Source organism: Somniosus microcephalus, chromosome 13 (genome assembly GCF_052327205.1).
Source record: "Somniosus microcephalus isolate GS21.2 chromosome 13, FLI_Smic_1.0, whole genome shotgun sequence".
Taxonomy (NCBI): domain Eukaryota; kingdom Metazoa; phylum Chordata; class Chondrichthyes; order Squaliformes; family Somniosidae; genus Somniosus; species Somniosus microcephalus.
The window spans coordinates 104,790,126-104,851,073 of record NC_140999.1 but is presented as its reverse complement, the minus strand read 5'-3'; the positions used below and the strand labels follow the sequence as shown (position 1 = coordinate 104,851,073).

The window sequence follows — 60,948 nt, the reverse complement described above, 5'->3', positions numbered from 1 at the left end:
AAGCTCCCTTGGCCATGCTTTCGGTCCTTTATCCTCCGCTACCACTCCCCCCGCATCCATTTCTTCACTGTGAAGCAGCTTGGGACAATTCCTACATTAAAGGCACTACATAAATACAAGCTATTGTTGTTGTTGAATGTTGGATTCCTGGAAGGCCTTTTTCTAAAGCATATTACACTTAAAAAAAATCAATTTGACATTTTGCTTAGTTTTCACAACGATTGGCGCTCATTTAGGAAATGAATCAATCTGAACTCACAATCCCCAAGGACAATTATCCATTTGGCTTGCCTCAATTTGCGTATCACGCAATAATTTTCACAGGCAGCTTGCTAGTGCTAGCTGTAGACATCAAATTTGACATTCTTAATGAAAGGAACTCTCAGACTGAAAAAGAGGCAGTACCAGGAAGAGATTTTTATTTAATGGATGAACTCATCATAGAGGAGAGTTTTTAGGGGTGTAATTCATTAACTGCCCCTTAGTGACATTCACCTCAATTTTGAGTGGCTTTAATCCCATTACTCACCATAGAAAAGACATTGAATGATAGAAATGTATGGATATTATAATAGCTTCAGTGAGAGACTGTCTTCTCACCATTATTACCACCTTCGATGGGGAATTGCAATCCATGTCATAACTCAGTGAGTACTATTTCAAAGATAAAACTTCAGTTAGTTCCACAACTTACTCTTCTGTTGATTGAAGACAGGAACCCAAGATTAGAAGTGAGGAGATTGAGTTCCTCACAACAAGAGGAGAAACACTCATGGATTATAAACAGAGATGAGCACATCACAATAAATGGTAAGTATCCTGAGATTAAAAATTAGGTGATTGAGCACCTCACTACAAGAGGAGAGCAGCCCTAGGAAATAAAATGAAGAATGAGCTCCTCATAATCAGAAGAGGAGCCTGGGGCTGGACATGGAGTCTGAAGTACTTAAAGCCAGAGAGGTGAAGATTGGAATGAGGGTCTCGAGCCCCTCACAAGCTGCAGGAAGTGATCTGAAACAAGGCTTTGTGCCCTTTCCCAGCTAGGGATAAGGATTGGGGATTGAAGAAAAAATGTGTAGTTCAGAAGCTGAAGGCTGGGTTATGGACTGGAATGGGAGCCCCTCATGTTCAAGATTGGGATCGGGGACTGAAATGGAGGAGCACAAATGAGCCCTGCATATGCTACTTTAAAAACGTGAAATATCAGCTACAAAATTATGACATCTAAACCTGTGCACAATCTTTTCAGGAGCTTGCGACCAGTGAAAGGATCCGATCCAATCTTTAAACTTTATTGGTATCACTTGGCCATTCCTTATTCTCATTTTTTTGCTTAAAAAGGGCTGGTCAGAGGTAACTTTGCAACTGTTGCTTTGAGTCGAGTGTCTGTTGCAAGCTGCTCTGTCATGACACAGGGAGGCCAGAGCACTGCACTCGCAGTGTGACTGACGAAGGTGTCTGCTGTCAGGTTGCCCGGCTGTCAATTCAAACTACAGAGGGGCTGCTGGTATGAACTGGGGCTACCAGCAGGGAGTATTGGCTGTGCACACCAGGAAATGGGGCATTAAGTCACGGACAGTGCGCCCCTGAATGATGGGCGAAGCCTCCCCTCCCCCCATTGGTAGTGCCCATTTGTAAAACTGACCCCCAAGATGAACAAGTGGTATTAAGAAGGCTGGCATGTAGAGGTTTAAACGGAGATAAGAGTTTGCATCATATGACACAGGATGAATATAACGCCTCGTGATGCAAGCACACCACATATCATTTTTGCAGAAGCCTTTTACCCTTTCACTGTCCACAGGCACACAAGCAATTCTATCCTCGTCACCCACGTGCCACCAACCCTCAACTGGCATTATCCACACTTCACAATAAGCAGGGTCACAGTGTCTGACCTGGTTAATACAGTAGGTTGCACAGCATGCCAAAGATTTCCAGACACTAATCTGCAAGTTCAAGCATTAATTTAACTTGGGCTGCGGGGAGCATTGGCTTCTAGTTCGTCCCAACTGAAAAGCACTGTGAAACCACTGCGCCATTAAAGTGCAGCTCACCCAACCCAGGAGCAGCCGCTGGTTTTGATATGTGCTTTGCTCGGCCCCTGTTTTTGCAAATGTGACGATTTCAAATGGGTGGGACCCCACGCAGTCTACGGATTACGTTAGCAATCCTCTTTGCCAACCCGCCACTGGGCTCGACGATCTGGAAGGTCCTTGTGAGGAGATTGTAGAAGGAGCCGTAGCCAACTGCTACCACGGTGCAGGTCAGGCAGATGACATTGTAGGGCATGCTGAAATCAGGCGTCGGCAAATTCACCAGCAAGGCCTCGGTGTAGAGTCTGACGAAGTAAATGGAGGAGTCGATGGATGGAAACCTGCAACAAAATACATATTTCACTGACCAAAACAATGACTCTTCCAAAAGTAACAGTCTAAAAATACCGCTCTACATTATTATCGGCTGAAGTTGCTGTGCCATTTACGTACAAATAACAGCGAGTGCCGTTATTCTGACAGCAAAATCTGGGCCATTGAAGGAGGAGGGGAAGACTGAGGGGAAGTCTAGTGCATGACCACTCACTTCAGATGTTGTACCTTGTTACAAATGCAAAACCACCTTGAAAAGAAAGAGGAACAGAGCCAGGCATTTTCAATCTATAGAGAAATCAGCTTCTAACTGACAGCATGAGTCAGTTACAAAACAGCATTTACGAAGCTAGTCTGGCCTGAGGATCTGCTAAAACCACTCAGCCTCTAACTGGTGCCGTCTTTCGGATGAGACTTTAAACCGAGGCCCCGTCTGCCCTCTCAGGTGGAAGTAAAAGATCCCATGGCACTATTTCAAAGAAGAGCAGGGGAGTTATCCTCGATGTCCTGGCCAATATTTATCCCTCAATCAACATCACTAAAACAGATTATCTGGACATTATCACGTTGCTGTTTGTGGGCCCTTACTGTGAGCAAATTGGCTGTTGCATTTCCTACATTACAACAGTGACTACAACACTTCAAAAAGTACATCATTGGCTGTAAAGCACTTTGGGGCGTCCGGTGGTCATGAATGGCACTATATAAATGCAAGTCTTTCTTTTTTTTTAAGGGGGTATGAGAGGTTATGCACCGCTACAATCTAGCAGCTAGAGAATACATTTTATGTTATATGGGATAATGTGCTTGTAATATAGTGTATCCTCTAATCGACCATGAGCAGCATCACAGAAGTTCCATTAGTGTTTCTACAAAGGTCAATTCAGCACCGTAGCATGCCGTCAAGCGCACTAAACATCCCGCCAGCCATTTCCCCCAGTACTACTTCAATGCTCACTGTTTGGAACCAGCTATTCTGCTATTTCTTTCAACTCTTAATTTTTTAAAAATGTCCTTACCACCATACCTCCTTTTATTTGACTGGGAAGAGACAATTGAGTCATAGAGTTATACAGCACAGAAGGAGGCCCTTCGGCCCATCGCGTCCGCGCCGGCCATCAAGCCCTGTCTAATCTAATCCCATTTTCCAGCATTTGGTCCGTAGCCTTGTATGCTATGGCATTTCAAGTGCTCATCCAAATGCTTCTTGAATATTGTGAGGGTTCCTGCCTCTACCACCCTTTCAGGCAGTGAGTTCCAGATTCCAACCACCCTCTGGGTGAAAAAGTTTTTCCTCAAATCCCCTCTAAACCTCCTGCCCCTTACCTTGAATCTATGCCCCCTTGTTATTGACCCCTCTACTAAGGGGAAAAGTTCCTTTCTATCCACCCTATCTATGCCCCTCATAATTTTATACATCTCAATCAGGTCCCCCCTCAGCCTTCTCTGCTCCAAGGAAAACAACCCCAGCCTGTCCAGTCTTTCTTCATAGCTGAAGCGCTCCAGCCCAGGTAACATCCTGGTGAATCTCCTCTGCACCCTCTCCAAAGCAATCACATCCTTCCTATAGTGTGGCGATCAGAACTGCACACAGTATTCCAGCTGTGGCCTAACCAGCGTTTTGTACAGCTCCATCATAACCTCCTTGCTCTTATATTCTATGCCTCGGCTAATGAAGGCAAGTATCCCATATGCCTTTTTAACCACCTTATACACCTGTTCTGCTGCCTTCAGGGATCTATGTACATGCACACCAAGGTCCCTCTGATCCTCTGTCTTTCCTAGGGTCTTACCATTCATTGTGTATTCCCTTGCCTGGTTAGTCCCTCCAAAATGCATCACCTCACACTTTTCAGGGTTAAATTCCATTTGCCACTGTTCCGCCCATCTGACCAACCCATCTATATCGTCCTGCAGACTGAGGCTACCCTTCTCGCTATTTACCACCCCACCAATTTTCGTGTCATCTGCGAACTTACTGATCATACCTTTTACATTCACATCCAAATCATTAATGTAGACCACAAACAGCAAGGGACCCAGCACCAATCCCTGCGGTACCCCACTGGACACAGGCTTCCAGTCACAAAAACAACCTTCGACCATCACCCTCTGCCACTAAGCCAGTTTTGGATCCAATGTGCCAAGGCACCCTGGATTCCATGGGCTCTTACATTCTTGACCAGTCTCCTATGCGGGACTTTATCGAAAGCCTTACTGAAATCCATGTATACCACATCCACTGCACTACCCTCATCCGCACACCTAGTCACCCCCTCGAAAAATTCAATCAAATTGGTCAGACATGATCTTCCCTTGACAACGCCATGCTGACTATCCCTGATTAATCCTTGCCTCTCCAAGTGGAGACTAATTCTGTCCCTCAGAATTTTTTCCAATAATTTCCCTACCACTGATGTTAGGCTCACTGGCCTGTAATTCCCTGGTTTATCCCTACTACCCTTCTTGAATAATGGTACTACGTTAGCTGTTCTCCAGTCCTCTGGCGCATCCCCTGTGGCCAGACAGGTTCTGAAAATTTGTGTCAGAGCCCCTGCAATCTCCTCCTTTGCCTCACACAGCAGCCTGGGATACATCTCGTCCGGGCCTGGGGATTTATCCACTTTTAAACCTGCTAAAACCGCTAGTACCTCCTCCCTCTCGATGCTAATATGTTCAAGTATATCACAGTCCCCCTGCTCGATTTCTATGTCTACATCATCCTTCTCCATAGTGAACACAGATGCAAAAAATTCATTTAAAACCCCACCTACATCTTCTGGCTCCACACACAGATTGCCACTTTGGTCCCTAATGGGCCCTGCTCTTTCCCTAGTTATCCTCTTGCCCTTAATATACTTATAAAACACTTTAGGATTTTCCTTTATTTTGCTCGCCAGTGTTATTTCATGGCCCCTCCTCGCTCTCCTAATTTCTTTTTTAAGTATCCCCCTGCACTTTTTATACTCCTCTGGGGCTTCCTCTGTCTTTAGTCCTTTGTATCTGCCAAAAGCCCCCCTTTTTTTCCTAATCCATTCTCGTATATCCCTTGACATCCAAGGTTCCCTGGGCTTGTTGGTCCCACCCTTGACCTTTACGGGAACATGTTGCCATTGTACTTTCTCAATTTCCTTTCTGAAAGACTCCCATTGCTCCGATGTGGATTTTCCTACAAGTAGCTGATCCCAGTCCACTTTGGCCAGATCCTGCCTTATCATATTAAAATCGGCCTTCCCCCAATTTAGAACCTTTATTTCCGGTCCATCTCTGTCCTTTTCCATGACTACCTTAAATCTCACCGAATTATGGTCACTGTCACCAAAGTGCTCACCTACTAACACTTCTACCACTTGCCCGGCCACATTCCCTAGAATTAGGTTCAGTACCGCCCCCTCTCTTGTAGGACTTTCTACATGCTGGCTCAAAAAGCTCTCCTGGATGCACTTTAAGAATTCTGCACCTTCTAGCCTTTCACACTCTGACTATCCCAGTTAATAGTGGGGAAGTTGAAATCCCCCACTATTATTACCCTATTATTTGCACATTTCTCGGAGAGTTGCCTACATATCTGTTCCTCTATCTCCCCCTGACTGTTTGGGGGCCTATAGTACACTCCCAGCAAAGTGCTTGCCCCCTTTTGTTTTTAAGTTCTACCCATATGGCCTCATTAGAGGAACCTGTTAATATATCATCCCTCCTTACAGCAGTAATTGACTCCTTAATTAATATTGCGACACCCCCTTCTCTTTTACCCCCCCCCCCCCCCCGCTGTCTCGCCTGAAGATTCTATACCCCGGAATATTGAGCTGCCAGTCTTGCCCCTCCCTCAACCATGTCTCCGTGATAGCAACAATATCATACTCCCATGTGTTCATCAACACCTTCAGTTCATCCACCTTATTCGCAAGACTCCTTGCATTAAAATAAATGCCATCCAGCCTTGCCCTACTCCCTTGTGCCGTTACATATTTGCTCTGCCTTCCAAGCTGACTTGTTTTTTCCTCTATATTTGGCTGTACATCACCCCCTATTATAGCTCCACTCTGTATCCCATCCCCCTGCCAAGTTAGTTTAAACGCCCCCCAACGGTGCTAGCAAACCTCCCCGCAAGGATATTTGTCCCGTTCTGATCAGGTGCAACCCGTCCGACTTGTACAAGTCCCACCTTCCCCAGAAGCAGACCCAGTGATCCAGGAAACTAAAGCCCTCCCTCCTGCACCAACTCTTTAGCCACGCATTCATCTCCTCTATCCTCCTATTCCTATACTCACTAGCACGTGGCACCGGGAGTAACCCAGAGATTACAACCTTTGAGGTCCTGCTCTTTAATCTGCTACCTAGCTCCCTAAATTCTTGCTGCAGGACCTCATCCCTCTTCCTACCCATGTCGTTGGTCCCAATGTGAACCACGACCTCTGACTGTTCACCCTCCCCCTTCAGAATGCCCTGCAGCCGTTCAGTGACATCCTTGACCCTGGCACCAGGGAGGCAACAAACCATCCTGGAGTCACATCTACGGCCACAGAAACGCCTATCTGTTCCCTTTACGATAGAATCCCCTACCAGTATTGCTCTCCCACTCTTTTTCCTCCCTTCCTGAGCAGCAGAAGCACCCCCGGTGCCAGGAAGTTGGCTGCTGCTGCCTTCCCCATGTAAGTCATCTCCCTCAACAGTATCCAAATCGGTATACCTGTTTGAGAGGGGGATGGCCACAGTGGTCCCCTGCACGACCTGCCTGCTTCTACTGCTCCACCTGATGGTCACCCATTTCCCTTCTGCCTGTGCAGCCCTTACCTGCGGTGTGACCAACTCACTAAACGTGTTATCCACGACCCTCTCAGCATCGCGAATGCTCAAAAACTCATCCATCCGCAGCTCCAGCACCTCAAAGCGGTCTGCTAGAAGCTGCAGCTGGATACATTTCTGGCATACGTGGTCGTCAGGGACACCGGCAGTGTCCCTGAATTCTCACATAGCACAGGTGGAGCATAACATGGGGCTGGGCTGTCCTAACATGACTTACCCTTTAATTAATTTAAATTAATTCAATACCACCAATTAATGATATAAAGATATACAGACAAGTGCAAGGGTTGGAAAATAAATCAGATCACTTATACTTACAGCCTGGTGAAAAGAGGCGTGAGTTTAGTGCTGTTGGTTTCCATGGTTACGCTGCTCGGCACCAGAGCACTCAGCACAGATGAGCTATAAAGGAAAGGAAGCAGTGAGGAAAATACCAAACACAGCATCAATCTATTAGCAGATCTCCCATGTGTTGCTCATGGCTGTGGTGGGTTCTGCAGCACCGTTGTCATGTTTAGCTGCTAGCCTGGCCTGGCCCTTTAAGGCCACTACTCAAGTACTCCATGCAAGAATACAGGTATTTTTAGCTGCATCTAAACTGCTGGCGTCAGTTAGAGGCGAGTAAATTGCTTGCAAATTTCAGGCTCCAGGTCAGAAGAACTCAAGGTGAAATGCCTGGCTTTCCTTCTCTTTAGTACTTTTATCTGTAACATAGTGTGACATTTGGAATGTGACAGGCGCACGCTAGACACAAGACTTCAATTTATTCCACGAGGAAATCTTGTGGCACTGCTCACAGTGAGTTGGAGGATACAGTGTAGTATAACAATTTGGTTGCGGTGTCATGTGACACAATGTATTATCAAGGCCCTAACTTAGTGACTGAGTAAGTCAATTTCCAGCTTTATTACAGGTTATTCCGGGATTTTTATCGTGCTCTGGATAGAAATAAGGGAAAAAGCTACATTAGGTAAATAGGTGCCCTTTATGTTATGTAGATTTCTTTATCTATAAATTGAAATTTTAGCCTCTACCATTTTTAAAGCAGATGGATATAGGTATCTGTTATTTAGCGATACTGGAAAGGTAGGATGAGGTTTACCTTTATCGGAGGCAGTTCTGGGCTTTGGCAGTATTGAGATGATGTTCCTGGGGTTTGGAAGTAATGAGGTGGCGATCCTAGAGTTTGGAAGTACTTGGGTGGGGGTGGAGGGAGAACCTGGGGCTTGGCAGAGCTGGGAGTGGGAATGTGGGGTTTGGTTCACTGGTGGCTCCTGGATTCTGGCAGTATTGAGGAAAGGGGTGAGCCCCAAGCAGTGGGAGGGGAAAGGTCTCGGTTCTGGCAACACTGGTTTCTGAGTATCTAAGAGATCTCTGCAAACATTGAATTATGTTTTGTGATTGGTTCCTGGATATGTCTACACCTCTGTTTCTCACACACATATCACGAATTAGAAGGCTTACGTGTTCCAACTATCGACAAAATTCAGGTGATGATAATCAAAGCCTGTTTGCCTGAGAAGCCTACAAAATTCAGTTCATTTTCTTTTTGGGAAAAGAAAAAAACTTGGAATTAGGATGCAGAAAGATTCTCTCTCGCTGTCTCAATTTCACACTCTTTTTGAAGTAAAAATAAGGATAATGGCTTTCATTTAAAAGTTTAGTTGAAAGCCTACTCAAATTTATCATCCAATGTGTATTCAAATCATTGCCAGAATGTAAACTGAAATACTGTTATGCACAGAGACACAATTTGACTTTTCACTGAGAAAAATAAATAAGATTATTCAAACCTAAACAAATCTACAACAGTTGTGCAATCTCATGTTTAAAATGGGGTCTTTTTTTCCTCACACACACAGACACCCCCACCCCCGCGCACATGCACACTACCTTAAATAAATGCAATATAAACTTTACCTAAGTAAAGGTTTTGAAATATATCCACAAGCTTTTCTTCAAATAATTTTGAAGAACACCTAAGTAGAGAATGCTGGTAATGGAGGAGAAATATTTGAGCAGTCAGGCTAACTAAATGCCACTGAAGCATCCTGGGAAGTTGTGCACACTGCACATGCTCATACTGCACAATCTGGAGTCAAAACTCTGAAATTATCAAGTTCAGCACAAGGCTTTCACAGACGCCAAGACCTTCAAGTAAAAACAATTGCAATAACAGACACAAAAGACAATTGAATGGATATATTTAATCGTGTTCTTGTGAAATATGTCATTTATATAATGTTTAAAGCCTTATTTAGAACATTTAGTTAGTGAGAAAAAAGGTGAACAGCTTTTTTTTTCCAAAAAGCATTTTAAGTGATTTATTTGGTTCATTGTTTTTTAAATTATTTTTATTGGTTGGCTCTCTTGACTGGCTATTCAGGATTGATTTCGTAATACTTAGCAGTTTTGAGACAATCAACAAAGTGTTACGGCAGAAGTTTGAAAAGTGGAAGTATGTGTTAAGTGCAAAACTTCTAATATATTATATAGATGATGAGTTTTTATAACCTAGAATCAGACATTTACAAGCAGTTGCAATTGCCCTCTGTGATCTGCATTTATGAGCAGCTAATTAGTCACATTCGCCTATCTCAGTCACTTCCCCACAGTAGGTACTTGAACAGTAGCCTTAAAGGCTACATTAACTAAATATGACAACCATGCTCTTGCTCCCAGATGACCTGTGAGCAACACCACAGGACGTACAGTAGAATGATTAAAAATGCTTTGCTCCCACAGCAAATGAAAATGAACAGCTTCTGGTACAAGGCTTGTACAGCATTAACACAGCTCCAACAATCAAGAGTTCCTGGGATAATCAGTCACAACTGGACCAGTCCGCATGCCCTGCCGCCCCCTCAGCAAGAACTCAAGTTTCACAATGTTGAGATCTGTAGGTATCAGATGAGTATGACACGCCATGTTAGGGAGCTGTGACATTGGGGGGCTGTGGCAGCACCCTATTCAATTGGCACAACACTACCAGTGATTTTAAAGTGGGAGCTAAACTAATTGAGCAGCAAAGTTATACAGTGCAAGACATACAAGCTGATCAGAATTATTACAGTTATCAAAACATCCAACCATTTCCAGGTCATTCATTCCTTTATGAGTCCGAAGAGAGTTTTAGTGACCGTTGAGGAGACATTAATGCTTAGTTAAACTAAAACATTCTACGAACATCTTTTGAGTTTCAAACACACACATTTATCAATAGCTATCTGTACTATATTAAAAATTCTTGTGTACAGCAAACATTTCCTATATGCGTCACATTTAATTTCTATCATACTTAAGTGCCTGGTTCAAACTAAAACAGCAGCAAATCAGAATTGAAGAGGTAAGGAATGTATTAATCAACGTCAAGGAAAGCAGCCTGAACAATCAGGCGTCCTGATAACACATTGGCCTAGAAATTCGGTGGGCTGCGCCACCAGTTAGCGCCCAAAGAGGGCACTTAGTGGGTTTAGCGCCACTGGCCACGCCTCCCGCGAAATTTAGCGGGGCGCTAATGGTGGCGTTGGCCGGTAGCGCTGCGCCGCCACCGATGACGTCATCGGTGTGCGCAGCGCCCCGCTACTGCCCCGATCGCGAAATTTGGTAGCGCCCCCCCCCCCCCCCCCGCTGTAACGCCAGTCGCAATTTGTGACCGGTTCAGGGGGGCCTACCTGTGGCAGTAGAGGCGCTGAGGTGCGGGGCGGTCATTTTTTTTGCTGGCCGCCTGCCAGCACCTCTTCGCGTCGCCGTCCCCAGCCTCCTGAGCACCACCCCCCCCGCATTGTGCCGGCTGTCTCCCAAGAGCCCGGCACTTCTCCTCGGTGAAGGGGAGGAAGGCCCGCAGTACCGCAGCGCGCTGTGCCGCAGCGTGTGGCGCTGCGGCACGTTGCACTGCGATTTTCAGTTGCAGCGCCCCAAGGCGGATGCGGGGTGCCTCGAGTAGCGCCGCGCTTCCGTTTGGGGTGCTCAAACTGAATTTCCGGCGGGTGCTCGCGACTCCTTCCGGGGCGGTACTTCTGGCGCCCTGGCGAGACTGGCGCCCCAAACGGGGCGCCACCGAATTTCTAGGCCATTGTGTATTATGTGGTATAGCACCCCAATTATTATAAAACACCATATCCTCCAACTCACCTAGAGGAACTAGATCTACTAGTCTATAACTTTTTGCATCCGTCATACACCAGACATCACACTGGTAATCACAACTATTCTTTGATTGACATTAGCAGTTTATGTATAGCTAGTTACCGGAATTTGCCTATTTAGGGCTGTAGCCTTAAAGGCACAGACCAGGTTAGCAACCAAATATCACAACCGTGCCCCAGATCAGAGACGAGCAGTCAGCAACACAACAGGAGATTGCAAGTTGCTAAATAAATAAAGTGCCCAACAAGTTACTGTTATAATAGGCATTCAATTCCGGAACGGTCTTTCAAGCTAATGAAGTCACAATGCAATATTTTCTGTCCTCTATTCCCACACAGAAACATCAATATCCATTTTCTGGGAGGGGGTTAATACCCTATTTATTCTGTTTCCAGCCTACTCCATTCGCTAGCTGAGCTACTAGATAGGTATCTATTCTTGATCTCTCTCAAAGCCATTCAGAATCCTGTTCAAGATTTTGAGGTCATTTAATACAATGTTTTCAGATCTAAGCACTTTAACTAATCACAAATTCTCTGCATTTAACATCCAATCACACCTAAACCTTTGCATGCAAATGCAGTACAAAAATAAACTGCCCTTCACTTAGCAACACAAATACCAGGACAACCTTTTGCTTTTTCACATGATTTTTACAGCACCCTTTCTCACTTTAACTCTTTAGGAATATAGAAACAGGAGGAGGCCATTCAGCCCCTCAAGCCTGTTCCAACATTCAGTTAGATCATGGCTGATCGGTACCTCAAATCCATTTACATGCCTTTGCTCTATATCCCTTGGTACCCTTACCCAACAAAAATCTATTGATCTCAGTTTTGAAAATTTCAATTGTCCCCCAGCATCCACAGACTTTTGGGGGAAAGAGAGTTCCGGATTTCCACTATCTTTTGTTGAAAAAGTGCTTCCTGGTTTCACTCCTAAATGGCCTGGATCTACTTTTAGATTATGCCCCCTTATTCTGGATTCCCCCACCAGAGGAAATAGTTTATCTCTATCTACCCTGACGATTTCTTTATCGTTTTAAAGACATCGATTAGATACTCAACCATTTTAACTCAAGGGAATACAAACCAAATTTATGCAACTTGTCTCCATAATTTAATCCTTTCAACCCCAATATCATTCTGGTAAATTTGCACTACACCCCCTCCGAGGCCAATATATCTTTCCTGAGGTTTGATGCCCAAAACTGAACACAGGACTCCAGATGGGGTCTGACCAAGGCCCTGTACAACTGAAGTAACCCAGATGGGGTCTGACTAAGGCTCTGTATAACTGAAGCATCACTTCCTCACTCATATTTCAAATCCCTTGAGATAAAGGCCAACATTCCATTAGCCTTTTTGTACCTACTTTTAGTGATCTGTGCACATGGACACCCAAATCCCTTTGTCCTCCGCAGCTCCTAGTCTCTCGCTATTAAGACAATATTTTGGTTTGTCTCTCTCGGATCCAAAGTGAATGACGTATGAAGAGAGATTGGGTCGATTAGGCTTATATTCGCTAGAGTTTAGAAGAATGAGAGGGGATCTCATTGAAACTTATAAAATTCTAACAGGACTAGATGCAGGAAGGATGTTCCCGATGGCGGGGGAGTCCAGAACCAGGGGTCACAGTCTAAGGGTAAGGGGTAAGCCATTTAGGACTGAGATGAGGAGGAATTTCTTCACCCAGAGAGTGGCGAACCTGTGGAATTCTCTACCACAGAAGGCAGTTCAGGCCAATTCATTAAATATATTCAAGAAGGAGTCAGATATATTTCTTAAGGCTAAAGGGATCAAGGGATATGGGGAGAAAGCAGGGACAGGATACTGAATTTGGATAATCAGCCATGATCTCATTAAATGGCAGAACAGGCTCGAGGGGCCGAATGGCCTACTCCTGCTCCTATCTTCTATGTTTCTATGACCTCACACTTCCCCACACTAAACATAGCTCTTGGGATTTGCATTTCATTTCCCCCCTCCTTTTTCCTTCCCTTCTTTTGTACCTAAAATACTACTTGAAATCATGTCCTGCATGCAAACAGAGCTCAACAATACCAGGCTCCACTGCACTTCCACCTCCTTACCCAACGTAGAAGCCATGATTGGGATCGGGTGGGTACTCGGTCCATTTCAACAGCGCTCTCTCAAACTCGATGCTGATCTTAGTGATGGAGTTGGCAGGCAGCTGAATCAGCATCTCCAGTAGATGGGGGCACTCTCGGTCTTTGGCTGGCTGGTAATGGATATAGCCTGTCACCAAACACACGTGATACAATGAATTGTGAGATGCTGCCAAATGCTTGTAACAATGTTAATTGTGAAAATAATGTTGCTGTAATGTAAATAAGATAGCAGACAGTGACATTCAATGAATAATTTCTGAAAGTATGCCCTAGAGTCCAATTTATGTAGCACACCGACTGCAACATCCTCTAGGTTGCTGGGTGAGGCAGAGGTACTTGATAGGTTAAAGAGACTAGGACTAATAAATCCCAGGGCTAGATGGTACATGTCCTACAAGGCTAAGGAAGACTAGGGAGGAAATTTGTGGGACACTGGCGATTGTCATCGAGGAATCACTCATCACTGCTGTGGCTTCACAGGATTGGGAGCAAACAAATGTAGTACTGATATTCAAAAAGGTTGACAAAACTGGCCAGGGCATCTACAACCCCATCAATTTATCAAACATCAGGTAAAATAATTGCATCTATTCTAAGGGATAGGTTGGAGGAGTACTTAAATAAACAATAGCTTCTTAAGAAAAAGGCAGCATTGACTTAAAGGGGAAGATCCTGCATGAAAAAACTTCCTGACTTCTTTGAGGATAATAGATATGGTAGATAGTGGCACTCATTATGATACATTTTACCTCAGTTTCAGAAAGCTTTTGACAAAGTTCCACACAAAAGATCTTTAATTGAGCTAAAGAGGAATCTACAATAAAACACGGGAGTGGACAAGAGAATAGTTAAAAAATACAGAATGCAAAAAATGTTCTCATGAGAGGTGTAGTAATAGACTTGCTGGTGGAGACAAAGAGCAGCACTGAGTGCAGTCCCACAAGGTGCTTGGCACTCTACTGTTTCTAACAACTTGCATACTAGCTGTGGCTACTAGAGCAGGTCAGAGGCTGGGTATTCTGTGGCGAGTGGTTCACCTCCTGACTCTCCAAATCCTCTCCACTATCTACAAGGCACAAGTCAGGATTGTGATGGAATACTCTCCACTTGCTTAGACAGTAGCAGCTGTAACAACACTCAAGAAGCTAGACACCATTCAGGACAAAGCAGTCCACTTGATCAACAGCCTATCCACAGCCTTAAACATTCACTTCCTCTGCCGCCAATGCAATGTGGCTGCAGTGTGTACCTTCTACAAGATGCACTGCAGCAACTCGCCAAGGCTTCTTCGGCAGCACCTCCAAATCCCGTGACCGCTACCACCTAGTAGGACAAGGGCAGCAGGCGCATGAGATCACCATCACCTCCAAGTTCCCCTCCAAGTCACACACCATCCAGGCTTGGAAGTATATCGCCGTTCATTCATCGTCGCTGGGTCAAAATCCTGGAACTCCCTACTAATAGCACTGTGGGAGTACCTTCACCACACGGACTGCAGTGGTTCAAGGTGGTGGCTCACCACCATCTTCTCAAGGGCATCCGGGGATGAGTGCCAGCAACACCCATATCCCAAGAATGAAGTTAAAAAAAGTGTTAAATGCATGAACCGGGGGGAGGGGGGAAACTTTCACTTTCACCACCTAGGCTATAATGTGTGGAGCAGATTGGCCACCTGTTGTAAAACTTGTCCAATGTTATCCCCATTGAATTTAGTGGGATGAAAATCGGACAAGTTCTATAAACGGCAGCAATCCGCTCCGCACATGTGCGGGTTAGGTTGATTGGCTATGATAAATTGACCCTTAGTGTTAGGGGGATTAAATACATGGGGTTACGGGGATAGGGTGGGATATGTGTTGGTGTAGGGGTTACGGGGATCGGGTGGGATATGTGTCGGTGCAGGCTCGATGGGCCGAAATGGCCTCTATCTGCACTGTGGGGTTTCTGTGATTCTGTGATTACAGCCCAGGCGGTAAAAGTGAAAAGTATCCAGCAGCAGTCTAGAGCAAAGGGGCTAAGGGACATTTCATGGAAGTATTAAACGGCGTAGATAAGGTAAACCCATATCATTCCTTCAAATCAAGTCCGGAAAGTAGAACCAGAGGATATAAATGGAAATTAGTGAAAAATACTTTTAGATTAGTTAGCAGGAAAAACCTATTTACTGGAAGGGTGAGAATGATCTACCAGAGTAACAGAGGCAGAACTTTGAGGGCTAATCCAAATTAAATTAGATGTTATGGCAGGAGAGTTAATGTACTTGGAGAATGAGTTTTGATGGGCTGAATGCTCTTTTCGCCATCCCTGGTAATAGTTGTAGTTACAGTACCACCAGGTGGCCACAAGAACTACAACCTTTCCTAGCTCCACAGCACCATCTCCAGGTGTTACAAATAACACAACACTAAACAAAGGAGGTTAGGAACAAGAAACAGACAGTCACCCATCCAGCTCTGATGTCCATATTCAGACCCCACTCAGGCCACTTCCATCTCCTCCTTGCCTTAGTTCTAGGACCCCAGTGAATGAGCAGAATCCCTCTGTTTCTTCTCTTGAACTCTTCAGCTGGAGCAGAGATTCCAGCACTTCCATTTCTGTGGGAATTCTCAAGCTCCAATATGGGAAGGAAGTTCCCCAAGTAAACAACTCAATGGGGATTTTCAATAGCTGTCGAGGTTCGCAAAGTGCATAATCTTGTGCATTAGTGGAGCATCTGAATAGCTAAACTACTAAGAAAAAATATTTGCAAGTGCTGGAAATCTGATATTAAAACTGGCAATGCTCAGCAGACCTGCCAGCATCTGAAAGAGACAAGACAGGTTGGCACTTCTGGGGAATATGCAAGTTGTATACTTCCTTTCGAATCGTGGCAGGTATGTTTTTATTTTTCCTTCAATTTATTATATCCTGGGGCTAGGCCAGCAGCAGACAAAATTGGCATAGGCTTTAGATCAGGTAGGCAATTGGGCAGACACTTGGCAAATGAACATTATCACTGATAAAGGAAGCTGCAGTTGGGGACTCAAGAGCTCCTGTCATTATAAAACTTGGATATGATCCTCACTATTCCTAATCTTCTTTTCCCCAACATGAACAGATCTAGCCACCTCAGTCTTCCTTCACAGCCTAGTACCAGCTTTGTTACCCTTACTTGAATCAGGTTCTATTCTTTTTTTTCCTCTTGTGGGTCTCTTCCCCATTGGCGCTTTCCTTATTGACTGCTGGTGCCTCTCCAACCAACAGAGCAGGCACCTCCTTCCCATCCACTACTGCCATCGTCCCTCCACAGCAAACCTGACAGCATGCTTTTTAAAAAATCAATGATAGGGATATTATTAATTATGCCATTCTAACCTTTGTTTCATTTATATCTCTTCATCAGAATAATAAATTATATTTTAGTAAGTGTTTTACTGTGACAAAGAATCCTGTATCGTAGGTCATGTGATATGAAATAACTTTATCCATGTTACCTCATTATTTCATCCCTTGTGAATTCGGAGCCTAGACCACTGCTACAGTTGAGGCAGGGGAAGAGGAGCATCAGCGTAGGAAGAAAGGTGGATGGGAAGAGGAGAGGAGGGGAGGCAGACAGCTCTTACTTGGTTTGTTCTCTTTGCCCTTGGTGTTGATGGTGAGCGTGTGGACATAGAGCCGAAGGTACCAGGGAACAATCTCCATCAGCAGCACTGGGAATGACCGGTATGGGTGATTATTGTAGATCAGGGTGTTGATCTTGCCTGTCTGAAGGCCAAAGCCACTCACGTATCTCTCTGCGTGGAAGACAGGTACTTCAGGTACCGCTGCACAGAAGTTACAAATAATAATTAACAACAGATAATTGCATAATAGTTGGAGAGCTTTTGTAAATGTTTAGAACAACCCAAAAATACCAAAGCCCTTGTTTACACAACTAGTGCACATGATTTAAATTGAATATAATTTCCTAATACTGCAGTAGTAAGTCATAGCATGTTGAATTCACCCTGTGCTTTAATCATTTCAAATGTCCCCATTCCAGTATAATGCACACTGTGGCAATCAGTTTAACAGTAAGTGCACAGATCTCTCGTTCTGACTCTTTCCCGTCTCTCTCCCTGTAGAAAGGTATCGCCTTACCACGACAACTAGGGTGAAATTGGGAAACGAGCAGTATAACGTGGATAAATGTGAAGTTATCCACTTCGGTAGGAAAAACAGCAAGGCAGAGTATTATTTAAATGGTGATAGATGGGGAAATGTTGATGTACAAAGGGACCTGGGTGTCCTTGTACACCAGTCGCTGAAAGCAAACATGCAGGTGCAGCAAGTCGTATGAGAAGAGATTGGGTCAATTAGGCCTGTATTCACTAGAGTTTAGAAGAATGAGAGGGGATCTCATTGAAACGTATAAAATTCTGACAGGGCTAGACAGACTGGATGCAGGGAGGATGTTTCCCCTGGCTGGGGGGTCTAGAACGAGGGGTCACAGTCTCAGGATACGGGGTAGGACATTTAGGACTGAGATGAGGAGAAATTTCTTCACTTAGAGGGTGGTGAACCTGTGGAATTCTCTACCACAGGAGGCTGTGGAGGCCAAGTCACTGAATATATTTAAGGAGATAGATAGATTTCTAGACACAAAAGGCATCAAGGGATATGGGGAGAGAGTGGGAATTATGGTATTGATAGAGGATCAGCCATGATCATATTGAATGGCGGAGCAGGCTCGAAGGGCCTACTCCTGCTCCTATGTTTCTAATAGGATTTTGAGTCTGCACCCCACCATTCTGGGTCATCTATTGTTGGTGGTATAACACACTGAGCCACTACACTGCTGGAAAGTCAGGTATTCCACACACGTTACAAAAGCCCCCTCAGATAAACTGCTTCCTCTTCACTTTTCTCCCTTTTTCTCCCTTCGCTGTTGATTCCTTGCTGGGGCATGCTTCCACAGGTGAAATCATCCTCTTGTAGAAACATAGAAGATAGGAGCAGGAGTAGGCCATTCGGCCCCTTGAGCCTGTTCCGCCATTTAATGAGATCATGGCTGATCATCCAAATTCAGTACCCTGTCCCTGCTTTCTCCCCATATCCCTTGATCCCTTTAGCTTAAGAAATATATCTAACTCCTTCTTGAATATATTTAATGAATTGGCCTCAACTGTCTTCTGTGGTAGAGAATTCCACAGGTTCACCACTCTCTGGGTGAAGAAATTCCTCCTCATCTCAGTCCTAAATGGCTTACCCCTTATCCTTAGACTGTGACCCCTGGTTCTGGACTCCCCCGCCATCAGGAACAGCCTTCCTGCATCTAGTCTGTCTAGTCCTGTTAGAATTTTATAAGTTTCAATGAGATTCCCTCTCATTCTTCTGAACTCTAGCGAATATAAGCCTAATCGACCCAATCTCTCTTCATACGTCATTCCTGCCATCCCAGGTATCAGTCTGGTGAATCTTCGCTGCACTTCCTCCATGGCAAGAACATCCTTCCTCAGATAAGGTGACCAAAACTGCACACAATACTCAAGGTGTGGTCTCACCAAGGCCCTGTACAACTGCAGCAAGACATCCTTGCTCCTGTACTCGAATCCTCTCGCTATGAAGGCCAGCATACCATTTGCCTTCTTAACCGCCTGCTGCACCTGCATGCTTACCTTCAGCGACTGGTGCACAAGGACACCCAGGTCTTGTTGCACTTCCCCTTTTCCCAATCTATTGCCGTTCAGATAATAATCTGCCTTCCTGTTTTTGCCACCAAAGTGGATAACCTCGCATTTATCCACATTATACTGCATCTGCCCAATCGCCCAACCTGTCTAAATCGTACTGGAGTTTCTCTGCATCCTCCTCACAGCACACATGCCCACCCAGCTTTGTGTCGTCGGCAAACTTGGAGATATTACATCTAGTAACCCTCATCTAGATCATTAATATATATTGTGAATAACTGGGGTCCTAGCACCGATCCCTGCGGTACCCCACTAGTCACTGCCTTCCACTCGGAAAAAGAACCGTTTATTCCAACTCTTTGCTTCCTGTCTGCCAACCAGTTTTCTATCCAAGTCAGTACCTTACCGCCAATAGCATGTGCTTTAACTTTGCACGCTAGTTTCTTATGCGGGACCTTATCGAAAGCCTTCTGAAAGTCCAAATACACCACATCCACTGGTTCTCCCTTATCTATTCTACCAGTTACATTCTCAAAAAACTCCAGTAGATTAGTCAAGCATGATTACCATTAGTAAATCCATGTTGACTTTGTCCGATCCTGTCACTGTTTTGCAAGTGCTCTGCTATTACATCTTTTATAATGGACTCTAGCATTTTCCCACTACCGATGTCAGGCTTACCGGTCTATAATTCCCCGTTTTTTCTCTACCACCTTTTTTAAATAGTGGGGTTACATTAGCTACCCTCCAATCCATGGGAACTGTTCCAGAGTTTATCGAATTTTGGAAGATGATCATCAATGCATCTACTATTTCTAGGGCCACTTCCTTAAGTACCCTAGGATGTAGATTATCAGGCCCTGGGGATTTATCAGCCTTCAATCCCATCAATTTCCCGAACACCATTTCCCTACAAATACTGATTTCATTCAATTCCTCCCTCTCATTAGACCCTATGTTCCCCGACATCTCTGGGAGTTTTTGTGTCCTCCTTTGTGAAGACAGAACCAAAGTATGTATTTAATTGGTCTGCCATGTCTTTGTTCCCCATTATAAATTCCCCTGATTTTGACTGCAAGGGACCTACACTTGACTTCACCAATCTTTTTCTCTTCACATATCTATAGAAGCTTTTACAATCAGTTTTTATGTTCCCTGAAAGCTTACTCTCATACTCTATTTTCCCCCTCTTAATTAATCCCTTTGTCCTCCTTTGCTGAATCCTAAACTGCTCCCAATCCTCAGGTTTGCTGCTTTTTCTGGCCAATTTATATGTCCTCTCCTTGGATCTTATGCTATCCCTAATTTCCCTTGTTAGCCAATGATGAGTCACCTTTTTTGTTTTATTTTTATGCCAAACAGGGATGAACAAATTCTGTAGTTCATCCATGCGATCTTTAAATGTTTGCCATTGCCTATTCACCGTCAATCCTTTAAGTAACATTCCCCAATCCATCCTAGCCAACTCGCGCCTCATACCATCGTAGTTTCCTTTATTTAAATTCAGTACCCAAGTCTCTGAATCAACTACTTCACTCTCCATCTTAATGAAGAATTCTATCATATTATGATCACTCCTCCCCAAGGGGCTTCGCACAACAAGATTGCTAATTAATCCTTTCTCATTACATAATACCCAGTCTAAGATGGCCTGATCTCTAGTTGGTTCCTCGACATATTGGTCCAGGAAACCATCCCGTATATACTCCAGGAATTTCTCTTCCACAGTATTGTTACTAATTTGGTTAGCCCAATCTATATGTAGATTAAAGTCACCCATGATAACTGCTGTGCCCTTATTGCACGCATCTCTAATTTTCCATTTAATGCCATCCTCAACCTCAGCATTACTGTTTGGGGGTCTGTATACAACTCCCACTAACGTTTTCTGCCCCTTGGTATTTCTCAGCTCTACCCATACAGATTCCACATCATCAGAGCTAATATCCTTCCTTACTATTGTGTTAATCTCCTCTTTAACCAGCAATGCTACCCCACCGCCTTTTCCTTTTTGCCTGTCCTTCCTGAATATTGAATACCCCTGGATGTTGAATTCCCAGCCTTGGTCACCCTGCAGCCATGTCTCCGTAATCCTAATTATATCATATCCATTTACATCTATTTGCGCAGCTAATTCATCCACCTTATTACGAATGCTCCTCGCATTAAGACACAAAGCCTTCAGGCTTGTTTTTTTTTAACACTCTTAGACCTTTTAGAATTATTGCTTACTGCGGCCACGTTTGATTTACACCCTTGATTTCTCTGACTTCCACTTTTGCTTTTCTCTTTCCTGTCTTTTGCTTCTATCCGTGCTTCCCTTTCCTCTGTCTCCCTGCACAGGTTCCCAACCCCCTGCCATTTTAGTTTAAACCCTCCCCAACAGCACTAGCAAACACTCCCCCTAGGACATCGGTCCCGGTCCTGCCCAGGTGCAAACCGTCCAGTTTGTACTGGTCCCACCTCCCCCAGAACCGGTTCCAATGACCCAGGAATTTGAATCCCTCCCCCTTGCACCATTCTTCTAGTCACATATTCATCTGAAATATCCTTCTATTTCTACTCTGACTAGCCAGACCCAAGTTCCTGCACTTACTGTATAAACTCTTTCAACATTCCTGTACTTGCTGTGTAGAGTCAGTTTCGGTTTCCTGCAGTTACTGTGCAGAATAAGACTGAGGTTCCTGTGCTGACTCTGTACACAGACTGAGATTCCTGTAGTGTACAGTCAGTTGGGCATTCCTGCACTGACTGTACAGTCAGGAGGTTCCTGTACTGACTGTGTACCGTCAGTCGGAGGTTCCTGTGCTGACTGTACAGTCAGAAGTTCCTGTACTGACTGTGTACTGTCAGTCAGAGGTTCCTGCACTGACCGTGTACAGTCGGAGGTTCCTGCACTGACCGTGTACAGTCGGAGGTTCCTGTACTGACCATGTACCGTCGGAAGTTCCTGCACTGACTCTGTACAGTCGGAGGTTCCCGCACTGACTCTGTACAGTCGGTGGTTCCCGTACTGACTGTGTACAGTCGGAGGTTCCCGTACTGACTGTGTACAGTCGGAGGTTCCCGTACTGTCTGTGTACCGTCGGAGGTTGCCGTACTGACTGTGTACCGTCGGAGGTTCCTGCACTGACTTTGTACAGTCGGAGGTTCCTGCACTGACTGTGTACAGTCGGAGGTTCCTGCACTGACTGTGTACAGTCGGAGGTTCCTGCACTGACTGTGTACCGTCGGAGGCTCCTGCACTGACTGTGTACCGTCGGAGCTTCCTGCACTGACTGTGTACTGTCGGAGCTTCCTGCACTGACTGTGTACCGTCGGAGCTTCCTGCACTGACTGTGTACCGTCGGAGCTTCCTGCACTGACTGTGTACAGTCGGAGGTTCCTGTACTGACTATGTACAGTTGGAAGTTCCTGCACTGACTGTGTACAGTCGGAAGTTCCTGCACTGACTGTGTACAGTCGGAAGTTCCTGCACTGACTGTGTACCGTCGGAGCTTCCTGCACTGACTGTGTACAGTCGGAGGTTCCTGTACTGACTATGTACAGTCGGAAGTTCCTGCACTGACTGTGTACAGTCGGAGGTTCCTGCACTGACTGTGTACAGTCGGAGGTTCCTGCACTGACTGTGTACAGTCGGAGGTTCCTGCACTGACTGTGTACAGTCGGAGGTTCCTGCACTGACTGTGTACAGTCGGAGGTTCCTGCACTGACTGTGTACCGTCGGAGCTTCCTGCACTGACTGTGTACAGTCGGAGGTTCCTGCACTGACTGTGTACCGTCGGAGCTTCCTGCACTGACTGTGTACAGTCGGAGGTTCCTGTACTGACTATGTACAGTCGGAAGTTCCTGCACTGACTGTGTACAGTCGGAAGTTCCTGCACTGACTGTGTCCGTCAATCGGAGGTTCCTGTACTGATTGTGTATAGTCAGAGGTTTCTGTACTTATTATGTACAACAGCATACCGTGGTTCCTGTACTTACCAAACTGTTTGGACAGTTTCCATTTTAATGCTATGTTTAAGGAGTGTGATGATATGCTGTAGAGCTGAGGGTTCAGCAGGTTGTACACAGCATAGGATCTCCACCGCCCATGCACTGTTGTGTTAAGCTGCATGGGTGCTGGCGGCATCAGCTCATAGGTGTCATTAGCCTGGAAAGTTGAAAAGCAGAATTTTTTTTTTTTTTTAACAGTCTTGGTGCCTCTTTTTCATAGAATAACTACTCAGAAACTAAATTGTTTCCTTTTTATATTTTCACCCCTTAATTCATCATCTGCCTGGAGCTGAAAGGGTTGGGATCAGTGCCTGTTATAGTCAGCCACCAATAATGCCGCTAACCTACTGTTACAAGCATCAGAGACCATACAGGCATGACTCTCCTCTAAGACTTACCGTTCTTCCCCTCCAACAGCCCCCCATCCCAGGATACATGTACCCCGATAGCCCATGGGGTAAATGTGCCCCCGATAGCCATGGGGATAAATGTGCCCTCGATAGCCATGGGGATAAATGTGTCCTCGATAGCCGAGGGGGTAAGTGTGCCCCGATAGCCCAGGGGGTAAATGTGCCCTCGAAAGCCCAGGGGGTAAATGTGCCCCCGAAAGTCATGGGGTCATTCGGCTGATCTCAGCCACGAGAGCTATGGAGTTAGCTTCAGCATTTCTGGATTAAGGAGGGTTGGAAACATCAGCTCCTGATTTGTACCCAGTGACCTCTGCCGAAAACTCTGTGGGTGTCGGGCAGTGACAGGGTTAGACTTGTCTGTTATGCCAGCCCCCTCCCACTTAAAAAGCTGCCAACACTCACTGCCTAGACTCATGTTAGAAGAAGGTCACTTGAGGATCTAGGGAACCATACCCCATGAGTCAGTGCCAAAGGAACCATACCCCATGTGCCAGTGCCCAGGGAACCATTCCCCATGTGTCAGTGCCCAGGGAACCATACCCCATGAGTCCGTGCCCAAGGAACCATTCCCCATGAGTAAGTGCCCAGGGAACCATACCCCCTGATTCAGTGCCCAGGGAACCATACCCCATGAGTCAGTGCCCAGGGAACCATACCCCATGAGTCAGTGCCCAGGGAACCATACCCCATGAGTCAGTGCCCAGGGAACCATACCCCATGTGTCAGTGCCCAGGGAACCATACCCCATGTGTCAGTGCCCAGGGAACCATACCCCATGAGTCAGTGCCCAGGGAACCATTCCCCATGTGTCAGTGCCCAGGGAACCATACCCCATGAGCCAGTGCCCAGGGAACCATACCCCATGTGTCAGTGCCCAGGGAACCGTACCCCATGTGTCAGCTCCTTTGGTAGTGGTGTGAGGGGATTTAAAACTTGGAACTGAATCTGTTCGGTACCTTATCTTTGTCTGTGATGTCCACATAAATTGTACTTTGTGATGCTAGAGGGCACACCTCTGTCAGCGTCCGTGAAAACATCTTAAACAGCGACCACTCTGTAAAACACCAACAATGCAACAGAGTAAGGATGTAATACTAAATGATATGTGGCCACAGCTATGTTTACATGCAAGTACCTGTGTGTGGGTGTGTGTGTGCACACGCACACCTGCGTGAGACTGCGTAAGTGTGTAGGAATGAGAACAACCACACCACTCCTATTCAGTTTGACTCATATTTAAACTAAGTTACCTGATGTGGCTGAGATTCGCTTGTTTGTAGTCCGAACACTAGATGGCGAACCTGATAAACACCTAAGTGCTTCAATTTGGGTGGAGAAGGTTAAAAAGCAGGAACACGGAGTTCATCTTGTGCACAGTATTATTCCTATCGATCAACAAGGTACATTCATGTTGCGCCTTTAATGCAGAATAACATCCCAACCCACTTCACAGAGGCGTAATTAGACAAAAATTGACACTGAGCCAAAGAAAGAATCAATAGGAGGGGTGGCCAAAAGCTTGGTGAAAGAGGTGGGTTTTAAGGGCAGTCTTAAAAGAGAGGAAGGTAGAGAGGTGAAGGGATTTAGGAAGGAAATTCCAGAGCCTGGGGCCTAGATGGCTGAAGGCACCACAACCTCCTGCATTTATATAGCGCCTTTAATGTAGTAAAACATCCCAAGGTGCTTCACAGGAGTGTTAGCAAACAAAATTTGACACCAAGCCACATAAGGAGATATTGGGACAGGTGGTCAAAAGCTTGTTCAAAGAAGGGGGTTTAAAAGAGCGTCTTAAAGGGGGAGGGAGGCAGAGAGGTTTAAGGAGGGAATTCTAGAGCTTAGGACCTAGGCAGCTGTAGGCATGGCCGCCCATGCTGAGGTGATGGAAATCGGGGATTCACAAGAGGCCAGAATTGGAGGAATGCAGAGATCCTGAAGGGTTGTAGGGCTGGAGGAGGTTAGAGATAGGGAGGGGCGAAGCCATTTGGGATTTGAACACTAGGGTGAGAATTTCAAATTTGAGGTGTTGACGGACCAGGAGCCAATGTAGGTCAGCGAGTACAAGGGTGATGGGTGAACAGGACTTGGTGTGAGTCATAATACAGGCAGCAGAGTTTTGGATGAGTTCAAGTTTAAGGAGGGTGGAAGATGGGAGGCTGGACAGGAGAGTGTTGGAATAGTCGAGTCTAGAGGTAACAAAGGCTTGGATGAGGGTTTCAGCAGCAAATGAGCTGAGGTGGGGCAGAGACCGGTGATGTTACGGAGGTGGAGGTAGGCGGTCTCGATGATGGAGAGGATATGGGGTCGGAAGCTCAGCTCAGGGTCAAATAGGACGCCGAGGTTGCAAACAGTCTGGTTCAGCCTCAGACAGTGGCCAGGGAGGGGGGTGGAGTTGATGGCTAGGGAATGTAGTTTGTGGCAGGAATCAACAGCAATGGCTTCGATCTTCCCAATATTTAATTGGTGGAAATCTTTGCTCATCCAATACTGGATGTTGGACAAGCAGCATGACAAATCAGATGCAGTGGAGGAGTCGAGAGGTGTGGTGGTGAGGTAGACTGTTGGACATCCTGGAGAGTTGTACGTCGGACATCTTGGAGAGTTAAGGGTTAATAATCGAACTATCTTGTATCTTGGAACAGGCTTTCCAATAGAAACTGGATGGAGTGCCTCGAGAAGGAAGCCTGGCTTATCTTCTGCTCCAATGTCTGAGTATTATCTGTGAGAATTGCTTGTACAATGAAACAAGTGAGTGGAAGACATCTAGTGTAATAAACATAGGCAGAGGGGTCAATTAACTATAGTATAGAAAAATAAGGGTTAATAAAGCTACTACTCAAAGGATTCAAGAACAGTTAGTTCAGGAAGTCTTGTTTGAGAGAAGTATCTTTGAAGTAAACAACTACCACTGTTTATGTAAATAGACTGTTTTCAAAGGATTCAGGAACAGAGACATCATGAGATCTTATCTGTGACATGTACCTTTAATGTAGGCAAACTAAGGTGCATAAAGGAGCATTGGTTTTTAACAGTTCTTCGGAGTGCTCGAAAGATAGACCCAGCAACCGAAAGCCACTCTGTGTACAGTATAGACCGATCATCTATGCTGTATATGAATAATAAAGTCTGTTCCATATACCATCAAGTCTAAAGACAAGGCTAAAGCGTTTGCAACCATCTTCAGCCAGATGTGCTGAGTGGGTGATCCATATCGGCCTTCTCCTGAGGTCCCCACCATCATAGAAGTCAGTCTTCAGCTAATTCGATTCACTCCACATGATATCAAGAAACAGCTGAGCGCACTGGATACAGCAAAGGCTATGGGCCCCGACAACATCCCGGCTGTTGTGCTGAAGACTTGTACTCCAGAACTAGCCGTGCCTCTAGCCAAGCTGTTCCAGTACAGCTACAACACTGGCATCTATCCGACAATGTGGAAAACATATACCCCCAGGTTTCTCTGTTCATGCACCCACTTTAGTTTATATTTCCTCTCCTCATTCTTTCTACCAAAATGTATCACTTCACACTTTTCTGCATTAAGTTTCATCTACCATGTGTCCACCCATTTCACCAGCCTGTCTATGTCCTCTTGAAGTCTATTACTATCCTCCTCACTGTTCACTATACTTCCAAGTTTTGTGTCAACTGCAAATTTTGAAATTGTGCCCTGTACACCCACATCCAAGTGATTAATATATATCAAGAAAAGCAGTGGTCCTAGTACCGACCCCTGGGGAACACCACTGCATACCTTCCTCTAGTCTGAAAAACAACCGTTCACCACTACACTCCATTTCCTGTCACTTAGCCAATTTCGTATCCATGCTGCCACTGTCCCCTTTATTCCACAGGCTTCAACTTTGCTGGCAAGCCTATTATGGGGCACTTCATCGAATGCCTTTTGGAAATCCATGTACACCACATCGCCCTCATCAACCCTCTCTGTTACCTCATCAGAAAACACAATCAAGTTGGTTAAACACGATTTTCCCTTAACAAATCCATGCTGGCTTTGCTTAATTAATCCACTCTTGTCAAAGTGACTGTTAATTTTGTCCCTGATTATTGTTTCTAAAAGCTTCCCCACTACTGAGGTTAAACTGACGGGCCTATAGTTGCTGGGTTTATCTTTACACCCTTTTTTGAACAAGGGTGTAATATTTGCAATTCTCCAGTGTTATGGCACCACCCCCGTTTCAAGGGAGGATTGGAAGATTATGGCCAGTACCTCCACGATTTCTTCCTTCACTTCCCTCAGCATCCTAGGATGCATCCCTGGTGACATATCTACTTTAAGTACAGCCAGCCTTTCTAGTACCTCGTCTTTATCAATTTTTATCCCATCCAGTATCTCCTCTACCTCCTTCTTTACTATGTCAATGGCAGCATCCTCTTCCTTGGTGAAGACAGATGCAAAGTACTCATTTAGTACCTCAGCCATACCCTCTGCCTCCATGCAAAGGTCTCCTTTTTGGTCCCTAATCGCCCTACCCCTTATTACCCATTTACTATTTATATGCTTATAGAAGACTTTTGGATTACCTTTTATGTTAGCTGCCATTCTATTCTCATACCCTCTGCCCCTCTTATTTTCTTTTTCACTTCTCCTCTGAACTTTCTATATTTAGCCTGATTCACAGATGTATTCTCGACCTGACATCTATCATACACGCTCTTTTTCTGCTTCATCTTACTTTATCTCTTTTGTCATCCAGGGAGCTCTGACTTTAGTTACCCTACTTTTCCCTCTATTGGGAATATACCTCAACTGCACCTGAGCTATTTCCTCTTTAAAGGCAGCCCATTGTTCCACCTGCCAATCTTTGATTCCAATTTACCCGGGCCAGATCCGCTCTCATCCTACTGAAATTTCCCTTCCTCCAAATAAGTATTTTTACTCTAGATTGCTTCCTGTCCTTTTCCATAGCTAATCTAAACCTTATGATACTATGATCGCTGTTCCCTAAATGTTCACCTACTGACATTTGCTCCACTTGAAGTACTTCATTCCCCAGAACCAGATCCAGCAATGCCTCCTTCCTCGTTGGGATGGAAACATACTGATCAAGAAAGTTCTCCTGAACACACTTCAGAAATTCTTCCTCCTCTTATGCCCTTTACACTATTACTATCCCAGTCTATATTAAGATAGTTGAAGTCCCCCATTATTACTACACTATAATTCTTGCATCTCTCTGCAAATTTGCTCCTCCATATTTTCCGCACTAGTTGGTGGCCTATAGAATACACCGAGTAGTGTAATGGCACCTCTATTGTTTCTTAACTCTAGCCATATAGATTCTGTCCTTGACCCCTCCAGGAATCTTCTCTCTCCAGCACTGCAACATTCTCCTTAACCAGTACTGCCACACCACCTCCTATCTTTCTTTCCCTATCTTTCCTGAACACCCTATATCCAGGAATATTTAAAACCTAATCCTGCCCTTTTTTGAACCAGGTTTCCCTTATTGCCACGACATCATATTCCCATGTGGCTATTTGCGCCTGCAGCTCACCAACCTTGTTTACAGGAAACTTTGGTTTATCCGGAGGTTATATGTCCGGAATACTCGATCTAACGGCAAAAATCAGGAGCCGTTTTCTATAAGTTTTTTTAGTTCTCGTTGCTTTTTTTTCCCCCAGTCAGGCACTGCAAGGTCTGTAGCCATAGCAACAGCTTCAGCTAGAGACGCTTGCAGCTGCAGCCGACTGTTTTGAAGCTGTTGCTAAGCAACAGGGTTTGTTGATTCACACGGAGCTTTTCAGTTCCGTATGTTTCAACATTAACGCTGGTATGTCCGGCACTTTCGATGGTACGGCACCAGCTCGGTCCCGTCAGTGCCGGATATCAGAAAGTTTCCTGGACTATGTTTCGTGTGTTCACATACATACACTGAAAACCTATCTTAGACCATCCTGTGTTCTCTCTTAATCTGACCCGACCTAATACATTACTATTTCTTGCTTTAGTGCTATCCGTCTCTCCCAATCCTTTGTGCCCTTTGTTTCTCCTTTCTAATGCTACATCCTGGTGCCCATCCCCCTGCCAACTTAGTTTAAATCCTCCCCAACAGCGCTAGCAAACCTCCTCGCGAGAATATTGGTATCGGCCCTGTTGAGGTGCAACCCGTCCAGCCTGTACAGGTCCCACCTCCCCCAGAACCGGCCTCAATGCCCCAGGAATCTGAAGCCCTCCCTCCTGCACCATCTCTCCAGCCACGCATTCATCTGCTCTATCCTCCTATTTCTATACTCACTCGCGCATGGCACCAGGAGTACCTTTGAGGTCCTGCTTTTTAATCTCTTTCCTAGCTCCCTAAAATCTGCCTGCAGGACCTCATCCCTCTTTCTACCTATGTCGTTGGTACCGATATGGACCACAACCTCTGGCTGTTCACCCTCCCCCCTCAGAATGTTCTGCAGCCGCTCAGTGACATCCTTGACCCTGGCACCAGAGAAGCAACCTGGAGTCACATCTGCGGCCACAGAAACACCTGTCTGCTCCCCTAACTATCAAATCCCCTACCACTATTGCTTTCCCTGTCTTCCTCCTCCCCACCCCCCCCGTACAGCTGAAACACCTGTGGTGCTATGGACTTGGCCCTGGCTTTACTCCCCAGAGGAAACATCGCCCTCACCAGTACTCAGAACAAAATACTGGTTGGGAGAGCTCGAGCTCCTCCAGCTGACGACACCTCCTGCACATGTGGTTGTCCAGGACGCGGGAAGCGTCCTGGAGTTCCCACATGGCACAGAATGTGCATTCCAGTGTTATATAGGGCACCAAGGTTGCAAACATACTGGTTCAACCTGAGACAATAGCTGGGATGGAGGACGGAATGGGTTGCTAGGGTATGGAGTTTGTTGCTGGGGGCAAAGTTGATGACTTCAGTCTTCCTAATGTTTAACTGGAGGAAATTTCAGCTCATCCTAGATTGGATGTCGGGCAAGCAGTCTGACAACACAGAGGCAGTGGAGGGGTTGAAAGAAGTGATGATGAGGTGGACCTGGGTGTCATCAGCGTATAAGGAGAAGCTGACCCCAGGTTTGGAGATAATGTCACCATGGGGCACCAAGTCGATAAGGACAAGGAGGGGCCATAGAGAAGTATAGAGGTAACAGGGCCGGGGCAACCGATTCCATCCTCCTTCCCAGCTATTGTCTCAGGTTGAACCAGACTGTTCACAACCTTGGTGCCCTATATAACCCCAAGAGAAGCCATTGCTGGAAATGTTGTGGCTATGATTGGATCGGCGAGAGTGGAACCAAACAAGCGAAGTCCCACTAATGCCACTGAATGTTAAGGGCCAGTGATTAGACTCTCTCTTGTTGGAGATGATCAATGTCCGTCACTTGTGTGGCACAAATGTTACTTGCCACTTATCAGTCCAAGCATGGATGTTGTCGAGGTCTTGCTGCATGCGAGCACGACTGCTTCATTATCTGAGGAGTTGTGAATGGAACTGAACACTGCAAGCATCAGCGAAAAGCCCCACTTCTGACCTTATGGTGGAGGGAAGGTCATTCATGAAGCAGCTGAAGATAGGCTTAGGACTCTCCTCTAAAGAATTCCTGCAGTGATGTCTTGGGGCTGAAATAATCAGTCTTCTTATTCTCTATGTAAATGCCTTGGATTAATTTTTTTGCAGCAATTTCTACTGCTCAATTATTTCTATTATTAAGGTCTGTTGCAAGAGATTCGTTAAGATCACTGCTTAAAATGAAAGCAAGGCTGTTGTAGCATTTTATTCAAGAACTGCTAAGCATCTCTCAACCAATATAGAAGGAATTGACATACAAGACAATATATCATAGAATCGTAGATTAATACAGCACAGAAGCCTGTGCTGGCTCTTTGGTAGAACTATCCAATTAGTTCCTCTCCCCTGCTCTTCCCCCATAGCCCTGTCATTTTTTTCCCTTCAAGTATTTATCCAATTCCGTTTTGAAAGTTACTATTGAATCTGCTTCCACCACCCTTTTTGGTAGTGCATTCCAGATCACAACAACTCACTGTGTAAAAAATATTTTCCTCATATCGCCTCTGGTTCGTTTGCCAATCACCTTAAATCTGTGTTCTCTGGTTCTCAACCCTTCTGCCACTGGAAACAGTTTCTCCTTATTTACTCTATCAAAACTTCCACCAAATCGCCTCTTAACCTTCTCTGCTCCAAGGAGAACCCCAGCTTCTTCCGTCTCTCCACATAACTGAATTTCCTCATCCCCGTTACCACTCTAGTCGTCTTCCTCTTTCGTATGGTAGTTGCAAAGCAAATCAAATGTCAGTATCTAAGTTGGATATCCAGGCCAAAGCTTCCGGTGTAACAGCGTGGATATCTTGTCAGCTGCCTGCAAATTTCCTCTGAGGGCAGTGCTTAATGATGTGCTCCAGGATCTACTACCAACCCGCCTCAAATCTAGAAGGCCATTTTGGACCGTCACCAAAGCCCTTCAGCAATCGCCCCTCAGCCTTGATGACTGATGGCGAAATGCTTGGAAGAACTGCGACCACTCTAGTAAATCCCTTCCGCTCCCTTTCGAAGGCCTTGACATCCTTCCTGAAGTGTGGTGCCCAGAATTGGACACAATACCCAAGTTGAGGCCTAACCCGTGGCTATATAACTTCCTTGCTTTTCTACTCTATGCCTCTATTTATAAAGCCAAGGAAATAAAACCAAGCTATTTATAAACAAACAGAAAACAAAACAGCAAATGCTGGAACTACACAGCAGGTTAGTCAGCATCTGTTACCAGAAAGGACAAGTTCTTGGCTCAGTGGTAGTACTCTCACCTCTGAGTCAGAAGGTCATAGATTCAAGTCCCACTGCAGAGACTTGAACACATAATCCAAGCTGGCATTTCAATGCAGTACTGAGGGAGTGTTGCACGTATTTCAGATGAGGCTTTAAACCAAGGCTCCATCTGTCCTCACAGGTGAGTGTAAAAGATCCCATGGCACATTATTCAAAGAAGAAAAGAGGAGTTCTTCCCGGTGTCCTGGCCAATAATTATCCCTCAACAACATCACACACACAAAAAATATCTGGTCATTATCTCATTGCTGTCTATGGGAGCTTGCTGTGCACAAACTGACTGCCATATTTTCCTACAAGAGTGACTACATGTCGAAAGTACTGAATTGGCTTTGGGACGTCCCGAGATCTTGAACGGCGCTATATAAATGCGGGTTCTGTATTTCTTTAACCCTTTGATGAAAGGTCCACACCCAAAACATTAACCTGTCCATTCTCTTCAGATACTGATGTGCCTGCTCTGTGATCCCAGCATTTTATTTTTTTATTTCATGTTTAATATACCTACCTCGTTTTCCAGAGCCGGAGGCATAGAGGTCGAACACGACAGACAGGCTCTGTGTCAGCTCCCAGGAGGTACTGGTACACAGCTGATCCTAGACAGACAGCAAGAAAATATTCAGTATACAGTAGTAAGAATGCAAAAATCTAAGATGCAACCAATTACAGACATTACAAAGGCTTGAACAGATCACAATCAGCCAGTTGCATTTCATGAATTGTTAGCCAATCAAGAATACATTATTGAATGTTCGTAGCCCCATAATTCTGATGACTCTGTCCTGGACGAATCCATTCAAGTGTTGGTGATGTGGAATATCGGGGGGAGGAAATCCCTTGTATTTATGCAAATCTGCATCCTGCCGTGTAAGCATGCGTTTAAAATAATGGGTTGGACTGTTCCACTCACACAATCTGAAATTGCTATAGTACCAGTCAGATGATACTGGGTATCTTCAGGTCCAAATTCAATTCTACCTGTGTTATCCATCACCTATAGCAGTGAGAGTCAGAATACAGCCCAAGGGCTCAGGCTGACTGTAGCATCCCAATCATTGCCCCAGCTGAGATCAGCTTACAGGGCACACACCAGAATTGAACCATTCTGGCTCAGTTACAGCTTATAGTTTTGAGGAAAATATTGGTCTTTGTTCCCAGTCCTGATGACTGTTCAATGACCCCTGCCAGAGTACACATGCCTGGACAACAGCTGAGGGACAGGGGGGAGGCTTCAGCTGAGTTGCCACCACCCCCCTCCACCGAGTCCAAAAATCCCTTGTACTTATGCAAAACTGCATCGTGCGCACTGACAAGGCATACACATCAGTAATGGCCACTTAGGTTTTGATAGCGAGATTAGAGAAAGACTATTTGCTCTGGTTGGGCAGTCAGTGACAAGGGGTCATATTGAAAATGGTCACAAAGAGAGTGAGGAACGAGGCCAGGATACACTTCTTGTTGGAGCATGGCATGATTGGCCACAGGGAGTGGCTGAGGCAGAGACCATTGCATCTTTTGAGGGAAAATTACATCAATATTTGAAGCAGAGGAAGATATAGGGCCCTGGGGAGAAAGCAGAGCAGTGTGGAACAATGTTCCCTCTAATTTTTTTACTCTGTGCGGGCCCTTTAAATTTGCTGTGTGGCAGCAGCTGGTGAGCAGCCTGTGAACCTTAGGGGAAACATTGGTGGGGAATAGTTCTGGATTGCTCCAGCAAACAGCTGGCACAGATACGATGGGCCAAATGACTTTTTGTGCTGTAAACCTCTATGGCTCTATGTCTTGTAGCATTTCCCTGCTATGGCAAACATCTCTGGAGTAAGCACCAGAACAGAGCACTTTGGATAACAGTAATATGAACAACATAACTCTGGGAGTACACCCCTGAAGTGGGATTTTGAAAGTTGGGATATTTACAAAAGCATTTTGCATAAATACCACAGATAAGATTGCGCAGTCCAGTAAAAGCTGCTCCAGGTTGTACAATGGGATTCAGTGTTCAGCACTCACCCTGCAAACAGGTCTGACGTGGACAGCTTGCGAATGGTAACTGGTGTGAAACAATCGTTCAGCTTTCAGCAGTACTGCCAAACCTGCCTACAACACAAAACATCTCCTTACAATGAGCATGGAGAACAGGCACAGGAAAAAACAACAGGGAGCGGAAAATAAAACTGAAAAAGCTCAAATCCATCTATATAATAAAAGCTTAAGATCTAACACACAATTGCTTAAGACAGATATCACACTTTGCATCTAGCATACACCTGTCAAACACCAGATATCACAACCCCTGCCGCTCCCACTAACAGCCAGGCCAGACCATGACCCAATTATTCAACATATAATATCTGTATCTATCTATATAGTATTTTTGGTGTTCAAGATAGCTTTGAGTCATTTTTCTGGGTACTGATTGGGTAAATGTCAACCAATTACATTCCACACAAAACAACCAGATTTCATTTACGAGGCTGTCGACCAATAAGATGGGATATTTGACAAAGCTCTAATCAATGAAGATGGAGCTTGGAATAAAAGGAAACTGCCAAGGATGACACTTGCTGAACATCATCTATTTTTTAAATTATAATAATGGCAACAGCCCCATGAACCCTCAATCTCCCAACAGGCCCTGCTGCTCTCCCCGGCCTCTGCCCCTTCCTAAACTCTCAACTCCACTTTCGACCTCGGTCCAACAAACAGCTCCATCCACTCCAGAACCTGGGCTGTGTTGTTTTGGTCTCCTTACCTAAGGAAGGATATACTTGCCTTAGAGGGAGTGCAACGAAGGTTCACTAGACTGATTCCTGGGATGGCGGGATTGTCCTATGAGGAGAGATTGAGTAGACTAGGCCTATATTCCCTACAGTTTAGAAGAATGGGAGGTGATCTCATTGAAATGTATAAAATTCTTAAGGAGCTCGACAGGGTAGATGCTGGGAGGATGTTTCCCCTAGCTAGAGAGTCTAGAACTATAGGTCATTGTCTCAGAATAAGGGGTCGGCCATTTAGGATTGAGTTGAGGAGAAATTTCTTCACTCAAAGGGTTGTGAATCTTTGATATTCTCTGCCCCAGAGAGCTGTGGATGCTCAGTAGTTGAGTATATTCAAGACAGAGATTAATAGATTTTTGGATACTAAGGGAACCAAGGGATATGGGGATAGTGCAAGAAGGTGGAGTCGAGGTAGAAGATCAACCACGATCTTAATGAATGGTAGAGCAGGCTCAAAGGGCCGAATGGCCTACTTCTGCTCCTATTTCTTATGTTCTTACATTGCACTCCCCGTTGCCAAGTACTACTCGAATTTCAATTCAGGCCTTGTGGTCTACCTACTCCATCCTCCCTCTGGGTAAGCAGCTACACCACAGTTCATGCAAGGCACATGGCCATCAGTATGCATTGTGCACTGGTCTTTACAGCAGCTCCTATATATGATTATGACTCTTTCCTATGCTTTTGTATTGTGATCAAGTCTAGTTCAAAGTGGCCAATATTAATCCTACTGCAGTTTATTTAAACCCATTAGTTATTCTTCATTCGATTTATTTCTAAATCTTTCCTAGGTCTGGATCTCACTTTTTTTCAAATGTTATTTTCAGTATCTTTAATGGTGTTAATCATTTTTCCTCTTCTCTGAGTTTTACCTTTGAACCACAGGGTAGGAGTTTCTTCCATGGAGTAAGATTTTCAGTGCAAACGATCTCTCTTGGCAGTGCGGCATACCTTAGGTATTTATGGTCTGTTCCTGTAGGGAAATACATAGATAGGGTGAAAGACCCTGCCACCAATGGATAGTAGAAGATGCAAAACAGGTAGGATGATTACAGCAGGTGTCCCATGGTGTTGCTCATGGTGATACGAACAGTATCAGCTGTTTGGGGCATCTACGTACCCGACAAGTTTACTTGCCTAGATATTTTGAACAAGATGTATGAGTAACCATGCAAGCACAGAGATATACTACAAACTAGGAGGCCGGGGAGTCCAGAACCAGGGGTCATAGTCTAAGGATAAGGGGTAAGCCATTTAGGACTGAAATGAGGAGGAATTTCTTCACCCAGAGAGTGGTGAATCTGTGGAATTCTCTGCCACAGAGGGCAGTGGAGGCCAGTTCATTAAATATATTCAAGAAAGAGTTGGATATATTTAGACATAGACATAGACATAGAAGATAGGAGCAGGAGTAGGCCATTCGGCCCTTCGAGCCTGCTCCGCCATTCAACGAGATCATGGCTGATCATCCAAACCCTAGCACCCGGTCCCTACACCGACAGCCATCCCACCCAAGCCCTATCCCCGTAACCCCACGTATTTAATCCCCCCTAACACTAAGGGCCAATTTTTATCATGGCCAATCAACCTAACCCGCACATCTTTGGACTGTGGGAGGAAACCGGAGCACCCGGACCTGTGGGAGGAAACCCACGCAAACACGGGGAGAAAGTGCAAACTCCACACAGACAGTCACCCGAGGCCGGAATTGAACCCGGGTCCCTGGTGCTGTGAGGCAACAGTGCTAACCATTTTTTAAGGCTAAAGGGATCAAGGGATATGGGGAGAAGGCAGGGACAGGGTACTGAATTTGGATGATCAGCCATGATCTCATTGAATGGCGGAGCAGGCTCGAAGGGCCGAATGGCCTACTCCTGCTCCTATCTTCTATGTTTCTATGAAGCATCCAGCAATGACTCACTGCTGGTGGAGTCAGACCATCACTATCTTACCAAAGGACAGCACACAGAATAATACTTCTATATTATTTTTGTTACACAGTAACAAATATCAAGATTAATATATTTTTGAAATAACTAGGAATAAAATGGAAGCTAGCTCTCCTTATTAAGTTGCAAGACTAGCTTTGTTTACACTTTCTTTTTAAGGACTGTTTTGCATCTGCAAAAAAATGTGACACCTGTAGTGCAACAGAAGCATGCTGAACACAAGACAATGGGGGAGAGATGGAAGGACAGAGCGAGGAGGGGCAGAGAGATAGGAGCTGCCAGGCACTAAAATGTGATTTGACAGAAGAATGCTAGACATAGTATATATATATACCAGCAGTATAGTGTAATGCTTACCATTAATGATGCCAAGAGGTTTGAAAGAAGCTGTTGGAGTAACAGTGTTTGTTGAATCAATGAAGTTAAGAGATGCACAGAACAAACCCGAGAGAACATTAGTCAGCTCCTTCCAGGTGGTGTCAACGCTGTAAAGGAAAAGTTTAACCTAACTGGGTTAAAGTCATACATTCAATTCTTAATGTACATGAAAAGACATGGCAATCAATCCTTAATACTGAATAAAATCAGTAGTCTAATTTATAAACTCTACCTCGTAACTAATTTCAAGGTAGTGATGATGTACATGGTGAAACCCTACCTCATCAATTTTACTGCACCGCCACATACAACCACATTCAATGGACAGCCAAAGCAACGATGGTCTGAGCAGGTGTGTCAACTTGTGCCAAATCATGGCCAGTTTTGTGTTGCAAGCTCATGCCCATAAGGAACAGACAAAACTGATTTCACATCAGATCCTTACAGCGGTCAGAGAGAGCCAGCTTTCATTCCATCAGCCTAGACTAAATTCAAAACCATTGCCCAGAGGTGAAAGGACAATGTGCTGTCCCACTGTGCCATCCAGTGCTCTTCAATGTTCACTTTGATGTGGACAACAGTGATCAATCATATGGAAACTGGTTAGAACTTAACGACCATGACTGATGTCTAACAGCAAACTGGCTGTGCCTGAGAGTGGAAGACACAACAGTCCTCTTCAGCAAATTTGCTTTTAAATTCAACGCATACGAATCTGAGGAAATCAAGTTAGGGTCCTGCAATTGGTCTCAGTATCCCTGGACTAGGTGAGAGGGGTTAAAAAAAATCATAAAGTGATCCCGTTCCTGATCGCTCTCCAGTAACTCCTACTGGAAAATGCATCTGACGGGGACACATCAGATTCAGTTCTGACAGCTTCCATGCTCAAATACTCTGTGGGCACTCAAGGTCCAGGCTCATAAATAAGGAATGGTCAGTTGGGTGTGGTATTGGAGGGCAGCTGACATCCAGCACCTTCAGGAGAGATGGGGTGATAACTGACCAAAAAAAGCCGTACGTGCTAACGGGTCTTATGTTGCGTTGCTCACAAGAGCGTCAAGGGATACAGTGGAGTTACAATGCCACTGGTGGCCACAACCTGCATATACAACTTTACTGGCAACTCTTTACATTGGAAATTCCCATTAAAATATTTTGCATCAGCATTTCCAATGTTAAATGTTGACATTAAAAAGCATGACCAAAAATTGTGACAACTGGAAGTGAAGTCTGTGGGCAGGATATGTGCGTATACACAAGATTTTTAAGATATCATTAGTCAATCCACCGTGTTGTTGCACGCAGGCAGTCAAGATCAAATATCTTCAGGTAAAGTAGGGTTAGAGGCCTGGGGACGCAGATGGAATTCAGTCCTCATTCATACATTCTATTCTTATATTCTCACTGTAAATTCCTGTGGAAACTGCCTTTGTAAACTCGTCACGTTTTAATTCCACCCTCGCGCCAGTGTTGGCACTGCAGTGCCTCCACAGGCGGGAGGGTGTAATTACAGTGTGACAAGTTAACAGACAGTTTCCATTCTAAATGGACAGAGGAATGTATAATGGGAAAAACCAACAGGAAGTGTGCACAGACATAAGAGGTTTAATATATTATCAGATAGATAAACATCTGATAAGCAGAGGTAGTCTATGACTCACTCTGTCACTGACGGCTGGAACCAGACCCAGAGCTCTGCCCCTGGCGGGGCCTGCAGGAAAGGTTGCCCCCACCCTCCCCTCCTCCAGAAACCATGAGTGAAGGAGAGGTGCAGCTCACGAACAGAGAACTTGGAGATCACTTGTCCCAGCGACTTCGGAAAGAGCCTGTAGTGAGAGACTGCAGACACAAGTTGGGCATTAACATCACAGTTACTCAAATATCAATCCACAACAATGCAGTGTTGTCACTTAGCATATTGGTAGCAAAACCCTACAGGGAGGGGGGGGGAAATCACACTTAAGTATTCTGTTGTATTATTACGCTTCTTGTGTGTAGACACTTAAGTGATCACCCCCAATACCAGCGACAGCGCTGTAACCACCAGTACTTCACGCTAGTGTTATCCAGCTGAAAATGCTCTCTCCCAGATGCAGCCCATGTTTGGAAGGACAAAATCTATAATTGTACTGCTATGTGATTCCCACAGTTCAAGTGGGTATAGTAGAAAATGTAAAATTCAAACAGTAAAATACATTACAGCAAATACAGAGCGATGCCTGCAAAAGGGCATTACCAGGACTGGGAGACATTTAGTAAATCTGGAGATTCAGTAGGCTCAGCGATATCCTGCTGAAATTATATAGATGACAAATGGCTAACTTATTAAAGACTACAACCCAATCTTCAAGGTCCAAATAACATCTATAAACTGCTCAAAATAAACGGCCCAGTTCTGACGCAAGGTCATTGACCTGAGACGTTAACTCTGTTTCCCTCTCCACAGATGCTGCCTGACCTGCTGAGTGTTTCCAGTATTTTCTGATTTTATTTCAGATTTCCAGCATCTGCAGGATTTTTCTTTTGCTCAAAATAAACACTGATCTAATACCGTGCTTTAATGCACCTCGGTGTACATTCTTATAACAGACATTAATTGTTAGAATCTGCCACCCAGGGATGACCCTTGCATATATTTTAGAAAATGACTAGCTGCATACAAGATATACCTTTTAATTTCTTATAAATATATATCCTATTGCACATGGGAATTCATAGAAAAGTGTGACCTTGAGGTGAAGCTGGAGATAGTTAGCCAAGGTGTACTGACATAATGCAGCCGCTATTTTGAAGTCATCCATTCGGTCCTTATTTTTATATTTCCATTATAAATTCCTATGTTGACATAATAGAAACTGCCATTGTAAACTTTTCAACTGCAGCACCTCCACTGGAAGGAGGGGGTAATGACAGCGTGACAAGTGGTGTACTTAGCTGTAATACTTCACTGCATGCATTCTATACACTTTTTATTAGGGTGCATGCATCGGTGTGTTTTACTGTAATATATAAATCTGCATGCAGTATATATTTTACTGCTGTATTAACAAGCATGCAGCTTATGCATATTGCTGCAATATTAATGTTGTGTGATTTAGCTCTAATATGACCTCAGAATATGACTAATATTACTCTCTATGCAGCAGGTATTACTACCCACAAACCTGTATATCCCTGCACCGCAAATGTCTCCCCCCATTGACAGTGCTCGCCTCCCCCCATTGACGGTGCCCGTCTCCCCCCATTGACGGTGCCCCCCCACCGTGACACTACCCCCCACTGACAGTGCCCGTCTCCCCCCATTGACAGTGTCCGGCTCCCCCCCATTTTGACAGTGCCCGTCTGCCCCCACTTTGAGTGCCCCCCCCCCCCCCCATTGACAGTACCCCCCCATTGACGGTGCTCGTCTCCCCCGCAGTGACGGTGCCCGTCTCCCCCCCGTGTGACGGTGCCCGTCTCCCCCCCGTGTGACGGTGCCCGTCTCCCCCCCCGTGTGACGGTGCCCGTCTCCCCCCCCGTGTGACGGTGCCCGTCTCCCCCCCCGTGTGACGGTGCCCGTCTCCCCCCCCTGTGTGACGGTGCCCGTCTCCCCCCCCCCAGTGACGGTGCCCGTCTCCCCCCCCCCAGTGACGGTGCCCGTCTCCCCCCCCAGTGACGGTGCCCGTCTCCCCCCCAGTGGCGGTGCCCGTCTCCCCCCCAGTGGCGGTGCCCGTCTCCCCCCCAGTGGCGGTGCCCGTCTCCCCCCCAGTGACTGCGCCCGTTTCCCCCCCCCCCATTGACTGTGCCCGTCTCCCCCCCATTGACTGTGCCCTCCCCATTGACGGTGCCCGTTTCCCCCCATTGACTGTGCCCGTCTCCCCCCATTGACGGTGCTCGTCTCCCCCCATTGACGGTGCCCGTCTCCCCCCATTGACGGTGGCAGTCCCCCCCATTGACGGTGCCCGTCCCTCCCAGGGACGGTGCCCGTCTCCCCCCAGGGACGGTGCCCGTCTCCCCCCAGGGACGGTGCCCGTCTCCCCCCAGGGACGGTGCCCGTCTCCCCCCAGGGACGGTGCCTGTCCCTCCCAGTGACGGTGCCCGTCTCCCCCCAGTGACAGTGCCCGTCTCCCCCCAGGACGGTGCCCGTCTCCCCCCAGTGACGGTGCCCGTCTCCCCCCAGCGACGGTGCCCGTCTCCCCCCCAGTGACGGTGCCCGTCTCCCCCCCAGTGACGGTGCCCGTCTCCCCCCCAGTGACGGTGCCTGTCTCCCCCCAGTGACACTGGCAGTCCCCCCTCAGTGTCCAGTTGCGGGTCACACGCACCCCCCGCCGGCCCTCAGGGCTGACCCGGCTTGTATTGCTGCTGCTGATGCCGGGTGTGGGCCTGTCCCGCGGGCCCCGGTCGCTCACCCTTGCTCCTGCTGCAGTCCCGCTGGCCCAGCACCACATCCCAGCGGGTCCGGAACTGGAAGCTGGCCGCCAGATCCCCGCAGCCCAGCGGCCTCAGCACCAGCTCCTCCTCGAAGCGGTCCCGCTGCGGGCACTGCTCCGGTCCCGCCGCCACAAGCCGTCCCACCGCGGCGAATAGAAAGGCGGCGAGCAGCAGCCTCAGCCCTCGGCCCGGGCCCATCACTATGGGAACCGCCATCAGCAGCGCGGCTCGCCGTATTCAACGTCACTTCCAGGTCAGGCAGCATGCTCCCAGCACACACCGCGCGCAGCAGCCTACGTCATTGACACTCACTGAGAATCCAGAGCAGACACAGATAAAAACAGAAAATGCTGGAAATACTCAGCAGCTAAGGCAGCATCTGTGGAGAGAGAAACAGAGTTAACGTTTCAGGTCAATGACCCTTCGTCAGAACTGGAAAAAGCTGGAGATGGAACAGGTTTTTAAGCAAGTGTAAGGACAGGGAGGGAAGGGAGGAGAAAAGAACAAAAAGGAAAGTCTGTGATAGGATGGAAGGCAGGAGAGATTAAGAGACAAAAGGAATGATGGTGCAGGCAAAAGGGGGTGGCAATGGGACAAGTTAAAAAACAAAAGATGGCTCTAGATGAAGTGTAAATGGCACTGGCAGAATGATCGACAGCTGCCATGTGGGAGAGAGAGAAGGAAAAAAAATTGATGGGGCAGAAGTTATAGTCTGAAATTGTTGAACTCTTTGTAGAGTCCAGAAGGCTGTAAAGTGCCTAATCGAAAAATGAGGTGCTGTTCCTCGCGCTTACGTTGAGCTTCGTTGGAACAGCGTAAGAGCCACCTTAAGAGAACTACCTTAAGGGATGTACTACTTTCTCTTGGCTGCTGTATACTGTAATACCGGTGGTGACCACACCGGTATATAAGTGTTGTGTAGGGATTTGCTGGGCAGTTCAGCCCTGACCTCCGAATAGTAAAGACCTGTTACAAGTTATTCTTGTTGTCTGTGTCCAGTGATTGACCATAAGCATAACTGGGACACACAGACTCAACAGTGGCGACGAGTCCGATCTTACCCTGCGGCAGTTTTACATCCAAGGCAGCTTCGTCCTCAGAACGGGCGTCGAGAAGAGGCATCCGCCCTCATCAACCTGCTGAGCACCATCGCACGGGAGGCATCGAGAACCCGGGTTAAAAAGAAAAATTCTGACCACGAAGCCCTCCATCAGCGACAGGCAGTGATCATCCCTTCTACCACGGTGGTGGGTAAGCCGATCAGCGACACGAACAGAAAGTCGGCCGCGTTGGCTGTGGAGTAGGGGAGGGAAAACGGAGGAATAAGGGCGGAGAACTCGACCACGGCCGGTAAAAAGGGCCGGGCTGCAATCGAGGCCAAGAGGCGCAGCGACTGAGGCAGCTTAAGGCACGAGAGCTGCGGAGAACTCAAACGCAGCCGGTGTAAAGGACCGGGCTGCAAGCAGGGCTGCGAGGCAAAGCAGCGTCGGGGAATTGAGAACCGCTGGGGAGGCGAGAACGGCAGCAGCACGGCAATCGCCATTGCAGCCAGCGGGGGAAGAAGGCAAACGCGGGAATCCGCCATTGTAGTCGGCGGGGGAAGAAGACGAGCGCGGGAAAGACCGCCAAGCGCGGGAAGCCGCCATTTTAGTAGGCGGGGGAAGAAGACAAGCGTGGGAAGCCGCCATTTTGAAAAAAAGAAAATTTTAAAAACTTGCAAGGATGCCTAAACATGGGAACATTAATACTTTTGATAGCGATATCGAAGATTGGACCACGTATGTAGAACGCATGGAAGTTTATTGTAAAGCAAATAAGGTACCAGATGATGAGAAAGCACTAACCTTATTAAGCTCAATGGGTGCGAAGACATACGGGCTATTGAAGCACCTTCTATCACCAAATAAACCGGCGGATCAGACTTTCGCGAATATTGTTACTGTCCTGAAAAATCATTTAAACCCCACGCCGCTGATGATAGCGGAACGATTTAAATTTTACAGAAGAACGCAGCTGAAAGACGAAAGCAACGCTGAATTTTTAATTGAACTGCGTAAGCTATCAAAGTACTTTTGGAACAGGACTAGCAGATGCGCTGAGAGATAAATTTGTGTGTGGATTGTTAAAAGAAGGAACACAAAAGCGACTGCTTGAGGAGAATGATCTTACGCTTGATAAAGCTGTCACTATTGCAGCATCACAAGAAGCCGCAGCGAGAGGCACGGCGGAAATGCAGCTACGGTCACCGGAACTCAGCACCAATCAAATGGTCTTGGGTACAGTAAAATGTTATCGTTGTGGAAAGACAACGCACGATCAGAACCAGTGCTGGTTCAAAAATCAGGAATGCAGAAAATGTGGCAGGCTTGGTCACATAGCTAAAGTATGCCAGTCAGGAAAGAAGACCAGCAACAAAAAGTCACCGCAGGAAAAGTACAGAAAGGTACACAAGGTGACAGAGAACAGTTCGAACGAACAGAAGTCAGATTCAGACTCCAGCAGTAATGAACTGGGTAGTCTAAGAGTACACAATGTTGGTAATGAAGCAGACCTCCAAACAATTTGGGTCACACTTCAGATAGCAGGAGTCCAAGTGAAGATGGAATTGGACACTGGATCGGCATTGACGGTCATGAATAAGCAAGATTACAAAAGGTTATTCCCACATATTCCCCTACGGGATACGGAGATTGTATTGAAAACATACACGGGGCAAAGAGTATACCCCATCGGGAAGATAGAGGTAAAGGTGGTCCACAAGGGCAAAGAAAGCCGAGGAATGGACTTATATGTGCTACCTGAGGGAGGTCCACCACTACTGGGACGGGAGTGGATTAGGAAAATAAATATGGACTGGCATTCCTTAAAAGCACTAACGGTAGATTCCGGTAAAAAAGATGTCAAACCTAAACGATTGTCCAGAATATTGGACGATGCTAAAGAGGTGTTCCAACAGGGACTGGGAACACTGAGAGGAATTACGGCAACCATCAAGGTTGAAGAACATGCAAACCCGAAATTTTTCAAAGCCAGACCGGTACCTTATGCGATACGACCTGCTGTGGAAGCTGAGCTGGAAGGGCTAGAACGTTCAGGAGTACTGTCAAAGGTGGACTGGAGTGAGTGGGCCACGCCCATTGTTCCCGTCATGAAGCGTTCATCGAGCAACAAGCCGGGGGAACCGGGGAAGGTTTGCATCTTTGGCGATTTCAAGATCACTGTTAATCCGGTGCTTCACACGGTGCAGTATCCGCTTCCGCGGATTGAGGATATCTTCGCTTCGTTGTCTGGCGGGAAACACTTCACCAAGATAGACCTGGCGCAGGCGTACTTACAGATGGAAGTTGAGGAAGAGTCACGCCAGTATCTCACGATCAACACGCATAGAGGCTTGTACCGGTATAATAGACTGGATTTTGGAGTGGCATCGGCTCCAGCAATTTGGCAGAGGGCCATGGAGCAGGTATTACAGGGAATTCCAGGCACACAATGTTACCTGGACGATATTCTGATTACAGGAGATGATGACGAGGAACACCTTGCAAATTTGGAACTGGTGCTCACCAGATTGAAAGAATATGGACTTCGAGTTAATCGCCAGAAATGTGAGTTCTTTCAGAAGCGGATTTCGTACTGTGGCCATGTCATTGACCAGGAGGGGCTTCATAAGTCTCCTGACAAGATCGAAGCTGTTGTGAAGGCTCCCGCTCCGGATAATGTATCCCAGTTGAGGTCGTTCCTAGGGTTGATTAACTATTACCATAAGTTTCTGCCAAATTTATCCACGGTGCTGCACCCGCTGAACGCTCTTTTGCAGAAGGGAGTACCATGGAAGTGGAGCGAGGACTGTAAGAGGGCCTTTCGCAAAAGCAAGGCATTGATCACCTCCGAGGAAGTGTTGGCTCACTTCAACCCAACGCTGCCTATCGTTTGGCTTGTGATGCTTCTCCATATGGTATTGGGGCAGTACTCTCACACAAGTTGCCAAATGGCCTGGAAAGGCCAGTCGCGTTTGCATCCAGATCATTGACCTCCGCGGAGCGCAACTATGCTCAGATAGATAGGGAGGCTCTCGGCCTTGTGTGGGGAGTAAAGAAGTTTAATCATTACCTGCAGGGCCAAAAGTTTACGCTTCTGACAGACCACCAGCCGTTGGTATCCATTTTTAACCCTAAGAAGGGTGTTTCGGTGATGACAGCACAGAGACTCCAGAGATGGTCCCTTTTCCTAGGGGCAGATCAATATCAGATTGAATTCAAAGGTACAAAGCAGCATGGTAATGCTGATGGGCTGTCGCGCCTGCCACTACCTACAGAGGAGGAGGCACCGACGGTTGACCCTGTTGAGTTATTTCACTTGACCATCATCGAATGTTTACCAGTCACCAATGCAAGTATTGAAAGAGAAACCAGGAACGACCCGACACTGTCCCGGGTCTACGAAGTGACAGTGAAGGGATGGCCAGCACATGGTGATCCACTGTTACCGGCATTCTCAGCAAGACGAGAACAGCTGTCCGTCTGTCAAGGAACATTGATGTATGGAACAAGGGTGATTATTCCTCCTAAGTTAAGAGAGAGAGTTCTAAAGGAACTGCATGAAGGTCATCTGGGGGGAGTCAAGATGAAAAGCCTTGCTAGGGCTTATGTGTGGTGGCCGGGTATCGACCAACAGATAGAGGATCTGACGAAAAGCTGCTCAGGGTGCCAAAAAGTGCAAAATGCACCTCCGATTGCACCGCTGCATCCATGGGAATGGCCTTCAACCCCATGGCAACGTGTACATATTGCCTTTGCTGGTCCATTCATGGACTCCATGTTTTTAATTGCGGTGGACGCACATTCTAAATGGCCAGAAGTGATTAAGATGACTACCACTACCTCGGAAAAGACGATCGCGGTGCTAAGAATGATATTTGCAAGAAATGGATTGCCAGAACAAATATGTTCAGACAACGGACCGCAGTTCGTGTCAGAAGAATTCCAGAAATTCATGAAGAAGAATGGGGTGAAACATTATACCTCTGCCCCATATCATCCGGCTACAAACGGGTTGGCCGAGAGATTTGTACAAACGTTCAAAAAAGCAATAAAGGCCATGAGTGAAGATCAGATTCCACTACAACACAAGGTGGACAAATTCCTACTGGCATATCGAAACGCCACTCATGCAGTGACAAACCAAAGTCCTGCCATGATGTTCTATAACAAGAGGTTGCGGTCCAGGTTGGACTTGTTAAAACCAAATGTGCGGAGGGAAGTTGAAAACAAACAATTCCAGCATATAAATAACAAGACCACTCGGAGTTTCGAAATAGGACAACCAGTGTTAGCCCGGGACTATAAAAACGAGAAATGGCAATCTGTAACAATTCGGGCCAGACAAGGACCCCTGATGTACACGGTAGATATTGGTGAAAATGTAATACGGCGTCATGCTGACCAACTGGTAGAATCGAGAACAAGGGTCGAACCCATGGTTACGGCAGAGACAACCGTGGAAGAAGTTAGTGAACCTGAAGCATCTACCTCAGAAGTGAATGTACCTGATGATGATGTCCAATCCATAAGAGATCAACTAGATAAGTCACCCCAGCAACGAGAATCAGAGACCCCTGAAAGGCGTTATCCAACTCGAATCAGGAGGCCTCCTCAGAGACTGAGGCCTAGAAATTGGGTTTTGGCTTAGCCAGGGCTTTAGCGCCGGAAGTTAGTGCCGGCGCTAAGTCCCCCTGCGCGCGCCAAAAATTCAGCAGGGCCGCGCCCAAACGGCTGCCGGCGCTACTGAAGGGTCTTTGCGGCGGTAAATCGGCGCTAACTGCCGTTTCGCGCCGCAATTCCGGCGCTGCGGCACCCGATGCGGTGCGGCAGGCTCGGGAAGTGCAGGCCTCCTCCTTCCGTTAAGGAGGAGCTGCCTGCACCCGGCCGCGGCCCGCGCAAATCTGTCTTAAAAATGAGCCCGGCACCTCGGACAAGTGCCGGGCTTGCATCTGTTCCGGGGGGTGGGGGGGAGAAGTCCGGGGAGGGAGCTGCGGGCAGGCGGCCAGCGGGAAAGCGGCCGGCCGCCGCGGGGCCTTTAATGCGCCGGCGCAAACTCATGCAAGACTCTGTTGCCAGAGTCTTAGTTGCGGCTGCCACGGGCGAGGCGGCCGCAACTGAATTTCGGCGCTAGGGCCCGTCGGCATGGCAACCGGGACGCTGCGCACACCGATGATGTCATCGGTGCCGGCGCAGCGCTACCGGTGCAACGCCGATTTAGGGCCCCAGGGAATTTTTAAACTGGCCATAACTCTGGCGCTAGTCCCTCTAGCGCCTCAAAAGCGGCGCGAAGGCAACTGAATTTCTAGGCCTGAATCTTTGAACTGTTTTGCATGAAGTTGTGTATATATATATATGTTATGTTATGTTAAATGGGGATATAACTGTTAAGCTAAAAAGGGAGGATTGTGGTGTATGTAACCCGTTCCACCTTAAGAGAACTACCTTAAGAGATGTACTACTTTCTCTTGGCTGCTGTATACTGTAATACCGGTGGTGACCACACCGGTATATAAGTGTGTAGGGATTTGCTGGGCAGTTCAGCCCTGACCTCCGAATAGTAAAGACCTGTTACAAGTTTTTCTTGTTGTCTGTGTCCAGTGATTGATCATAAGCATAACTGGGACACACAGACTCAACAGTGCAGGCAAAAGGGGGTGGCAATGGGACAGTTAAAAAACAAAAGATGGCTCTAGATGAAGTGTAAATGGCACTGGCAGAATAATCGACAGCTGCCATGTGGGAGAGAGAGAAGGAAAAAAAAGTGATGGGGCAGAAGTTATGGTCTGAAATTGTTGAACTCTTTGTAGAGTCCAGAAGGCTGTAAAGTGCCTAATCGAAAAATGAGGTGCTGTTCCTTCAGCTTACGTTGAGCTTCATTGGAACAGTGTAAGAGGCCGAGGACGGTGAGGTCTGAGTGGAAGTGGCACGGAGAATTAAAGTGACAGGCGACCGGAAGCTCGGGGTCACCTTTACAGACTGAACGGAGCTGTTGCGCAAAGTGGTCACCCAATGTGCGTGTGGTCTCCCCAGTGTAGAGAAGACCGCATCGTCGGCAGCGAATACAGTATACTAAATTGCAAGAAGTACAAGGAAATCGCTGTTTCACCTGGAAGGAGCGTTTGGGGCCCTGGACAGTGGGAACCGAGATCAGTCACTGAGAACCAAGATCAGTCACTGAGAATCCAGATCACTGACTGAGAACCCAGATCAGACACTAAGAACCCAAAACCGACACTGATAACCCAGATCAAACACTGAGAACCCAGATCAGACACTGTGAACCCAGAGCAGTCACTGAGAACCGAGATCAGTCACTGAGAACCGAGATCAGTCACGGAGAACCCAGATCAAACACTGAGAACACAGATCAGACACTGAGAACACAGATCAGTCACTGAGAACCCACATCAGTCACTGAGAACCTAGATCAGTCACTGAGGATCCAGATCAGTCACTGAGAACCCAGATGAGTCACTGAGAAACCAGATGAGTCACTAAGAACCATGATGAGTCACTAAGAACCCAGATGAGTCACTGAGAACCCAGATCAATCACTGAGAAACGAGATCTGCCACTGAGAACCCAGATCAATCACTGAGAACCCAGATCAGTCACTGAGAACACAGATGAGTCACTAAGAACCCAGATCAGTCACTGAGACATCAGATCAGACATTGAGAACCGAGGTCAGTCACTGAGAAAGCAGATCAGTCACGGAGAAACCAGATCAGTCACTGCGAATCCAGATCAGACACTGAGAACCGAGATCACGCACTGAGAAAGCAGATCAGTCACTGTAATCCCAGATCAGTCACTGAGAATCAAGATCCGTCACTGAGAACCAAGATCAGACAATCAGAACCAAGATCAGTCACTGAGAACCCAGATCAGACACTGAGAACCCAGATCAGACACTGAGAACCGAGATCAGTCACTGAGAACACTGATCAATCATTGAGAACCTAGATCAGACACTGAGAACCCAGATCAATCACTGAGAACCTAGATCAGCCACTGAGAACCCAAATCAGTCACTGAGAGCTCAGCTGATTCACTAAGAACCCAGATCATTCACTGAGACACCAGATCAGACACTGAGAACCGAGATCAGTCACAGAGAAAGCAGATAAGACACTGAGAACCCAGAGCAGACAGTGAGAACCCAGATCAGTCACTGAGAACCAATGATCAGTCACTGAGAACTGAGATCAGGCAATGCGAAGCCAGGTCAGACACTAAGAACCGAGATCAGACACTGAGAACCCAGATCAATCACTGAGAATCCAGATCAGATGTTGAGAACCCAGACCGTCACTGAGAGCCCAGAACAGACACTGAAAACCCAGGTCAGTCACTGAGAACCCAGATCAGACACGGAGACAGCAGATCAGTCACTGAGAATCCAGATCAGTCACTGAGAATCCAGATCAGTCACTGAGAATCCAGTTCCGACACTGAGAATCCGGATCAAACACTCAGAATCCAGAACAGTCAAAGTGAACCCACATCAGACACTGAGAAACAAGATCAGGCACTGAGCACCAGATCACTGATTGAGAACCCAGATCAGACACTGAGAACCCATAACCGACACTGAGAATGCAGATCAGAAACTGAGATCCCAGATCAGTCATTGAGAAATGAGAACAGTCACTGAGATCCCAGATCAGTCACTGAGAATCCAGATCAGTCACTGAGCATCCAGATCAGACACTGAGACCCCAGAGCAGACACTGAGAACTGAGATCAGTCCCTGAGAATCCAGATCAGCCACTGAGAACCCAGATCAGACACTGAGAATCCAGATCAGTCACGGTTAACTAGATCAGTCAATGAGAACCCAAATCAGTCAATGAGAACCCAGATCAATCATTGAGAATCCAGATCTATCACTGAGAACTGAGATCAGTCACTGAAATTCCAGATCACTGAGAATTCAGATCAGACACTGAGAATCCAGATCAGTCACAGAGTATCCAGATCAGAGACTGAGACCCCAGATCAGTCATTGGGAAATGAGATCAGTCACTGAGATCCCAGATCAGTCACTGAGGATCCAGATCAGACCCTGAGAATCCAGTTCTGACACTGAGACCCCAGATCAGTCATTGATTACCCAGATCAGTCACTGAAATCCAAGATCAGATAATGAGAATCTGGATCAGACACTGAAAATCCAGATCAATAATTGAGAAACCAGATCAGTCACTGCGATCCCAGATCACTGAGAACCCAGATTAGACACTGAGACCTCAGATCGATCACTGAGAACCCAGATCAGTCACTGAGAACCCAGATCAGTCACAGAGTATCCAGATCAGACACTGAGACCCCAGATCAGTCATTGAAAAATGAGATCAGTCACTGAGATCGCAGATCAGTCACTGAGAATCCAGACCAGTCACTGAGCATCCAGATCAGACACTGAGACCCCAGAGCAGACTCTGAGAATCGAGATCAGTCAATGAGAATCCAGATCAGCCACTGAAAATCCAGATCAGACACTGTTAACTAGATCACTCAACGAGAACCCAGATCAGATGCTGAGAACCCAGATCAGACAAAGAGAACCCAGATCAGGCACTGAGAATCCAGATCAGTCACTGAGACACCAGATCATTCACTGAGAACCCAGATCAGTCACTGAAAACCCAGATCAGACACTGAGAATCCAGATCAGACACTGAGACCACAGATCAGTAACTGAGAAACCAGATCAGGCACTGAGTATCCACATCAGTCACTCAGAATCCAGATCAGTCACTCAGACACCAGATCATTCACTGAGAACCCAGATCAGTCACTGAGAACCCAGGTCAATCACTGAAACCCAGATCAGTCAATGAGAAGCCAGAACAGCCACTGAGACATGAGATCAGACATTGGGCACCCAGATCAACCACTGAGAACTCAGGTCAGTCACTGAGAATCCAGATCAGTCACTGAGAACCCAGATCAGTCACTGAGAATCCAGATCAGTCACTGAGAATCCATATCAGGCACTGAGACCAGATATCAGTCACTGAGAACCCAGATCACTGAGTATACAGATCAGTCACTGAGAATCCAGATCAGTCACTGATTATCCAGATCAGGCACTGAGAACCCAGATCAGTCATTGAGAATCCAGATAAGTCATTGAGAACTGAGATCAATCACTGAGATCCCAGATCACTGAGAATCCAGATCAGACACTGAGAATCCAGATCAATCACTGAGCATCCAGATCAGACACTGGGAAACCAGATCAGTCACTGAGAACTGAGATCAGTCACTGAGAATCCAGATCAGACACTGAGAACCCAGGTCAGACACTGAGAATCCAGATCAGTCACTGTTAACCAGATCAGTCACTGAGAACCAACATCAGACAATGAGAACCCAGATCAGTCACTGAGAATCCAGATCAGTCACTAAGATCCCAGATCATTCACTGAAAACCCAGATCAGTCACTGAATACCCAGATCAGACACTGAGAATCCAGATCAGTCTCTGAGAATCCAGATCAGTCACTGAGAATCCAGCTAAGACACTGAGACCCCCGGTTCAGACACTGAGAATCCAGTTCAGACACTGAAACCCACATCAGCCTCTGAGAACCGAGATCAGACACAGATCCCAGATCAGTCACTGAGATCCCAGATCAGTCACTGAGAATCCAGATCAGTCACTGAGCATCCAGATCAGCCACTGTGAATCCAGATCAATCATTGAGAACCCAGATCAGTCAGTGAGAACCCAGATTACTGAGAACCCAGATCAGTCACTGAGAATCCAGATCAAGCACCGAGAACCCAGAAACTCATTGAGAATCCAGATCAGTCACTGAGAACTGAGATCAGTCACTGAGAACCCAGATCACTGTGAATCCAGGTCAGACACTGAGAACCCAGATCAGTCACTGAGAATCCGATCAGACATTGGGAACCCAGATCAGTCACAGAGAACCCAGATCAATCACTGAGATCCCATATCAGTCAATGAAAACCCAGATCAGTTACTGAGAACCAACATCAGACACTGAGAACCCAGGTCAATCACCGAGAAACCAGATCAAACATTGAGAACCAAGATCAATCACTGAAAATCCAGATAAGTCATTGAGAATCCAGATCAGTCACTGAAAACACAGACCAGACACTGAGAACCCAGATCAATCGTTGAGAATCCAGATCAGTCACTGAAAACCCAGACCAGACACTGAGAATCCAGATCAGTCACTGAGATTCCAGATCAGACCCTGAAAATCCAGATCTGTTGCAGAGAATCCAGATCTGACACAGACCCCAGATGAGTCACTGAGAACCCAGATCAGACAATGAGAACACAGATCACTGAGAACCCAGATCAGTCACTGAAAACCCAGAACAGACCCTGAGAATCCAGACCAGACACTGAGACCCCAGCTCAGTCACTGAGAATCCAGATCAGTCACTGAGATCATAGATCAGACACTGAGAACTCAGATCAATCACTGAGAACCCAGATCATTCATTGAGAACCCAGATCAATCATTGAGAACCCAGATCATTCACTGAGAATCCAGATCAGTCACTAAGCATCCAGATCAGAAACTGAGACCCCAGTTCAGTCACTGAGTACCATTATCAGTCACTGAGAATCCAGATCAGCCACAGAACCCAGGTCAGACACTGTTAACCAGGTCAGTCACTAAGAACCCAGATCAGTCACTGAGAATCCAGAACAGTCACTGTTAACCAGGTCAGTCACTGAGAACCCAGATAATTCACTGAGAACCCAGATCAATCTCTGAGACCCCAGATCAGTCACTGAGAACCCAGATCAACATTGAGAACTCAGAACTGTCACTGAGAACCCATATCAGACACTGAGAACTCAGACCAATCAATCAGAACCCAGATCAATCAGTAAAAATCCAGATCAGTCACTGAGAACCCAGATTAGACACTGAGACCTCAGATCGGTCACTGAGAACCCAGATCAGTCACTGAGAACCCAGATCAGTCACAGAGTATCCAGATCAGACACTGAGACCCCAGATCAGTCATTGAAAAATGAGATCAGTCACTGAGATTGCAGATCAGTCACTGAGAATCCAGACCAGTCACTGAGCATCCAGATCAGACACTGAGACCCCAGAGCAGACTCTGAGAATCGAGATCAGTCAATGAGAATCCAGATCAACCACTGAAAATCCAGATCAGACACTGAGAATCCAGATCAGTCACTGTTAACTAGATCACTCAACGAGAACCCAGATCAGATGCTGAGAACCCAGATCAGACAAAGAGAACCCAGATCAGGCACCGAGAATCCAGATCAGTCACTGAGACACCAGATCATTCACTGAGAACCCAGACCAGTCACTGAAAACCCAGATCAGACACTGAGAATCCAGATCAGACACTGAGACCACAGATCAGTAACTGAGAAACCAGATCAGGCACTGAGTATCCACATCAGTCACTCAGAATCCAGATCAGTCACTCAGACACCAGATCATTCACTGAGAACCCAGATCAGTCACTGAGAACCCAGGTCAATCACTGAAACCCAGATCAGTCAATGAGAAGCCAGAACAGCCACTGAGACATGAGATCAGACATTGGGCACCCAGATCAACCACTGAGAACTCAGGTCAGTCACTGAGAATCCAGATCAGTCACTGAGAACCCAGATCAGTCACTGAGAATCCAGATCAATCACTGAGAATCCATATCAGGCACTGAGACCAGATATCAGTCACTGAGAACCCAGATCACTGAGTATACAGATCAGTCACTGAAATCCAGATCAGTCACTGATTATCCAGATCAGGCACTGAGAACCCAGATCAGTCATTGAGAATCCAGATAAGTCATTGAGAACTGAGATCAGTCACTGAGATCCCAGATCACTGAGAATCCAGATCAATCACTGAGCATCCAGATCAGACACTGGGAAACCAGATCAGTCACTGAGAACTGAGATCAGTCACTGAGATCCCAGATCACTGAGAATCCAGATCAATCACTGAGCATCCAGATCAGACACTGGGAAACCAGATCAGTCACTGAGAACTGAGATCAGTCACTGAGAATCCAGATCAGCCACTGAGAACCCAGGTCAGACACTGAGAATCCAGATCAGTCACTAAGACCCCAGATCATTCACTGAAAACCCAGATCAGTCACTGAAAACCCAGATCAGACGCTGAGAATCCAGATCAGACACTGAGACCCCACATCACTTACTGAGAACTCAGATCAGTCACTGAATACTCAGATCAGACACTGAGAATCCAGATCAGTCTCTGAGAATCCAGATCAGTCACTGAGAATCCAGCTAAGACACTGAGACCCCCGGTTCAGACACTGAGAATCCAGTTCAGACACTGAAACCCACATCAGCCTCTGAGAACCGAGATCAGACACTGAGATACCAGATCAGTCACTGAGATCCCAGATCAGTCACTGAGAATCCAGATCAGTCACTGAGCATCCAGATCAGACACTGAGACCCCAGAACATTCACTGAGAACTGAGATCAGTCACTGAGAATCCAGATCAGCCACTGTGAATCCAGATCAATCATTGAGAACCCAGATCAGTCAGTGAGAACCCAGATTACTGAGAACCCAGATCAGTCACTGAGAATCCAGATCAAGCACCGAGAACCCAGAAACTCATTGAGAATCCAGATCAGTCACTGAGAACTGAGATCAGTCACTGAGAACCCAGATCACTGTGAATCCAGGTCAGACACTGAGAACCCAGATCAGTCACTGAGAATCCGATCAGACAATGAGAACCCAGATCAGTCACTGAGAATCCAGATCAGTCACTAAGACCCCAGATCATTCACTGAAAACCCAGATCAGTCACTGAAAACCCAGATCAGACGCTGAGAATCCAGATCAGACACTGAGACCCCACATCACTTACTGAGAACTCAGATCAGTCACTGAATACTCAGATCAGACACTGAGAATCCAGATCAGTCTCTGAGAATCCAGATCAGTCACTGAGAATCCAGCTAAGACACTGAGACCCCCGGTTCAGACACTGAGAATCCAGTTCAGACACTGAAACCCACATCAGCCTCTGAGAACCGAGATCAGACACTGAGATCCCAGATCAGTCACTGAGATCCCAGATCAGTCACTGAGAATCCAGATCAGTCACTGAGCATCCAGATCAGACACTGAGACCCCAGAACATTCACTGAGAACTGAGATCAGTCACTGAGAATCCAGATCAGCCACTGCGAATCCAGATCAATCATTGAGAACCCAGATCAGTCAGTGAGAACCCAGATTACTGAGAACCCAGATCAGTCACTGAGAATCCAGATCAAGCACCGAGAACCCAGAAACTCATTGAGAATCCAGATCAGTCACTGAGAACTGAGATCAGTCACTGAGAACCCAGATCACTGTGAATCCAGGTCAGACACTGAGAACCCAGATCAGTCACTGAGAATCCGATCAGACATTGGGAACCCAGATCAGTCACAGAGAACCCAGATCAATCACTGAGATCCCATATCAGTCAATGAAAACCCAGATCAGTTACTGAGAACCAACATCAGACACTGAGAACCCAGGTCAATCACCGAGAAACCAGATCAAACATTGAGAACCAAGATCAATCACTGAAAATCCAGATAAGTCATTGAGAATCCAGATCAGTCACTGAAAACACAGACCAGACACTGAGAACCCAGATCAATCGTTGAGAATCCAGATCAGTCACTGAAAACCCAGACCAGACACTGAGAATCCAGATCAGTCACTGAGATTCCAGATCAGACCCTGAAAATCCAGATCTGTTGCAGAGAATCCAGATCTGACACAGACCCCAGATGAGTCACTGAGAACCCAGATCAGACAATGAGAACACAGATCACTGAGAACCCAGATCAGTCACTGAGAACCAAGATCAGGCACTCAGAATCCAGATCAGTCACTCAGAATCCAGATCAATCATTGAGAACCCAGAACAGTCACTGAGAACTGAGATCAGTCACTGAGAATCCAGATCAGCCACTGTGAATCCAGATCAATCATTGAGAACCCAGATCAGTCAGTGAGAACCCAGATTACTGAGAACCCAGATCAGTCACTGAGAATCCAGATCAAGCACCGAGAACCCAGAAACTCATTGAAAATCCAGATCAGTCACTGAGAACTGAGATCAGTCACTGAGAACCCAGATCACTGTGAATCCAGGTCAGACACTGAGAACCCAGATCAGTCACTGAGAATCCGATCAGACATTGGGAACCCAGATCAGTCACAGAGAACCCAGATCAATCACTGAGATCCCATATCAGTCAATGAAAACCCAGATCAGTTACTGAGAACCAACATCAGACACTGAGAACCCAGGTCAATCACCGAGAAACCAGATCAAACATTGAGAACCAAGATCAATCACTGAAAATCCAGATAAGTCATTGAGAATCCAGATCAGTCACTGAAAACACAGACCAGACACTGAGAACCCAGATCAATCGTTGAGAATCCAGATCAGTCACTGAAAACCCAGACCAGACACTGAGAACCCAGATCAATCATTGGGAATCCAGATCAGTCACTGAAAACCCAGACCAGACACTGAGAATTCAGATCAGACACTGAGACCCCACATCACTTGCTGAGAACACAGATCAGTCACTGAATACCCAGATCAGACACTGAGAATCCAGATCAGTCACTGAGATTCCAGATCAGACCCTGAAAATCCAGATCTGTTGCAGAGAATCCAGATCTGACACAGACCCCAGATGAGCCACTGAGAACCCAGATCAGACAATGAGAACACAGATCACTGAGAACCCAGATCAGTCACTGAGAACCAAGATCAGGCACTCAGAATCCAGATCAGTCACTCAGAATCCAGATCAATCATTGAGAACCCAGAACAGTCACTGAGAATCCAGATCAGTGAGAACCCAGGTCCGTCACTGAGATTCCAGATCAGACACTGAGAATCCAGATCAGTCACTAAGCATCCAGAACAGACACTGAGACCCCAGTTCAGTCACTGAGTACCATGATCAGTCACTGAGAATCCAGATCAGCCACTGAGAACCCAGGTCAGACACTGTTAACCAGGTCAGTCACTAAGAACCCAGATCAGTCACTGAGAACCCAGATCAGTCACTGAGAACCCAGATCAATCTCTGAGACCCCAGATCAGTCACTGAGAACCCAGATCAACATTGAGAACTCAGAACTGTCACTGGGAACCCATATCAGACACTGAGAAGTCAGATCAATCAATCAGAACCCAGATCAATCAGTAAAAATCCAGATCAGTCACTGAGAACCCAGATCAGTCACTGAGAACTGAGATCAGACACTGAGAACCCGGATCAATCATTGAGAATCCAGATCAGTCACTGAGAATCCAGAACAGTCACTGAAAACCCAGATCAGTCACTGAGAACCCAGATCAGTCACTGAGAATCCAGATAAGGTACTGAGAACCGAGATCCATTGCAGAGTATCCAAATCAGACACTGAGAATCAAGATCAGTCGCAGAGTATCCAGATCAAACACTGAGACCCCAGATCAGTCACTGAAAACCGAAATCAGACACTGAGAATCCAGATCAGTCACTGATAGCCTAGATCATTCATTGAGAATCCAGATCAGTCACTCTTAACCAGGTCAGTCACTGAGGGCCCAGATCAGTCACTGAAATCCCAGCTCAGTAACTGACAATCCAGATCAGGCACGGAGAACTCAGATCAGTCACTGAGAACCGAGATCAAACATTGAGAATCCAGATCAGTCACTGACTACCCAGATCAGTCACTGAGAACCAAGATCAGACACTGACAACCTAGATCAGTCACTGAAAATCCAGATCACTGAGAATCCAGATATATCACTGAGAATCCAGATCAGGCATGGAGAACCCATATCAGTCACTGAGAACCAAGATCAGGCACTCAGAATCCAGATCAGTCACTGAGAATCCAGATCAATCATTGAGAACCCAGAACAGTCACTGAGAATCCAGATCAGTGAGAACCCAGATCAGTAACTGAGATTCCAGATCAGACACTGAGAATCCAGATCAGTCACTAAGCATCCAGATCAGCCACAGAGACCCCAGATCAGTCACTGAGTACCATGATCAGTCACTGAGAATCCAGAGCAGCCACTGAGAACTCAGTTCAATCATTGAGAACCCAGATCAATCACTAAAAATCCAGATCAGCCACTGAGAACCCAGATCAGACACTGTTAACCAGGTCAGTCACTGAGAACCCAGATCAGTCACTGAGAACCCAGATCAGTCACTGAGCATCCAGATCAGACACTGAGACCCCACATCAGTCACTGAGAACCGAGATCAGTCACTGAGAATCCAGATCAGTTAATGAGATCCCAGATTAGACAAAGAGAATGCAGATCAGTCACTGAAAATCCAGATCAGTCATTGAGAACCAGATCAGTCACTGAGACCCCAGATCGTTCACTGAGAACCCAGATCAGTCACTGAAAACCCAGAACAGACCCTGAGAATCCAGACCAGACACTGAGACCCCAGCTCAGTCACTGAGAATCCAGGTCAGTCACTGAGAACCCAGATCACTGAGAACCCAGCTCAATCTCTGAGAATCCAGATCACTAAGAACCCAGATCAGTCACGGAGAACCCAGATCACTGAGAACCCAGATCAATCTCTGGGAATCCAGATCACTAAGAAACCAGATCAGTCACTGAGAATCCAGATCAGACACTGAGATCCCAGATCAGTCATTGAGAAATGTGATCAGTCACTGAGATCCCAGATCAGTCACTGAGAATCCAGATCAGTCACTGAGCATCCAGATCAGACACTGAGACCCCAGAGCAGGCACTGAGAACCGAGATCAGTCCCTGAGAATCCAGATCAGCCACTGAGAACCCAGATCAGACACTGAGAATCCAGATCAGTCATGGTTAACTAGATCAGTCAATGAGAACCAAAATCAGTCAATGAGAACCCAGATCAATCATTGAGAATTCAGATCTATCACTGAGATTTGAGATAAGTCACTGAAATTCCAGATCAGTGAGAATTCAGATCAGACACTGAGAATCCAGATCAGTCACAGAGTATCCAGATTAGAGACTGAGACCCCAGATCAGTCATTGGGAAATGAGATCAGTCACTGAGATCCCAGATCAGTCACTGAGAATCCAGATCAGGCCCTGAGAATCCAGATCTGACACTGAGACCCCAGATCAGTCATTGAGAATCCAGATCAGTCACTGAGATCACAGATCAGACACTGAGAATCCAGTTCTGACACTGAGACCCCAGATCAGTCATTGAGTACCCAGATCAGTCACTGAAAGCCAAGATCAGATAATGAGAATCTGGATCAGACACTGAAAATCCAGATCAATAACTGAGAAACCAGATCAGTCACTGCGATCCCAGATCACTGAGAACCCAGATCAGACACTGAGAATCCAGATCAGTCACAGAGTATCCAGATCAGAGACTGAGACCCCAGATCAGTCATTGGGAAATGAGATCAGTCACTGAGAATCCAGCTCAATCATAGACAACCCAGATCAGTCACTGAGAACCCAGATCACTGAGAAACCAGATCAGTCACTGTTAACCAGATCAGTCACTGAGAATCCAGATCAGTCACTGAGCATCCAGATCAGACAATGAGACCCCACATCAGTCACTGAGAACCGAAATCAGTCACTGAGAATCCAGATCAGTCAATGAGATCCCAGATTAGAAAACGAGAATGCAGATCAGTCACTGAAAATCCAGATCAGTCACTGAGAATCCAGATCAGCCACTGAGACCCCAGATCGTTCACTGAGAACCCAGATCAGTCACTGAAAACCCAGAACAGACCCTGAGCATCCAGACCAGACATTGAGACCCCAGCTCAGTCACTGAGAATCCAGATCAGTCACTGAGATCATAGATCAGACACTGAGAACTCAGATCAATCACTGAGAACCCAGATCATTCATTGAGAACCCAGATCAATCATTGAGAACCCAGGTCATTCACTGAGAATCCAGGTCAGTCACTGAGAACCCAGATCACTGAGAACCCAGCTCAATCTCTGAGAA

At 46.3% G+C, this 60,948-nt stretch overlaps 1 protein-coding gene across 1 annotated transcript; it reads right to left on the bottom strand.

Moving 5' to 3' along the window:
* Positions 1 to 392: 392 nt before the first annotated feature.
* On the bottom strand, positions 393 to 42,097 carry pigt (phosphatidylinositol glycan anchor biosynthesis, class T). Its single transcript, XM_086005171.1, has 12 exons — positions 41,818 to 42,097; positions 39,091 to 39,268; positions 37,409 to 37,536; positions 35,975 to 36,075; positions 34,336 to 34,422; positions 32,834 to 32,921; positions 24,469 to 24,566; positions 23,091 to 23,259; positions 17,058 to 17,258; positions 13,417 to 13,582; positions 7,494 to 7,577; positions 393 to 2,377 (listed from the first exon to the last, which is right to left on the bottom strand). The coding sequence occupies exons 1-12, from the start codon at positions 42,053 to 42,055 to the stop codon at positions 2,128 to 2,130; spliced, it is 1,788 nt and encodes a 595-aa protein (XP_085861297.1). The 5' UTR covers positions 42,056 to 42,097; the 3' UTR covers positions 393 to 2,127.
* Between the last annotated feature and the right edge of the window lie 18,851 nt (positions 42,098 to 60,948).

Coding starts and splice junctions, on each gene's coding strand:
- pigt (XM_086005171.1), bottom strand. CDS start 42,055: ATGGCGGTTCCCATAGTGATGGGCCCGGGCCGAGGGCTGAGGCTGCTG. Junction 36,076..37,408: donor ACCTCTTGGCATCATTAATG/GTAAGCATTACA, acceptor ATTTCCCTACAG/GAACAGACCATAAATACCTA. Junction 13,583..17,057: donor GGGCAAAGAGAACAAACCAA/GTAAGAGCTGTC, acceptor GTTTGGTGACAG/GCTATATCCATTACCAGCCA.